Here is a 72,089-nt window from a genome sequence, read left to right on the forward strand (position 1 = left end):
GTTTGATGATTTATTGTCATGATTGGATTCTTGGATTGCATGTGATTACAACTTGGTGATGGATTTCATATTGATAGATTGAGATGATAATTTTTGATATACCTAGTGAGGATATTTTTGAGCCTATTATTTCTATTGATGTATGATGCACTTGTGGTTAATGCTACTCTAGAACTTGCTTAATTCTTTCAAGACCACATTATCATAGGTTTACATGATTTTTATGAAGACTATCTCACTTACTTTTATCCATTCCTTTTGTTATCACATGTTTCTTGAATAAATTCATATCATTTATCATATCATTCTTTTCTCTCTTCCATTTATTTCCATTTATTTTACTATCTTATTCTCATGGATGTGGACATCTTGGATGCACATGATGAGTATTTTGCCTGAGATGGACAAAAGTTTAAGTGTGGGGGAGAGAAATAGTTTAGTGTAATTTAGGAGAAGCATAAGTGAACCATGCTTGATTACCATAGGTGAACCATGTTTTTTATCATTTTAGTTGAGCTATTAAGGGTGATTTTTGAGTTGTTGCATAACATATTGGAAAAAAATGAGAAAAAAAATCATAAAATCAAAACAGTACAGAAAATAAAAAAACAGTAAAGAAAAAAAAAACAAAAAAAAGAAAAAAATAGAAAAAGTTTTAACATGTTGTGCTATTTTATATTCATTTGTGATAGAATTTTTGTGAGTGACAATTTTTACTTTAGCGATATTGAGGTATTATCGTATATCATGTGTAAATTTTTAGTGTGAAATGCTAAAGTAGGAGTTGTTCACATTTTTATTGTATTTGGGAAAGGTGATAGAACTTTGTGTTAGTAATAATTTTTATTGTAGCGACATTGAGATATTATTGTAGATCATAAGTGGATGTTTATTGTAAAAGTTATAATAGAGATTGCTCACATTTTTATTGAGTTGTGGAGAGCTAGCTTAGAAGTTTGGATAGAATATCTTTTGGGGGCATTGTTTTCTTTGACTCATTTATGTAGCATTTCATTATATCCATGTCTTCCACCATTACCTTATTTTACCTTCCTTATTTCTTCTCTTATACTATCATTTGCTTGATTCATGTTTCTCTTAAATTTCAAATAATGCCTTCATTATTTTATTGTGCACTCTTATGTTTATAGTGGTGGAGATTAGAAGAAAACCAAGCACATGGTAGTGCATTAATCATGAGTAGCTTGAGTGAGCTCCATTATTGTATATATATGAGAGAAGAGTCACAATCACTTACCTTGTGAGGTTATTTTGTTATCATTCTCATTTTATCCATTATGGATTGAAGTTATCATGCTTGTTAATTAGTGTATGAATTAAATCCATGAATGCTTTGGTCATTTGAATTGAACAATCATAGGTAACTCTCTTTTTATTATTTTCTATGTATGATTGAGAATTGCTAGGGGAATTCATCGTAGTTATTTTCTTGTTTTATTTACATGCTCGAGACGAGCAAGAATAAGTGTCGGGAGTTGATAACATGTATTTTTGTGCATTATTTTGGTTCTTATTACTTAGCATTTTTATCTTGTCACATGCTAATTTTGTGTTTATATTACATTTTGTGAGTTAAATATATTTTGGACTTAATTGTAAATTTTCTACAAATTATGAATTTAATTTCATATTTTTATGTATTTTGTAGTAAATTCAAAGAGTTCATGGATTAGGGTCAAGCAGGATCAAATTTGACTTGATTTGGAGATCAAATGGGATAAATTAAGCAGAATCAATGTGGACCGTTGATCAAGATCCAGTGAGATCCTGCCCTTTCAGTCAGATCAAGTGATCCCGCCGTTCATCCTATTTTAAGCGATCTAGACCGTTGATTTAGAACTCAAGTCATCCAAGGTTTATTTAGAGCTCCAATTCAAATTTGATCCAAAAGTCCACTTTTAAACCCCAAATCTTAAGCTCATTCCTAAAGCCCACACTTCTAAGTCCAATTCCAAAAACCCAATTTCAATCTCTTATTGCACCCGGATTTTTCCTTAACCCAAAACCTAACTCCTCAAACCCGAAACCCATTAAGAAAACCTTACCTCCTCTTCCACTCACGCGACGGCACAGTAGCAACCCTCCTCTCGCGCAATTTCCTCCCGCGGCGGCTAGGGCACAACACCGGCGTCCTTCTTTGTTTCTTCCTTTTCTCTCCGGCCGGCGACCCTACTTCTTCCCTTACCTTTACTGCCGCCGGCCGGCCAACCACAGTCCACTCTTCTTCTCGATTCTAATCGGCGACGGCAGCAGCATAGTGGCGGGATCAGCAGGTTTCGGCAGCGATTTCCGACCAACTCCACCTCACCGGAGGGGTTCTCCGATGAGACCTCCACACTCCGGCAGCCTTCTGACAGATTACCATCTGGGGTTCAGGCAGTAGAGCAAGGGAGCAGCAGCCGGCTGTGTTTCCATCTCCATTTCCAATCAGCTTCCAGCAGAGGGGTTCTCGCTGGAGGATTCGTTCATCGTCCCCATTGTCGTCGAAGCGTGCAGCAACCGTCAGAGTGCTACTGTCCACCGATTTTGGGGTTCCGGAGTCGGGTCTTCATGTGACAACGAGGGTAGTCATTGCAGCAAAAGGCGAAACCCTCGCCCCCAGGGCCTCCACCGACCGGACACACGGTCATTGTGAGGGAGGTAAATCATAGCACCCGAGCTAACATGGGACGGACCGGGTGGGATACAGGGATAGGGGATTTATTCCCCCGTTGCCACTGAGTTTCGACCCGGCGGCCTCATTGCAACAACTCCCACCCCATGCCATCTCGGATGACCCACGGGGTCGACAACGAGGGTAGTCATTGGTATCGGAAGCGGATGAGTGAATTGTGGTTGGATTAACTTAGTTTAATTCTGTTAATTTTTCCAATTTGTTTGTGTTGATGTTTTTGATTGAATGCTTGTATCAAACTTGATTTCCCATGTTTAAATTGCATGTATTATGCTTAATTAGTTTCATGCATACAACGTGTTCGATCAAATGCTTCAACCAATAGATAGGTTTATTTTGATGCATTTTAGTTCAGTTAATTCTTGCTTTATCTTGTTCTTTCAATTCCGTTAAGTTCTAGTTTCGATTGAATGCAATTAGGACAGATTAGCTTAGGTTTTTTTAATGCTCTAGGTTTCGTTCTATGCTTAATTTCGTAGATGCTTTACTTCATGTTGCCTTTCATTTCCTGCGATTGTAATTTAGGTTTGGTTAGCTTTCCTTTACTTCCATTGTCTTTCATTTATTAGATTAAGTTTCATTTGATGCTTTGCTATTTCATTCCCTAGTTTAAATGTGTTGATGGTTAAACCATAACATAGTGTAACAATGCGTTGTGGATTAATTATTGACACCTATTTAGATTTCATTACAATATTAGATTAGTTTCTTACTTGCTTTGCTTTTAATTTGTTAGGTTTAAAATCAAAAACCCAAACCCCCATTTCATATTAAAAACTCCAAAAATAGAAATAACATACAATCCTAGATTACGATCTTATCGTTGCTTTTGTTGGCGGGCGACCCGAGTCATTTCTATGCTACATTAACGTAGGAGGGGTTTGGTACTTTATTGTTTGATGCCCAATTCACGACAAAATTGGGTCATAATCATGACCCAGGGATATTGCACTAGCAATCTTTTCTTGTAAGTATAAATTGTTAGTATTAACCCTAAGAGTCAATTATGAGATGATTAAGCTTATTGAATTAATGGATATAGATTTATTGGGTTAATGATTAATCCAATAAGCTAAAATCTAATCCATTAAAGATAATTAATGGAGATTAATTATGCATTGAAAAAGAAGACAAAAGTTTTTGTATTCCTTGGCTGAGTATAAAAAGCTTTTAGAATTCATTTTCATTGAGATGATTTTGACTCTTCTTCCTCTTGGCTGAAACTTCCTTGAGTGGTTGCTAGCACAACAAAAGTTATTTCTTCTCCAAGTTGTGAGTTTGTGAGACGGACAAAGAATGTGTTCGTGTGGATACTGTAGATGTGTGAACACCTGATCGTGCTGAGATCTGTATCCAAAGACAAGTTACTGTCGGGATTGCTTTGGACACTCAACAAAGGTAACGATTTTATGTGATAGAATATGAAAATGTAGTATGCGGTATTTGTAAGGATCTCTAGAGGGATCCTTTTCCGCTACGCATGTGATTGTTTTTCACATAAGATCCCAACATAAATTGTATGTATCAAATGAATCCAATTCAAATCATTCCATAATTCCACACTTGTAATTGAAACATGTGTTTTCTACTTAGATGGGCAAGGCAACAATGCCACGTGTAGGAGGTTAACTGATCATCTCTTCGAACGTGTTTGTTGGTCATTTTAATATTGAATATGCCATTGGATATATCTAGCCTTTAGATATCATTGCATAATGTTCCAGTCGCATAAAAAATACCATTTAAAGTTATATAATAATAATTATTACTAAAAGTTAAACGAAAATCCTTTCTATTTAAGCAACAAATAAAAATAATGTTCTTTATCAAAGAAAGAATAAAATAACAATTATTTAATTCCAAAACTTGTTTACTAGGTAGTTTTAACAAATAAGTTACGATGGCTATAGCTACAACCTTTACTCTATTGCCAATTCACAAATTTGTTTCTCCATTGACCAATCTTTTACTATTCCTTAGCCCTTGTATATCATTACATATATGTGAGCCCACCCAGTATCCAATATTAAAGTGTATAAGAAAATAACATAACAATCAATAATGAAGATATCTAAAGCAGATAAGGCATCAGATGTTATCTCTTCTTCAGAAACTCAAGATAAATTTTGTAGTTTCTTCTCTAGTGTCCTCTCTTGCCACAATATTGACATCGACCCTTCGGTGCCGGTTCTCCTTCCTTAGCCTTTTCTTTTCCTTTAGCTTGAGTTTTTGAATTCCTATTAAAACCTTTCTTTGAGGAATCAAACAACATCACAACTTTCAGTTCTTTCTTAACCAATGGCTCACTGTCTTAAGCATGTTCATCAACTCAGGAATTATAGATTTAAGTTGGTTCATTTGATAGTTCATCACAAACTGTGAATTACTATTAGACAAACTATCTATAATCAAGTCAATACTACTCATGATCTATCACAGATCCTAGCAATCCTAACCACTCAATGTAATCATTCATCTTTAATACAAACTACAGTACAGATGAACCCTCCTACATCTTTGAGCCATAGAGGAGCTTGGAGACTTTGAATCGTTCAGATCTCACTTGCTGATCAAACAACTCATGAAGATGATAAATAATCATATAAGCATCCATCTGCTCATGTTATTTTTGTAGTTTAGTAGACATTAAGGCCAACATGATACAACTCACAAGTTCAGAATCAGTTATATGCTTCTGATGGGCCAACATTTGGTTAGAGATTGCATCATCCACTAGACTCATAGGTAGAGACTCTTCAAGAACATAAGCAATACTCTCAACTTGAGAACAATTCTCAGGTTTTGAAGTTAGTCCAAGAAATTTGGCCCAATCAATTTATTCATATCCAAAATCGAGCACAAATTAATAGAAGACATTCTTATTCTATTAACTTAGAAATACAAAATTGAGCATATAAGAGAGATGAATTAATTATATAATGCAAATCATTCGCATACATTATAGAAATCTCACTTTCTTATCAAATTCAAAAGTTCTTATTTTGAATTCGGGAGATGATAGGTTTTCTCCAAGTGAGTTTATATCCACTATAAATAAGAACAATCTTAGAGTGAGTCCAATAAGTCATTCTTAACTCTAGTGGTAGGTATTAATTATACAAATTATATATCATGTATATATAACTATTAAATTATGCTATCAACTTTTGATATTTGCATAAATGTTAGATTGTTAACTCATTAACATATGTACATCATATGCATATCACCCAACTTCACCTCTTTCCCCATTAATCTTGGAGTAAGTCGAACAAATTATTGCTTCAAGTTAAAGCAATCCATTAATCATAAGATCATATCTGGATGGTTCGGACATGTTTAATTTCAAGTTAGGTTTAGAGTGAGTCCAATAACCCAAATATGAAATTAAACTCTAGTTCTTACCATATTAATAGAAGGTGTAAAATTTAATATTTTATAGGGGTTTTAATTAATCTAGGTCTCATCAATCACATGTAAACCAGGTATACAAAAATCTATAAACAATTTACATAGTATAAATATGGCATATCTAATAGCATAAATCATGGCATATCTAATATAGCATAGATTATGACATAAGTCATATCATCGTTGCCATTAATTTAGGAAATAAATATATTAAAGAATTTGATTTCAAAAATCATAATTCCTTGATTAGATAAGGAAATAATTTTCAAATCTAATTCCATATCTTATTAGGAAATAATTCTAAATTAGGAAATTTCTAATTAAATTAGGAAATAATTTTGTAGATTTGGATTTTTCTAACAAATTAGGAAATAGTTTCTAAATTAAAAAAGTCCTAATTAAATTAGGAAATAATTTCTAAAATTGACTTTTCCTAATCATATTAGAAAATAATTTTCAAAATTAGATTTCCTAATAAATTAGAAAATATTTTCAAAATTACATTTCTTAACAAATTAGGAAACATATCCAAAATTGAAAAGTTTTTATATCAGATTAGGAAGCAATTTCTTTATCCAAAATTTTCTAAAATTTAAAAAAAATAACTTTAGACAACCTACACTAAACACAGTTCTACAATCTATGTTAAAACATATGATGACTCTGATACCACTGTTGGGTGTCTCTATGTGCGTTTTTAAAAAATTTATTTCATAAACAAGCAGTGGAAACATAATAATTTTTTAATTAATTACAACACATGCATCACACATATATAGGATACACACATGAGCAAATATAGCCATAAAACAAAATATCAAAAATAAAATTGTACTTGTTGGATGACGTTAAGATGGGAATGACATCAACGAGTAAACTTGACAAAGTTTACCTCTATCGATATCCACGTCGAGATATCTTCAAGGTGGCTTTGCTAGGCTACAAGTTTTCATCTCTGATTTGGTACTAGCCCAAGGAAGAGATGAAGCGATTTGAGAGAAATCTCTATGACCCAATTTATGCTCGATAACTAAAGCAACCTGACGACACAAAAGGGGAAAGAAAGGACAACAACAAATTGTTGCTGTCCACTAGCACAACCACTATCTGGTTGTTGTTCGGCGGCTTGGAGTGACCGACAATGGGCTGAAAGTAGCAACACAGCCAGTGGCAGGCTAGAGGCAGTAGCACAGCCGGTAGCAGGTTGGGCAACGATGCAAGGAATACCTTCTTCCTTGCAACTGCTATTCGGCAGTAAAGTCACTGCTAGTTGGCTAGCTGGAAGGGCTGGAGTCGCCAACAACAGAGTTGACTGGCAGCAAGGGATGGCCAGTAGCTATGCTAGACAACGGTGGAAGGAGGACCTTCTTCCTTGTGCTTGGAGGTAGTGACAAAGAGAGAAGGAGAGGGAGAGAAGAGAGGAGAGAAAGCCCTAATCCCTATTAGGTTTTTCTCTAATGAACAATTAATTTATTTCTTCTCCTCATGGAGGAATATATATATACCTCTTCACAATGAATTAGGGAGCAAGTTATCTCCCAAACCTAATACTAATAGCAACCCTATCTGCTATCATTAAGATTGGTTCAAAACTAAACCAACTTGGTCCAAAACTAAAACTCTCTTCGTTCTTTATTAAACTAAACCAATTTTTGTTCATAACTAAACCAAAAGGGATCCAACCTTACCTACAAGAGTCGTATCCCACCATCACTTTTATTCCAACAAATATCTTTCATATTTGCGCCTCGTCTGGTCCTACCAAGCTTAGTCTCTCTTAATTTGAGAATCCAATTCTTAAACTTGTTTTAAGTTTTTCGGATATACTCGTAGTATGTATGCCCCAATATATTTCTAGTTTATATTGGTCGTTCACAATTAATCTAATTATAAATCAATCATGAGTGACACCTAATTGTATATCATGATCCCCAATTAACTAAAAAATCATAGTTGATTCTAGAACTAAATTTGAACCCTTTCGGTAGTCATGGTTATCAGTGCATCGATTTTTTTCACTCATCTTATACTCGCTTGGTTCAAGATATAATCTATGTATCTATCCTCACTAGGCTGATTATATCACACCTGGTCTAAGTAGTAGTTCTTTGTCCTATAAATTTAAATTACTCAAATAGGTGTACAAGAAGACTATCCTTTTGATGTGTAATACTTTCGCCAAAGACTTACGAGTAATAATCCTAGTAAGAGACTATAGGGTATACGCCTCTTTATAAAAAGAAGTGGTGAATCCTATATGAGCTATTCAAATACCTTCGAGCATATTGACTTATACCCAATCATTCCGGACTTGCATCTCATTGGAGATGATTGCCAAGATGTCAATGTATAAGCCTCTATGACTAAGATAACTTGAATACCTTGAGTCTAAGGAAACTTGCACTCGAGCTACAATGAGATCTTCATTGACATGTATAGAACCACATGAAGTCTCATAGCAGGTCATATCTATTGAACTAGTTACCCTTAACTAACATCTATATGTTAACTCTCAATATTCCAATATTTTCAGCTAGTGAGGACCGACTGCTTAGTTAAACCAAGGAGCATAACATATGTTAGTCTTACAAAATTGATAATATCCAATCTCATCCATTGATCGACTAAGGAATATTTCAATACATATATAATTACACATGGAGAGATATCTATTAATTATGATCCAATCATAATTTATTTCTCATGCTATGTATTGTATTGTATTGTGAACTTCATTAATTGAGTTTAAGATCAATATCATATACATATAAAATGCACACTCAAATAAGAAATTTTATTTATATAATAAATATTACAATATCTAAAATGATTACCTTAAGATACCTCTCAAATATAATAAATTCAATGTTGTAGGAAAGTCTTAGTGGATTGGATCGATTGGACACTAAGCGGACAGATGAAGTCCAAACAGGTCTGGAGGATCATATATTTAATGGGTAAGTTAAGGTAAACTCCTAGAGTAGAGTGGTTTTTCTGAAAGAAGAACAGTGAGATCATGTCCAATCAGGACAAACCTTTGACATTGATTTAATTCAAGAAACTAACAGAAGTGTTTAAGTCGAGATCAAGACAGTCCTATCTATCTATCTATCTATCTATCTATCTATCTATCTATCTATCTTATTTGTGCATTTCTATATATGTTTCTAACTCTATTTTACGGGATTGTTATTTTTTTTTTTTATTTCTATGCTAACTTTATTTTACATAAAAGCAAAGTTTTCGTCAACCAAGGGGTTCAATCAATTGAACAATGAGGTTCAGTTGACTAATCTAGTTGGATAAGCACAAAGAGATTCAAATCACTACAAAGAAGGAAAACAGATTAGTCGACTAATCAAGGGGATCAGTCGACCAAATCCAATTTTGAAAAGAGATTATGGATATAATCAGATCATCGTAGGGAAGAAAACCCCTAGAGACTAGTCGACTGAATGGGGTTTAGTCAACCAAAAACCTGAATTTTATAGGATCCATCATATTGGATCCGAGCAAGCAAGGAAAGAAGTGGTGATCAGTCGCTTGATAGAGGTTTAGTCGATTGATAATGTTCAGCCGACTGAACAATTTTCAATCGACTGGAAGAGATCTATAAAAGGAGACGCAAGGTCAAAGGATCATCATTGATTCACACATCATTCCTTCATGCCTATGTTGCTTTTGTTTGTGCAAAATTTGCTACTACTATATCGAGAGGCTCTCTGACAACCAATGCTTCATCTTATACTTTGTGTTGTCGGTATATTTTACTTTTACTTGCATTCATTTAAAGTGATAGTAGTTTGTTACTATCCACCTCCATTGTTGTATGAATTTGTTTCTTCTTTGAAAGTTTTTAGAGAGTAGAGTATTAGTGGATTGCACATTATAAAGCAATCAAATATCACAGACCTTGGAGTAGTAGTCGTTGAACTACAAATCAAATAAAAAAAGAGCGTGTGTTTTTCGCATTTGTATTTATTTATTTATTCCACTGTTACTTTGTTTCACGAAAAGTAAAGAAGAGTTTTAAATGAATGAGATTCACCTTCCCCTCTCTTATTTACTTCAATCCAGCAATACACATACCAAATATTAATTAATGTTTTACATGGGAGAACTAGTGAGATTTACATGTAAAAAAACAAACATATCCAAAAATTTAATCATTATTACAAGTTGAATCATTAACATTAATCGTTTTTAATCTTCATTGCTAGACTCTATTAGTACATCAAGTTCCTCACTACTAGACATTTCTCCATCATCCATTTCCTTATGAGTGACATTTATATTTATTTCCTTATATATATATATATATATATATATATATATATATATATATATATATATATATATAAGCTAATCGAGTATTCGAGTCGAATATTTGATATTAGTAGTCCATCCATACCCTCCTCCATTCAAGTCGGATATCGGGTCATTCATCAGGAGGAAATTGTCATACCTATTTTACAGGCTTTCACCTAAAAAATCAGTTATGATATAAATTATCAATTATATATTACATTTGAAGAAAATAAATTAGTCTCTAACTTACATAGATTTCAAATCTGAATGCAAACTCTGCCTTACCTCACTTACACTTATTGATAGATTTGTAGTTATAGCTGTTGTTCATACAACCTGTCAATTTTAAAACATATGGTTTAACAATCAAATATAAGGGGATAAATGTTTAAATATATAAGTTAACTCACTCTATGTAGGGTTTATCCTCATCACAATTCGGGAGTATGTATGTTTTTATTGCATGGTATTTATTTGGATTAACCATCTACAAATAGATGCATCAATTGGCTTACCAGGAAACTTAAAAATAGAAAGTATCTCTAGGTCTATCGGTTGAGTATCATCAAAATTTGGAGGGTGCTTGCGATGTCTAGTTTTCACATTATCAGCAAAATAATATAAGAAGAAATATGATACTTTTCAATTAGATAAGTATTACATATTGACCCCTCAACTCTTATTTTGTTACGAACATTATTTTTTAATTTACTCAAAAATCATTCAAATAGATACATCTATCTGTACAGCACAAGACTAGCTAGTGGTGCCTCATAAGGTAAATGAATTGGTAGATGTTTCATTAAATCAAAAAAGTTAGGTGGGAATATACACTCAAGTTTACATAGTATAAAAGGAATATTTATTTCTAGTTGAAGAATATCAGTCATCATAATAGCCTTTGATGTCAAATCTCTAAAAAATAGACTCAATTTTGTAAGTGCTTACCAAACATTATTAGGAAGTAGGTCATGGAAAACTATTAGAATAAATCTTTGCATGAATATATGACAATCATGACTCTAAATTCCAAACATTTTTAATTTGTTCATATCTACACATCGCGCCATATTCAAGGCATACCATTAGGGAATTGATTTCTTTTAGCAAACTATGTAAAATTTGTTTACTTTCTTTATCCAATGTATAACAAACCTTTGAAAATTTATTGGTTATTTCATTATGATGTAACTCAGGTCTGCTAACTAATTCTTTCAATTCCTCATGTCTTTTTGCCGTGTCTTTAGTTTTTCCATGAACATATTTATTTGAATCATTAAAACCTATCTAAGTCATAGTACAAATCCATAGTTGTCTATTTCCTCAAGTATTTCTTCTCCTGACTTGATTACAGGTGGAAGTTTTCTAACCATTTCATTGTTTATGAACTCTTTCTTATTTCACTTGAATTGGTGCTCTTTAGGTAAAAATTTACAATGATTATCAAACCAAAATATCTTCCCACTGTAAGGTAATAAAAATGCATTAGACTTTGTCATGCAATATGGATGTTGGGTTTTTCGGACCGCGAAAATCGCTTTTTCGTGTCGCGGAAACCCTGAAACTCCCTAGCCAACGGATCCGTGCGAAGAGTATAGAACAAAATTTTACATGTACGAGTTTACTAACTAGATCTACTCTTAGATCTATATGTTTAGAAAATTACCCTTGATGCGTGCTCTTTTCGAATCCTTCTCGTCCAAGGAAGTGTCGGATCTCAAGATTGTCAACGTAGACAATCCTCTAGAAGTATCCACATGAACAAGATGTGTTCTCTAACACACAAGGATGGAGAAGAGAACACCACAAGTGTGCTAGCACTTCTTGATGCTCTCGGATGGGATTGGAAGAAGAAGAAAGGAAAAGAAGAGAACACACTCCTCTAAAAAATCTCTATGTGACTTTCACTAACCTTTTTTCTTGGATTAGACTCACTCTCCTTTCTTCTCCCTTGCTTGAAACCCACGACCAAGAGAAGAGAAGGAGCAAAAAGAGAGCTTGAGGAAGAAGATGATGTGAATGTGAGTAAATGAAAAATTCATTCTCATTCAAAACCAAAAAGGTAACCCCCATTCTCATTAAATGTGGTCATTAAAGAGAATAGATTTGTAACCCCCATGAGGTGGCACACTTTGATGATGTGGCACATCATCATTAGTCCTCCTAATGCCAAATCACTAATGATGTGTTAAATAGTCAAGTCAAACTTGACTCTTCCTCTTTCTCTTCCTCTCAAGTCAAGTCAAACTTGACTTAATCTCTCTCATGGTTGATCTAATCCAACCATTTAATTCAAGCCAATTTAATATAATGAATCTAATTCATTTAATTAAATTGATTCAATGAGTTATAATCTAAATTAGACTCATTGAACACATGAATCAACTTGAGTCCAACTCAATTAGCCCAATTAGGATTACTCTTAATCTAATTTGATTCATCACATGAATCTAATCCTCTTGGTTCATCATATGAACCTTATCTCCATCCACTTGTTCTTTGTGTGTGACCTAATAGGTTTTTGTAACGTTGGCAATGCCCCTAAACCCATTTAGGACCATAAGTAATGAGCGGTATCTAGCAATACATCATTACTACCCAAGTTACAAGAATGTTGAGATCTAACATCACCTTGTGACTACTAATTGTGACTCCTCACAATATATGACAAGTGTCCTTCTATCCTAGACATCTAGATTGATTAATGTGAGGAATAGACCGTGTCATCCTCTGATCAATCTAAATCTTGAACTCCAAGTAGACCCACTAAAACAAATGAGCTCAATATCTCATATTGACTTATTTGGGCATGGCCATGCACTTCGTGGTCTCACTCTATCAAGAATAGCGATGTCGCTCCCGTCATATGGGAGGGATAGATCCCATCTACATCACTCACATCCCTCCGCATAATTTGTTACATACCCAGTAATCGCCTTTATAGTCCACCCAGTTACGGGTGACGTTTGACGAAACCAAAGTACATAACTCCTTATGTAGGGAACCATGGTGACTTCAGGTCTAAGGACTAGTAGTCATACTAATAGCCACATGAGAAAGTATATGACAATCATATAACGATCCATGATACTTTCTCATGGCGGATCATTCAGTATACATTCTCCAATGCATACCCATGTGTCAACTTGATATCTCCATATCCATGACTTGTGAGATCAAGTCATCAAGTTGACCTACATGCTAGTCTTATCGCATTAACATTGTCCCTGAATGTTAATACTCGACTAGGAATGATTAAGAGTAGTGTTCCTTATATCATCTCACTATCGATTCAACCAATCGATTGATATAAGTAAGAACCATCTACTCAAGGACGTTTTATACTTAGTTTATTGGCACCAATACAAGTAAGTATAATAACCAAAAACCAAATGTCTTTATTTATATAGAATATGATACAACAAGTCCAAAATACAATCATCAAATGATTGGCTCTAGGACTCTAGCTAACAATGGACATGCTAATTTACCAACTGTGCTCCATCTTGACAACATTGAGTATGCTGAAAAATTACTAATCGTCCATTATAAAGTAGCATACAAGGTAAAATTAGTTTTACTTGTAATATCACAAGTCTCTGACTATACGTTCTATAATTTATTTAGCCCAGCAATTAGAGGTTGTACAAAAACATTTACTCTCTTTCAGATTCTTTGACCCTAGAATAAACATAGTAAGGAATATGCACATCCATAGCGGCAAGTTATATGGTGCTAATATAACTGACCAAGATGAATATTGCTATCCAGATTAATCAAATTGTTGAAATCCATCTATTGAAAGTTCCAATCTTATATTATATAGTTCCATTGTAAAGGAAGAAAACATTGTATTAAGATGTTTCCATGTAGGGGAGTCAGAATGATGACACATTATATCTCCTTCTTGTATATACTTATGATGCCACCTCATGTGGCTTGTTGTTACGGTAGATGTATACAAACGTTAAAGTCCGGCAATTAACGAATACACAACTTTCCATTGTAAATTCTTCTTCTTCTTTCCAGATATACCACTATGCTTCCTATAATAAGGGTGATTACACACTTTACATTCAATAAGTTCATTGTCTTCATTTCAAAAGATCATACAGTTATTTATATAGCAATTAATTTTTTCCATAGGCAAACCTAGTCCCCTAACCAATTTCTTTGTACTGTAGAAGCTATTAGTCATTATGTTATTAGCAGAGAGCAACTCTGATATCAATTAACAAATGTCATCATAATATCTTTCTGACAAATAATATTTTACCTTGATGTTAAATAGTCTCATAGCAGTTAATAGTTGAGAATGACCAGAAGGAATATTTTTTCACATTTCTTTTTCACTAGCCTTTAACATGTCATATAATTTTTGAACTTCAGGTGTTGGTATTCATCTATATTCGAATGATCAATCACATTCATCGCGTTGTAAATCATTTATTGCATTACATTATCATTAGATGATATTCCTCTCGAGTAATAGGGTTAGATGACAAAGTAACATAATATCTAATTGGCTCAAGCAAATAAGATTTTCCATGACAGTACCAGTTCTAGTAATTTAGAACAAAATCTTTTTTAACTAGATATACTTTCACGGTATCCTCATCATGGAAAGTTGCATTTATACATTTGCAATGATTAAACAGATAACATAACTGGTCACTACTCATATAGTTTAGATGGTGCTTAGAGAATTCCATAAACTCTTCAACTTCATCAAAGTATTCTTTAGTCATGATTTCATTTCCTAACCTATTATACATCCAAGTTTTATTCATATACATTGTAATATAATGAGAAATAAATTTACAACATTATTATGTTGTAAAACTAAGCATGCATATAATTAAACTTATCTTAAATAAATCATTAAAACCTAATACTATCAATAACACTTAAACTTAAACTAAACATTAAGTTTGGATCTCAAAAGAAGCATAATAGCACTGAAAGAGAAAGATCAAAAATGATGTCGCCTTCACCACTAAAAGAGGTAAGATCAGAAAATATAGTATATGTGAACATAACAAAAAATAATTAAAAATAGTTAAAATCAATCACATTATATAATACCTTAAATACATTAAGAGATACAACAATGTGAGTTCACGATTGGCCAAGCTCACGGCTAGGATTAGTTGAGGTCATGATTGAGCTCGCAGTCAGGGCTAGCTGAGGCTATGGCTACAACCTACCAAGCTCGTGGCCAGGGTTAAGGCAAGCATTAAAGTCTTGCGGTTGTCCAAGCTCATGGTGAGCTTGTGGCTGGCCAAGCTCATAGTTGCGAGCTTGCGACTGACCAAGCTCGCGGCCGATCAAGCTCGCGACTGCCAAGTTCACGACAAACCCCGGCCTTGCGACTGACAAGAAGGGAAGAGGAGAGGGAAGGGGAGAAGAGCGTACCGACGAAGAGAAGAGGAAGTTACGTGCTAGAAATCCGAGAGGAGAGGAGTGGAGTGGCCGGGAATCAATTGAAGAGCAAGATTGGATTAATCGGAGAGGAAGAGTGGTCAAGAATCAAAATTAGGAACTAAACCTTAATTTTGATCCCAAAATAGCAACGGAATTAAATTTTGTTGTAAAATTAGCGACAACAACCTAATTTTGTCACTACTTTAGTAATGAAAACTATATTTTGTTGTTAAAATAGCAATAAATTTAATATTATGTCGTTAATTGAATAGGTTAAATTTTTAATATTAATGGAATTAGCCGCTTAATTTATATTCCGTCACGAATTAGTAACTAAATTTAAATTCAATTATTATTTAATGATAAATTTAATATCTATCATGGAATATAAATTTCCTCACTAACTTTGTCGCTAATTTCAATTATTCTCACTACAATAAAATTAGCCTATTGTGACAGTATCTTAACGACATTTATTTATTAGTATCGTAATAAATACCTTATAGTGACATTTATAAAAAAACCAAAAAAAAAAAATTTAATAACGAATTAGACCCTTTCTTATGACATTTTAAATAAGTGTCATTATTAATATACAAATAATTAGTTTATTTTATAAGTATATGTTATGTTAACGTGTATTAATTAAAATCCTGTGCCGAATTTTCTTATAAACCTTCTCCATCGTTTTCCTAGCTCCTGCGCCGAACTTTTCTCTCACGCCGCTAGGTTTTCGCACAGATCGCCTCTTTACGCGCACACGACCAGATCAAGTCGATTGAGCTCTCCTTCGATCGATCTCCTCTCCCTACGCCGCACGTCGCAAATCGCCAATCGCACAATCCTCTTTATCCTGCGTTGGACTTCTTCCTCACACCGCACACGACCTAGTTTTGCTTTTCGCACACCACCTCATTGTCCTTAGATTTCCTCTTTTCCCTACGCCACACCTCTCGGTCACGACGCACAATATTTTTAGTTTTTGCAGGCAGCCGGATTTCTTTCTCACGCCGCAAGCTACCGCAAGCCGCCGCAATCACAATCTGCTGCATTTTCCAAGAACACGTCGAATCCAGCCTTCATCTTCTTAGGTTTGTTTATATGTGCTAATCCTCTTTTGTTTCTAGGTTTTGCAGATTTTTTTTGGTTTTATTTTGCTTAATGTTACTTTTATGGCTAAGTAGAGTAAAGATCTGAATCTTTCAGTTCTCACTTTTGATCAAGCAATAAAGAAAGACTAATTCGTTTTTAATGGATGATTTGCACGATGGTCAATAATTCTTATATGATTATGGTCTTCAACCACCACTTGCATAGTTAATACTTATTTTTTAGTCAAAGGATGCAAGAATGAACTGCATACCATTAAACAATTGACATAGAAAGAACAAAGTGAAAGACCAACCTGTTCGTCCCTCGGTGGCAGATGAAGTGCATTACTTTAGGATGGATTATGTTTATTACTACTTCCTTTGTGCATTCTGCTGTTCTGGTAAACATGTTCAATGACTTGGCCTCCTATTTTTCATTTGTTTTAGGAGAATTCTAAATCCACATAATGTTATTATCTTTTGAATTTGGTTCTAACTAACCTGCATTCGTGCATATAAACATCTTGATTTAATTGTATTTTGTTTTTCTCTAATGCATTGATTTGTGTTGATTTTGACCTTTTGCCTACTATCTCTATGAATGGTATCTTCCTGTGTCTATGATAATAATTTCTTTTGTTGTATTTCGGATATCTTTGTTACCCAATCGGAAGTCAAATTTATGTTTTTTTTTTTGAATCTGTTTGCTATATTTAGATCATTATTCTGTTCTCTTGTTCTTGGCTATTGAGCATTATGGATATCAAGGACAAATTATATGGATCCTTTGATGAAATCATTAATTGATTTATTACTAATCCTTTCTTGTTTCTCCCTCTCTTTCTAACAATTAGGATAGGAATTCTTTGATAGAGTTTTAGATTTTCTATATATTTTTTTTGTTTTATTGTGCTTATACCATTAAATAGCAAAATATCACTTTATTAATAATGTGCTTGAGTAATATCAGTGATCAAGTTGGCTTAATATGTTTTAATTTTGATTCATTTGGTTGTGTTAATTATATTAGGAAATGTATTATATTTTTTAAAATTTATGGTTCTTCAATTTTACTTCATCTTGAATTCTTCCTATTGAGCATCACAAGATATACTATTCCCTAACAATATACCTTGCTTTATAAAATATTTCTAGAGCACATTTTGAAATAAAGATTATACTATCTAGATATGCATTTCACTTGCATTACCTCTATCATGATAAAATTATTTCAATTTATATATAATGTTAAACTGATTTGAATATTTTTTCTTTTTAGAATTGTTATGGATAAGAGTTGGATGGTTTTACCGAGACAAACTGAGGAGTATAGAAATGGAGTTGAGTGTTTCTTACAATTTACATTTTCTAATGCTAACATAAATGGAATGATTTTATGCCCTTGTGTGCGGTGTAAGATTAGTATATTTGTTTCAAGAGAGGTTGCTTATGATCATTTGACAGTTGATGGATTTATCAAAGGATATACTCACTGGGTAGCTCATGGAGAAATAGCATATAGTGCATCTACAAACTCTGATTTTGTCCAATCTCGAAAGGATGTAGATGATATGCAAGGATTAGTTTACGAGGCATTTGGGATTCCAGAGCATAATGATAGTATTATCAGCACATCAGCATTTGAATATGATAAGGAGATTCCAACTAGAGAAGCAGAGAAATTCTATAAATTAATTGATGATTCACAAAAAGAATTATATCCAGGTTGTAAGAAATTCTCAAAACTTGCATTTATTATTCGTTTGCTTCACTTGAAGTGCCTAGGGAAAATGACCAACAAGATTTTTGATATGCTTTTAAATTTATTGAGAGAAGCATTTCCAAATGCAATGGATGATTTGCATAAGTCGTACTATGAAGCAGAAAAATTGATGAAGCAATTAGGACTTGGTTACGAAAAGTTTGATGCTTGTCCTAATGATTGCACTTTGTTTTGGAGGTTGGATAAAGATAGAATTCAATGCAAAATATGTAGTGAGCTTAGATGGGAAACATCTGAAAATGATCCTACTGGTGAGAAGAGAAAAATCGCACGTAAGGTTTTATGGTATTTTCCAATAAAGCCTAGATTACAACGTTTGTTCATGTCATCCAAAACAGCATCCCATATGAGATGACATTCTGAATCTCGTACAAAGGATGGTTACATGCGGCATCCGGCAGACTCTCCATCTTGGCAAACATTTGACCATAAGCACCCAGAATTTGCAAAGGATCCTAGGAACATAAGGCTTGGTTTAGCATCAGATGGATTTAATCCATTCAAAAATATGAGTGTGACACATAGTACGTGGCCAGTTATTTTAATGCCATATAATCTTCCACCATGGATGTGTATGAAGCAACCATATTTTATGTTGTCACTATTGATACCTGGTCCATCTGCTCCAGGGAATAACATCGACATCTACTTGCAACCTCTTATTGCAGATTTGAAGGATTTATGGGAGATAGGAGTTCAAACATATGATGCATCAACTAAACAGAATTTTCAATTGCATGCTGCATTACTATGGACAATAAGTGATTTCCCTGGATATGCAAACTTATCCGGATGGAGTACTAAAGGAAAACTTGCATGCCCAGTGTGTCATCAATTTACACATTCACAGTGGTTAAAACATGGTGGAAAATTTTGTTATATGGGTCATCGGAGGTTTTTAAATAGTGATCATGTATTTCGAAAAAATGCTCAATTTTTTGATGGCACAGAAGAGCATGGAAGACCACCGCCTATACTATCAGGAGACATGGTGATAAATGAGTTGAAATATTTGAAATTTACTTTTGGAAAAACAGTTAATGATAATTCAGCTCTACCATTCAATTGGAAAAAATTGAGTATATTTTTTGATTTACCATATTGGAAAGATAACATAATACGTCACAATCTTGACCTTATGCATATTGAAAAGAATGTATGTGAATCTATTTGTGGGACATTGCTGAATATAGAAGGAAAATCGAAAGATAATCTCAAATCACGACTTGATTTGCAAGAAATGGGGATAAGATCATCACTTCATCCTATTGAGAAAGGATCAAATAAAGTGTATTTACCTCCCGCATCTTTTTCAATGGGGAAAAAAGAGAAGGATATATTTTGCAAGGTCTTAAAAAAAATCAAAGTTCCAGATGGCTATGCATCCAATATATCACGATGTGTTCAAATGAAACCGGCAAAATTAAGTGGTCTAAAAAGTCATGACAATCACATCTTGATGCAGCAATTATTGCCAGTAGCACTACGCAAAACTTTATCTAGATCTGTTCGGATTCCTTTGATTAGATTAAGCAGATATTTTCAAGAGTTATGTTCTAAAGTAATTTCTCCTACAGATTTGGTTCGTTTAAAGAGAGATATTGCAGTGATCCTATGTGAATTGGAAAAGATTTTTCCTCCATCATTTTTTGACATAATGGTTCATCTAACTATTCATTTGGCAATTGAAGTACAGCTTGCTGGCCCAGTTCACTATCGTTGGATGTATCCAATTGAAAGGTATTATACAAATCTTATTGATATTTTTTTAAAAATAGTTTGTTAGATAAATAATACAAATTTTGTGTTTTGACACAAGGTACTTGGGAACATTAAAGTCTTATGTTAGAAATAGAAGTAGACCAGAAGGATCTATTGCTGAAGGGTATTTAGCTGAGGAATGTTTGACATTCTGCTCTTTATATTTAGCAGATTATGTAGAGACAAGATTTAATCAATCATCAAGAAATGATGATATAAATATTGACTCTACATTTGCATTAGATGTGTTCAACTACTCAGGTCATGCACTTGAAAAGGCCATTGCAACTAAGTTTGACATTGAGATATTAAAGAAGGCACATCAATATGTATTATTCAATTGTCATCACGTCCAATCTTTTATAGAGTATGTGTTTTTTATATATATAAATCATGTGTTTAAATATATAACTATTTTAGTCATCTTTATTTATAAATTTATTATTCCTTTTTTTAGTGAACATCGAAGAATTCTGAATCAAAGTCATTCTCATATTCCACCACACCAAATTGAGCGTTTACATAGTGAAACATTTTCCTCCTGGTTTGCCAGTCATGTAAGTTGTGTTGTAATAGTTATTAAAACTATGTGTTATAATTATTTTCAAATATGATTGATTAATTACTTGTTATATGATAGATTGAAGATACAACTCTTCCAGCAGATGATCCAGTGTCAAGTGATTTGAGATTAATTGCCAGAGGCCCGGATGCCATTGGCATACGATATGAAAAATTTATTTCAAATGGATTTAGGTTTCATACAAAGGAAGTGGAACGTAAGAGAAAGACTCAAAATTGTGGTGTAACTGTTAGGGCAACTACTTCAAGTTATTCAAGTATAAGAGATCATAATCCAGTATTAAGTGAACTTGATTACTATGGGATTTTACAAAATGTGATTGAGTTAAACTATGGAGGAGGTCGAAAAGTTGTGTTATTTGAGTGTGAGTGGGTCTCCAAAGGCAAACGACTAAAATTGGATGAGGATGGTTTTGTGTTAGCAAATTTTAAAAATGTTAGGCGTCATAACGAGCCTTATATTTTAGCATCTCAGGCTATGCAAGTATTTTATGTGGAAGATCCAATTGATTATAATTGGCATGTCATTATCACCACTGATGCACGAGCAAAGCATAAAATGCAGCCTATGGCAGATGTTGATACATATCTTCAAAGTAATATTTGTAATTATGGAGACTACAATGAACATGAAGAAGTGGTTTGGATTCGAGATGATGTTGCAGGAGTGGAAATTGATACCGATTTGTGATGAAAATTTATCTGGTTCATGCATTTATGTTTATTTAATTATCATTGTAATAACAATAAAATATGGATTTTTATATGATGATTGAATGATTATCATTAATGTGTGATTGGCATGTCATTATTTAATTATCATTGTGATTTAATTATGTTTATTAATGATAAATGTTGTTATGTACTTCTTTTTCATGTTTAACTAACTATAATCTATAATTTGTAACTAATTATTATTTGTAGTTGGAATGGCTCCTAAGCGTCGAACTAAAAAGAAATCTCGCTTCAAACTTCAAACTGAGATTGATATGCAACCATCAGCTATGTGTACAAATCACACAGATCGACATTCAATTGAACAAGGTATTATATAAAATTACGCATATAAATTTTTTATTTGCATTTTTTTACTTGAATCAATACTTTTATATATGGTGAAAATATGCAAGGTACCTTGAATAACCAAAGAGATGCAGCTTCAAATCAATTACATGTTGATGTACAAGATCATATCCCACATGTTGAAAATAATTCTTTAGTTCCAGACCAAAATGATGATATGACTGAACAATCTAATGGAGGTAACATATATGAAAATTATAATAATGTATTTTATTATTTATATGTTGTCTTAAATATCTTTTCTTATTTTGTGCACAGATAGTGATGATGTACTTCGTAATACTAATAGGAAAAAAAGAGGTTCTTCATTTATAATTGATATTAGAAGGTTTATAATGATTCTGTGTAATTTGTAACTAACTATTATTTGTAGTAGGAATGACTTCTAAGCGTCGAAGTAAAAGAAAATCTCGCTTTAAACTTCAAACTGAGATTGATATGCAGCCATCAGCTATGTGTACAAATCACACAGATCGACATTCAATTGAACAAGGTATTATCTAAAATTACGCATATAAATTTTTTATTTGCATTTTTTTACTTGAATCGATACTTTTATGTATGGTGAAAATATGCAAGGTACCTTGAATAACCATAGAGATGCAGCTTCAAATCAATTCCATGTTGATCTACAAGATCATATCCCACATGTTGAAAATAATTCTGCAGTTCCAGACCAAAATGATGATATGAACGACAAATCTAATGAAGGTAACATATATGAAAATTATAATAATGTATTTTATTATTTATATGCTGTCTTAAATATTCTTTTTAATTGTGTGCACAGATAGTGATGATGTACTTCGTAATACTAATAGGAAAAAAAGAGGTCCTACGTTCATGAAAGAAATTTGGGGTCGACCTAGCACATTACCACGCATTGAGATTACATGTGATGATATGGGACGTCCTATAGGAACAAAAAGAAATAAATTTACTGATTTCTTAGGGTCTTTGGCAAGAAATGGTAAGTATTGTCCAATTGATGTGGAAAATTGGCATAAAATGCCAACGGAAAAAAAGAAAGACATGTTAAATGTTATAAAGGTAACTAAAACACTTTTGCATTATTTTAGTATTTAAGACTTTTAATTTATGCAATGATAATTTATCTAAATATTTTTGGTAGGAAAAGTATAATCTTCCTCCGGGGACAGAAAATTGGACACTACACTCAATAGCAAAAAAATGGAGAAACTGGAAGTCAGAACTTAAAAAGTACTATAATCCTGAATTATCAATTCAAGTCCTTTTAGAACAGAGAGATGAAAGAGCTCATGCTGAACAGTATATGGGACTAATTACTTTTTGGAACAAAGAAAAATCAAAGGTAGACAATATCTTTTTATTTAGAATATAATTTGATTCTAATCGTATGTAGTTTTTTATTTTGATATATTAGGAAATGTGCGAAAAAAATAAAGCTGCCAGAAAGCACAAGATCATGCATCAACCCACTGGAAGGACATCTTTTGCTCAAGTGCAACACAAATTGGTAATTCTTCTTATTCATATTATAATCTATACGAGTTTTAGTATCCCCAAACTTAAAATGATTTAGAGAATAATTTACTATATGTGCTTTTGTCTGTATATTATGAGTGTTCAACCTTAGTAGCAAGGTAGTTTGAAGTCATAAAGTACCTACATGCACTTCAAACTTTGAAACTCATATATAATGTCTCTGAATGGTAGCAAAGCATCTGATCAGCTACGGATGTCTGCCCGTGCATTTACTGCTGCTGCTGAAACTTATATATAATTTTTGCTTTTTTTTAGCTGCTGCTTCTCCCATCTAATAAGTTTGACATGTTTGAAACTCACATTTGACTTGTAGTATGTCTGCCCATGCTCCCATCTGCCCGTGCTCCCAGCTGCCCATGCAAATTTTTTTTTGTGCATTTTTTTTTTGCTTTATTAGATTATGTTGATTAGTTAAGATAATATAATATTTCTGCATATTGATGTTCTGCATATTGATTATATAATTTTTGCTTTTTTTTAGCTGCTGCTTCTCCCATCTAATAAGTTTGACATGTTTGAAACTCACATTTGACTTGTAGTATGTCTGCCCGTGCTCCCATCTGCCCGTGCAATTTTTTTTTTGTGCATTTTTTTTTTGCTTTATTAGATTATGTTGATTAGTTAAGATAATATAATATTTCTGCATATTGATGTTCTGCATATTTCTGCATATTTGATGTTTTTTTTTGCTCCCATATTTTTGCATTTGATGTTCTTTGAAAAACATACTTTTGTTGATTAGCTTTATTATATTTTGTTGAGTAATGTTATTGAAGTAACTGAAGGTGAAAAACATGCCATTTAAATTAGGATGAACTTGAATATTTGCAGGAAAAAGAAAAGGGTCATCCTCCATCACGAGTTGAATTATTCCAGGCTTGCTTTACTCATGCTTTACTCATGCCAATGGAAGTCCTTCAAGTAATATTGTAGCAGAAAGATTGGTAAGCTATTTTATACTCTTCAACTATGTTGTAGGAAAAAATGATTTATTTTAATTATCATTATATATTTAATATGTATCAACATGTTATGTTTTGATAAAGGCCGCAATGAATGAATTAACAAATCAACTTCCTGAAGATTCTAATGATCCAGTGAATCAGAATGATATATTTGCTCAAATCATGGGACCAGATAGACCTGGTCGAGTACGTATGCTTGGTGATGGTGTTAGTCCATCTGATTTGTGGGGAGAAGTTCCTAGTCGTGGCACATGCAATCGACTAGTGATGGAACAACAGACAAAATTAGAAAAAATGGATGAGCAAATTAAAAAGCAAGGCCAACATATTGCAATGTTAGAAGCTAAAATTTCTGATCAATCAAACCAGAGTCATTTTTCAAATTGCAATAGTAATCAACACACATCACCAAATAGTAATCCACAATTGTCTGTTCCTCATCATCCATCTTTACGAGTAAGTTTTATTTAATTTCATTTTTATTATGCATTTCACACATCTTCAAACTCTTTAAAGTTTTAACTCTTTTACACTTTTATGTAGATTGGATGCTCTGTTTTGATCAAAAGTTTATTTGATTCAACGAAAATTGTGGCAAAAGGAGTGCTCCATAGCATGGATCCAAATACTATAGTAGGGGGACAAGCACTAGGACCAAATTGGTGTGAAGTAAGAATACAAGTTGTCCTGGAACCAGAAGAGAGTTTAATTAGACCTTATGATCTTTTACAAAAGTTTGAGGATGCACTTGGAGGAATGATATCTTGGCCTTATCATCTGGTATATTTTCTACTTTTCATTGAAATATTATTAAGTTTTTATATTTATCATGTAATTATAATTTTAAATAAATATGAAATGCATTTGCAGTTAACAGTAAACGAAGATTACTATTAGGTGAATATGAAATGATACTTTACATTTTCTCGTTTGGTATGATATTTAATTTTTATCATTATTTTTATTAACTTTTGTCTTCATTGTTTTATTTCACTAATACAGATTTATTCATTGTAGGTGATAGGTACTTGGATTTTTGTGAAGTTATACGACAGTTGAAGATGGTCTGCCTAGTTAGTTTTTATTTTATAAAACTCTGTTCTAAAATTTAATATTTTGAGTGCAGTGTGTTGTTAGTTTTGGATGTAAAGGATTTATCATTAGTTTGCATTTGTAACTTTGACTCAAATATTTGTTGGATGAATTTAGATTATCTATTTGCACTTTAAATAATATTTTATAATTTTTTTCTATTCTAAATGGTGGTTGGATTGTGATGATGTGCAAATATTGAATTCATGTTATATATTCTATATAAATATTAATGATCATTTTAAATATATTTATAAATTATTATTATGACATTTGCTATTGTCATAATAGATTAGTTAAGGTGACATTTAAAATGATTCTATAAATTATCTATACTGACATTTTTTATTGTCCTTATAAAAAATATAAATACCATAATAAATGAGTTTTGATGACATTTAGATTTATCATTGTTATGCTGATAACACGACATATATAAATGTCCATAAAAAAGACTTTTCTTGACATATTAAAGTGCCGTTATATCTTTAAATTAGGACATTTTTTATGTTAGCATTGATATTATATAACAACATTATAAAATGTCAGGAAATTGAGGAGGGTCTAAGACGACATCACTTTATAGGGCGTTTTTGATAGATGTCACCAAAACGTTAGTGTCACCATAAATATGGAATAAGGACATTTATGTGTGTCATGATAGACTAATTTTCTTGTAGTAGTTCATGAACCGTTTGCATTAATGCCTCATGATTTACATTGTAATTGATTGGGCATAATAAATTCTGAATAAAAAAAATATATTATCAGATGATCAAAGTTAGACTTAGAAATATTTTGTCTTATAGGCAACGGATCACATCAACTAGGTGAATTTCCCAGTTAGACTTAGAAATATTTGGTTTGAAGAGATGAAGGTGAATTTCCTCTTTTGCATGAGCCTGATCAAGAGAGAGTTAAATGTATATTATATGATTTTGTGTGATTATTGGTGGCGCAACGAGGAGAATGCTTATAATTTAATAACATTTTAAAGTTTAATCGAATAGACTAGAAATTTATTAGATCTCTAGTTGGAGCAAGGAGACAATATAAATATTATTTTAGGTTTTTGTTTTTTAAATCCATGGATCCAACTTATTTGAACCGATTAATAGTGATCAGTTTGATTCTATAAAAGTTTTGCATCTATCACTAGAGTAATTCGGAAAATATTAATAAAGGTTTATCCAAATAATCAATTCTGATGTTAAACATGATAGAGATTATCCTGAGAGCAAGATAAGAAGAAAAATTAGGAAAAAAAGTATGAAAAGAATTCCAAAAATACCAAATAGAAAATTGTCGTTTGTTAAAGAAGAAAATTTTATTAATAATTAAGGAATAATTCCTATATCTATTTATATAGACTCTAAATCTAAGCTTAGGAAAGGGAAAAAAATCCTGAAATATAACATCGACAATTACAATCTTATAAATAAGGAAAAGAAATATTTCCAGAAACAAAAATCTCTTGAGAAATTAAAATTAACATAACAAAACAGTGATATAAATAAACTAGAATCCCATAAATATCCAAAATATTAAAATTATCCTAAATATTATAAAAATAAAAATTAGTAAAAATAACAAAGATGTTTCGAAAAGAACATAAACAGTGGAATTTTAGCTCGAAATTTGAAGATTACAAGTTTTTCATAACAAATGTAAATTTTAAAATTCTGTACATGTGGCCACAAACAAAATTTATTTTGAGTTCCGAGTAAAAAAAAAAAATTATGATCCTTTAAAATGTATATTCATCCTGCATCACATTCTTAGATCCACAATATTATTAGATTTGTGCCATAATTAAAATTTGAATTTTAGATCCTTTAATTATATATTGGAGGACCTAATTATTTTACCATTATCTCGATGGCTATTGGTGAAGTTTTTACTTTTTACCACTATGCAATTATGAGCCCGGAGCATAGCTGAGTCGGTAATAACAGATTTACAAAAACTGTAATTATGTATTTTACCTTGTACCATTATTTTATCGTTTTCTTTTACTATAGAAGCCATAATTCTATTTTAGATTGTTGACTCTTCTGTTTTAACTAGTGCCGTATTTAAAATTCTACTAACTAAATATCATCATCATATCATCATCATCATATCAATACGCTAAGTTCCATTTTTATCAATGAATAAATAAGAATTTTAACAAGTGTTATAATTCCATGTAAACAGGTGTGATGAACTTTTATTGTTCCACAATTTTTCCCCGCTCTAGTTGACTAAGTCTCACGTTTCTATTTCAACAACTGTCATCCGACCACTTCAAAGTCAACGGGCGTAACGAAATCGAAATCAACTAGTTCTGGCGGTAGGCTATGTATCGGGCGAGGTGGTAGAGCGGCGCGGCGCGGGCGGCGTCGAAGACGGCGAGCTCCCCCTCCGCCTTCCTCACGAGCGACTGCGCGAACTCGCGGGCGCCGTCGAGGCCTAGCAGCTTGGGGTAGGTGGTCTTGTCGCTGGCCAGGTCCTTCCCGGCGGTCTTCCCCAGCTCCTCCGACGTCTTCGTCACGTCCAGGATGTCGTCCACCACCTGGAACAGTAACCCCACGCAGCGGGCGTAGCTCCGAATCCGCTTCACCTCCTCCTCGTCGCCGCCGCCAACTATGGCCCCGCACACGGCCGCTCCCTCCAGCAGCCTCGCCGTCTTGTGGATGTGGATGTACTCGAGCACGTCCTTGTCCACCACTTTCCCCTCGCACGAAATGTCCACAATCTGAGAGCCATGAATTGGAGTAGAGATTAATTCCATGAAAATTAAGTGCTTAGAAAAAGATTTAACTTTAGATTATTTCGATTGTGATATTTACCTGGCCGGCCACCAGGCCTTCGGATCCCACGCAGTTCCCGAGCTCAACAATGGAGCGGAGTACGCGCTCCGGCGCCACGCCGACGGTGCTCACGGCGACGTGCTCGAAGGCGAACGACAGGAGGGCGTCGCCGGCGAGGATGGCTGTGTCCTCGCCGAAGAGGACGTGGTTGGTGGGCTGGCCGCGTCGGAGGTCGTCGTTGTCCATGCAGGGGAGATCGTCGTGGATGAGCGACATGGTGTGGATCATCTCCGAGGCGCAGGCCACGGGCATCGCGGCCTTCTCGTCGCCGCCGACGAGCTCGCAGGAGGCGATCGCGAGGAGAGGGCGGACGCGCTTGCCGCCGGCCAGGAGGGAGTGGCGCATGGAGCGGTGGATCACCTCCGGGTGCCGGAGGGGGACGGCCAGGTCGAGGGCCTCGTTCACCTTGCGACCCTTCTCCGCCATGTACTCCTTGAGGTCGAATTGATCCACAACGAGGTTGCCGGTTTCCATCCTGGTCGAGACGCAGCGCACGACGGCGACCATGGGGCGGCGGCCAGCCGAACCGGCTGGGCTTCTCCTTGAAGCGGGTTTTATGGCGAGATTGGTGCCGTAGACGACGAAGGAGGCGGTGGCGTAGGCCATGGCAGAGTACGCGAACTATGAACAGAACAGAGACACCGAGAAGCTGCTGCTTCCACCGAGAAGCTGCTTGGTCTGTGCTCTGTGGCCCAATGAGAGATGAACGGGAGCATTATATAGCGGTCTAATTCAAGGCCAGTTCTCATTTTTTTCTAGTTGTACTTTTTTGACTAAGCACAATTTAGCCATTAATTACATGTTATTTTAATTTCCTCAATGAGAATATAAACACATATGCAATACATTAGTTATGACATAGTCATAATTAAATTTAGTTAAAGATTGAATGAGCGGAAAATAATGAAAGAATTCTGAGAATACAGAATACTAAACACTACTTCAAAGTAGGGTGCCGGGAAAGGAACGTTGTATTCCCGCTTTGAATCATTGATGACTAATTGGAAAAGAGATCATGAATCTCTTTGAATAATTCTGATAGTTTATACATATCAACCCATTGCCGGTCAACTCAGTTATGGAGTAGCAAATGATATTCGTGATGGCGGAACTTGACCGGCGTTTGAGGGGAAGTAGTAGATAAGACAAGCCGTCCCACTCGGTGTTATAATTATTGCGAAGTGATGCGTTGCATAGTTTGACTAGTAAGAAGTGACGATCAGTTTTTTTTTCCCCCTAAAAAGCTAGGATTAGATTTACTGTTAAGTTTGGTAATTTAGGTGATTTTGATTTTCTGTTGTCAAATGGGCATGAGTCAATCTGATCTAACAGGGTTTGAGTTATGCCAAGCAAATGGACATCATAATTTAGCTCGAGTCATATGTTGAATAATAGGTCGACTTGCAGGGACATATCCAAAAATTAAAAGTGGATTGGATTTTGAATGCGAAAAGAGTTGGTTAAGCACCAAATAAGATGAGGGAAAAAAAACACATGATCAATTTTCTTTAGTACCAAGTTATACGCTATAAAATATCTATCTAAGAATTTTTTTTAGATTAGACTAGAGCCGGGAACAATTCTATCATGGATTCTTCTTTGAGTCAACTTGGGTGATAGGGGATTGACCCATATGCTACTTCAGCCATAGCTGAGATTAGCCATGCCGCCTCAAATATGAAAAATACGATAAAGAAAAAAAATATGAAAATAAAATTTATTATTTTTTGTAAGGATGAATATGCTAAAATCAAGCTCGTGATCCAATGCCATTGTGTATTCACTTATATATTCTTAAATTATACAAGGACATAAATTATAAAATTAATTTATAATCGATTGTCAAATTAATTAAGAGGTGTGAGAAATTACTTTTTTTTCTAAATTTTTTTTTTCTAAAGGTATATGTACATCAGAAATTTATCTCTTATCTAACTCTATCTATTATAATTAAGAGGTTATTAATTGTGTGCTGAGCTCAAAGCCCTAACTATTCTGTTTTTTTTTTTAACTTGAAGAATATTTTATGCTCTATTCTTTTTTTTTTTTGTAATTACAAAATTATTTAAAATATTTTTTTTAAGTCTATGGTTTATACATACGTCAAAATAATTCATACCATGTATGAAACAAATGAATTTGATGTCATAACCGTGCACAACTTATAATGTAACATATCCTTTTTTTGTTAATAATTACATAAAATTTATGAATTCTTTAAAATAATTAACAACTCCTTAAAACTTTCTTTACAGTAATCTCATTAATAATATTTAATGAAAACATAATTTGTGATGAGTTATTTAAATCACCAACGTTTTAATAATATATACTAGTGTGATCGTGCACACGCGTTGCGTGTGTAATATAATAATATATAAATTATTTGGGTCTTTGAAAATCTGAATTATTTGAATTTTCTAGTGTCACTCTTATAAACCAAGAATTAATTATTTGGATAAGATTCGTCAAATTCATATAATAGTGACGTTAGAGAATACCAGCAACGGGCTTCCCTATGTAAAAAATTATTTTAATTTAATATTATACTTATCTTAGTAAAAAAAAACTAAGAAAAGTATATTTTTTAACATCGTTGGCCTAAAATATTTATAGAAAATTCTTTGATCCTAATGTTGTCAATTCTAAGATGTGGGACTAAAGAAAACTATATTTTTTTTACATAAAACAACCAGAGAAAATTAACGTAAATTCATAATAATACGCCGCAGCTGAGTCTCGAACTCTAGATCAATGATTGTTTTACTTGTGGAATTACTAATAAACCTTGGAATTATTTTTAAAGTGAATAGAAAAAAGGACAATAACGTAAATTCATTTTAGGCTTCACCAAAGTTAGTTAGTAAAGGGGGGAGATTTTTAATAAAATAGTAAGATATATATATATATATATATATATATATATATATATATGAACTCAGACTCATCTAGGAGGGTGGAACATATGGATACAAATGAATCGGGCCCACTTGAAAAATATTTAATTTATATTTAAATTTATTAAATTCAAGTCGAAGTCAAACATGTTCAAATTTTTTTTCGAGCCAAACTCGAGTCCAAATTATATTGTTCGATAATTCACGAGTTTTAATATTTTATTAATATAAATTAAATATATATTAAATAAATATTTTTTTTTTGAACTTTTCGAGTAACTATTTTCGAACAATAATTTAAATAGTTCATGAATATATTCGAATCTTTCGAGCCGAATTTGAACCCGAGTCTTGAAACCGAATTCGAATAAAAAATTTTAAAATTTCAAATCGAGCTTGAATTTAAATATATCTATTTCAAGTTGAATTTTAACCTTAAATTTTACTACATATTCAACGCAATTCATTTTATTTACACCCCCAGTGGCACTCTCCCTCTCAATTCCCTATCCAAGAGTGGTAGAGGTAGAGATAAGGGCAAGTATGAGAAAAATTCGGTTAAATTGAGTAAACTGTTAGAATTTAAAATTTTGTTTCTGTTTGTCTTTGTAAATTTATTTTATTTTTTAAAACTCTATTTATTCGATTGATTAAGTTCTAATTCAATTTTAAAATTTTATATTCTGTTAAATTGAATAGACGGACTAAACTAAATTTTTAGTTGAATTAAATTTTTGAACCTTATCGGAACTTAATTTTTATTAAGTCTAGACCATAATTAAAAAATTTTAGTTAATCCGGTTAAATTAATTTTCGGCTAATGAATGAATATTTTATTAGTTTGATTTATTTAAATTTTATTAAAAATTGGCTGAGTTAATTAGTTAAAAAAAATCGATTTAGTTCAGCCTTAGCAAGGTTTGATTGGATTCAATTTTTACTAAATACTCATCCTATGTAAAGGTATAAAAATAGAGGAGGAATGAAGAATGAATGTGTAATGACACAGCCGCACTTTCTCAATAGAAACACATATATTTCGCTTCTTAATTGAATCCGTGGGGCACATTTATAAGTAAATTATTACATATCAAACCCATCCTAAGTGTTAGGAGGGAGTTACAACTTTTAATATAAAAACTGCCATTAATAACATTTAATAATAAAAATTAAACATGTATAATAGATACATTATTTGAATTTATGTTGTCTCGGAGTTATTATGTCATAATAATATATTTAAGTTGTCACCTCTATATATATAAAATTTTTTCTTTCAAATAAAAATGTAATCAAAATATGTTGATTTTCTAAATTGGTTATCGCATGGTTTCCTGATTTAACTTGACGGCTAATGTAAAATTTTCATGGGACAGAGTCAATCACCTGAGATTATTATTATTATTTATTATTAGAATTTATGTTTTTATTTATTTATCTCTTTTCTTTCGACTGTTGAATTTTTAAAATTTCTTTTCGTCAAATAGATACCAAATCGGCAATATAGATAAATATAGTGAGTTTTATGTAAAGTACTGTGTTGCTATCTCGAAATTAATAACAAACAACAAATAGGAGCTAATATGAAAACAATCCTTTCGCAGTTCCCCTAATACGTAGGTAAAGTTTTAAGGGTGTTTTCGCTTCGCTTCGCGTCGCGCGGCTCGTCCTCTCCCTCCTCCCGATCTTTTTCCAGTCGGCAGCCGCAAACGCAGCAGCAGTCACATCACACAGTCTTCTTCAACTCCAGCTGTGACTTCCTTCCAGTCTGTACGTACTGTCTCGAATATCTTGTTCCTATTTGTTGTATTTGGTTCTTCATTGTTTATTTTTCTCTTTTCTCAATAAGAGTCCCTTTCAAACCAATGAGCTCCATCACTAAAAATTAATAATCTATATTTTGGGATCAACGGTTTGTTCCACAGCATATTGCTACAACTTTCCTTTGACTTCTAAAATAATGTATATGTGTGGAATATGGAAATAAGAAAAGTTTAGTTAATTTGAGATGTTAGACAAGAGCAGATCCTCTGGGCCGTAATCCCTAGTCCTCTCCCCCATTTACACATTGGATCGCAGCCATAATTTGGCCAAAATGGGTGCGATCTCTCCTGGGTTCACCTTCTCACTTAGGTTATAGTTGGGTCGCGGTGGGTGGGCCGCCCATTTTTCAGCGTCATACAGTTCGCTCAACCAAAGACGGACTCTGGCTGCCTGGTTCGATCCAAACTATAACCTAGGTGAGAAGGTGAACCCAAGAAGATTGCAACCAATTTTGGTCGGATTCCAATTGCGATCCGATGTGCAAATTGCGGAAGGAACCATGAAGGGACCAAGGATTGCACTGCTCTAGGAGAATTGGAAGTTGATGTTGATGGACTTCATATATCCAATTTAGTTAGATTAGCATGTTGGAGATTTGAAACATTATAAAAAATCATAGCTTTAATGAAGAAACTTTAGTCCCCAGGTGTAGCACAGTTGGGGGTGCATGGTCTTATGGCCGAGAGGTCCAAGGTTTGATCCTCGGGGTATCATAGCCTAGGGTTAACGTCTCTGCCGTGCACTTTCAACTGTGTACCTGCATTTACCTCCCTCTATATCCGTGGGACCGACTCTAAGGGGGTCGTTGATGTGGCAGTTCCACATTTTTTTTTAACGAAGAAACTTTATGCTATATTTGCCCTATATATTGTCTGTTCGGATAACCTACTTCTAAAGTCAAATTGCATATCTCCTGTTTCATCCTTGTTAAATATCATGGTACTGAGATATGTCCGAATTGTCAAGTTTCTTGTTTATCATGATGTCTTTGGTAACTAGGTAAAGATTCATGTTAGATGCGGCTTTTGAACAACACTCCAAATTGAAAAAAAACAACTATACACTGATTACTTCAAAAAAAAAAGGTAATTTTTTTTTACTTATATAGTTATCTTTTTGAAATTATTTTCATTATATTTATTGGCACCTTAGGAGAAAATCTTGGTTCTGTCACTGTTCTCTCCTGCCACCAATTGTCATTGAGACTTCGAGAGTTCATTAACTTTTTCACGGACACAATTTCACTATGATTATCATTCTCACTCAGAGCTCTGATGATCAGTAAGAGCTCATGCACTGCTCCTGTGGATGCATAAGTGCAAAGGTGTGCATACTTTGTGTTGACGCAGCTCTATTCAATTTTGTCCTTGCTGTGTATACTTTTTACGGAAAACTTATGTTGCTTTTATTTTTCATGGTCTATCATGAAGGATGGAAAAAGTGTGATGTATGGAGTATAAATAAAATGAATTACGGTTGTGAATTGTGATGGTTGAGAGAGGATGGAGGTTGTGCATACTAGTAGTGTTTGTTTAAATGAGATGGGGAAATCAGAAAAAGGATGACAATAAGGAGATAATGATAGTGTTTTGGTGATGAGGGATACCCTGTTTAGGCATAAATACATTGGGTTAACAAAATAAGCTGATAAAAATTTGGAGTTCTGTTATGTCCAGAAGTTCACTAGTGCAGTGATGCTACTTACTTACATGGTGACTACAGTTATTTTTCACGTATACACTATAATTCCAGAATCAATCACCTAGAGATTATTTAATGTGCAGAAATAGATAAAAGGGTCATGTATGATACTTCATAGCATGTGTACCTTCGAATATCCTAAGTAAAATTAATTCAATATTTTTTTTTTGATTTGTTGGCTTCATTAGATTGTTGAAATTGGATGGATCCTGACACGAATGACATCATATCATTTCAAGAATTGTCTCTTGATAAAGAAAATGAGTTGGAGGAGTTAGAGGAAGAAAATGAATTAGAGGAATATGTAACAGTTGGTTTTCTTGAGAAGCCCAAGCACCCCAAGTTCCTTCTTCGCCATCGATTCCCAAGCAAAACTGGAGGTGCTCCTGTATGTGTTTTTCTTTGACAAATGACCTTCTGTAAATAATTTCGAGTACTCATCTAGTTGCATCATTATAGGCATGGTTGGATCCATTGGACTTGCCTACAGGGAAGTCTTCTATTTGTGATTTTTGCGAAGAGCCTCTTCAGTTTCTTCTTCAGGCAAATATACTTTTGTGCTGTTAGCGTATATCCTACTTAGTCATGGTGACACTATACTATCAAGGTCTCAATTTTTGCAGATTTATGCTCCAATTTCTGATAAAGAGTCTACTTTCCATCGAATGTTATATGTGTTTTTGTGCCCATCCATGATATGTCTTCTTCAAAACCAGTATGAGCAATGGAAACACAGAGAAGAAGATCCTAGACGAAGGTGCGACGGTGTTCTTTAGAAAAAAACTTACATATTACTATTCTTTCAACTGCTTTTTTTTTGTCTTGCTTCTGTCATTCATGCCACTTTTTTTTTTAATCTTCAAAGTGTGAAAGTTTTCCGGTGCCAATTACCACGATTCAATGCTTTCTACTCAAGTGAGCCACCCAGGAGGGATGGGAATGACAAGCCATTGATTGTCGGAGGTAATTACCTTTGTATGATAAAATTGTCAAAAAAATTGATGATCTTGTTTTGTCATTTGTACTCTTTATTTCTTTTAGCTAAGATGAGTCTTGCATCACACATGTTAAATTTTGGTTCATTTGTTTGTGACCGTGCCTTTCAGAGTAGGTAGATAATTTGGTCCAATGAGTATTGTGATCCTACAAAAATTTAAAAATATAACAAAACCTTAGTGGAGATGGGAAAAGTGATTAGGATTATTGTATGGGTAACAAGCTATAGCTTTCCATACTAAATTGCCGACCAATTTACTTTTAGCAGATTTCCTGAGGGGAACGTAATATGATCTTTAATTTTAGGAAATAGTTTTGGAGTTCAAACATAATCTCTCGCAATGAGTTATAATGTCACTACCTTCAAGGTTACTCAGCATATATTAAGAAAGCAATTTTAGAGTGGTCTTCACTGTGCTTTAGCCTTTTATAGAACCTAAATACAGTACTTAACGGGCCTCTTTGAATCTTATAATGCCAATAGGATCCCTATTCCTTTTAGGGAGTAGTTTGATACTATGTCCACCACGAAGGGGGTAGTGGAGTGGGAGACGTCTGAAAATTGAGGGGAATGAGAGATAAAGAAATTTCCTTATTTCATTACTAGGAAGGAAGTAAACAAAGAAGGGGGAAAACAAAAATTTATCACAGTTTGATATATGACTGGCCACTATATATTGACTGACATTAAGAAACCTTTCTGCTATTTTGCCTAAGTTTTGGTGGAAAATTTGTGAAGGAAAAAATCTTGTTATTTTCTGTCTTTCTTTTCAAGTAACAAGGGGCACTAATTGTAGGTTCCGATGAGACCGGCTAGAGGCAGGGTGAATAGCCTGCAAGTTAGAATTAAAACCAATCTTTTGCTTTCTTCTTTAGCAAAGACAACACACATTAGTTAGTCAAAAATAATAACATAAAAGAAAGTAAGAGACTCAAGGTTTACTTGGTTTGCAACCAGAAAGGTTGCTAGTCCAAGGCAATGAAAGCTCCACTCAGAGATCTCCTTTTTGATGAAGGCAGAGTAACCTCTTACCAGTGTTGAAAGCACAAAAACTAAAGAAGTTTATAATTGAAACATAGAGTGTTGTTCTAAACTTTTAGGACAGGGCTCTATTTATAGCCTACTGGTTGAATTCGTTCGTTGGTTGACGTGGTAGCTTCGGGCGCTTGGAGCATGTCTGGGTGCCCCAGTGCACCTTATCTTCTTCGCAACGGCTCTTCAACGCCTTTAAGATAAAGTTTTATCCTCGCCATGCGCCTGGATTAGCCCTAGCATCTGGAGTGTTGCTGACGTAGACCCAAATTCTATCCCTGCAACGTCTATGAAAGGGCACCTGTGCTGGCCCAAGCTGGTTCGGGCGCCCGGTTCGGGCGGCCGGTCCGGGCGCTTGGACTTGGTCCAGGCAAGTCCAGGTGCCCGGACAAGTCAACTTTGTGTTGACTTATCCGGCTGCTGCTCCAGTCGCTTGGGTGATTCTCCGGTCATCCAGAGTTGAGCTCACCCAAACTTAACTCCGGTCTTCTCCTCGAGCAGTCTTTCTCTCCTGCTTTTCGTCCCTTGGAAGCACCGCACACATCCTTCTCGTCTGTCGGTATACTCTTTTGCAACTTCTCGTCCCTTGAATGCACCGAGCACGTTGACTCGTTTCCCGTGCCATCTTTCTCGTCCGTTGTGTCTTCCGCTCGGCTTCCTGTATTCGTAAATCCCTGCACACTTAGACATAAGACATCAAATACACAGAGCCTAACTTAACCTAGTTGATCACCATCAAAACCAACTTGAGATACTTACACTAACCTTCCTATCTTCCCGAGTCCCTTCTCTTATATCTATGTGTCCTATTAAACTGACCTTATTTTTACTAATTACATAATAAGTATTCTAGAAATGTTAAATTACATAATCAGCACGAGGGAGGCAGGAACAATCTAGTTTAGAGACTAAAAGATATTATAAGTTCAAGAATCATAGATTTATATATGATCAAATGAGGTTAAACAGGCTTCAAAGAAATTGAAGTAGAAAAAAGTGTCTATCTTTATGATATTTCTTTTGAAGTTTGAAGTACGAGAGCATGATATAATTTGGTTAATTTGCAAAACAAAATTTTGATAACTAAGAAGATGCTTGAGAGATATAGGAAATTTTTTTCAATAAAATGGATAATAATTAAGTTGGGACAAATAGAACTTGACGATGTTAGATAATTAAGGTGACATACAATATCCACATCAATAGTCAGCTTTAATTACTATCTTTTTCTTTTACCTAGTGGTCGTCCTTGCGAGCGGGGTCGTTCACCTCTAGGTTAGCCCTGGATTAACATTTTCTTTAATTACTATCTTTTTTTTTACTTATTACTACATGAAGTCATCAACCTCCTCGGTGTATGTTATTTTAGATGATATTATGTTGAGCAATGAAAGTTAAGAAGATTAATATTGAAACTTGAATTTTTAGTTAAAATAATTGATAAAATAAATAAGATGGATGGATATAAAATTCACTTTAAGCAAGAATTTTTTATACAGGTTGGATATGTTATTCAATAAGGAGATACTCATGGAGATGGAGAGTAAGCAATTGAAATAGATTTTTTTTTTTTAAGTTATGTTTCGTTTTTGCTACATGGGCCATAATGTTGGGCAAATAGGAAACATGTATAAAAATAAATTTAACAGAGATGAGAATGCTGAGAGTAATATGTGAGATTATTTTTTAAAAAAAAAATCGGAGTAATATCAATATGGTCCTAAAGACAGGATGCCCTGTTATGCACTAATTCTATTTGAAGCTTGACTTTTCGTTCAGTGCAAGGTGGGTGGAAATTGCCATCTCTTAGAAGTGCTAAACCAATAGCTATCAGAAGTAAAACTCATATCAATCATCGACCGGACTTGAAGTGTAACCACTTTCTAAGATTTCATCTGAGACATATGTCGTGGTGCAAGCACACTAATTATGCTTGCATCGTGGTGCAAGCACACTGCCAATTAATGAACAGAAATGATTAAAACATGTTGAACAGGGTATGCAGATCTATAAGTAATCTGCAATTATTAAATCATAGTATATCTCATCCCAACTTATTCTGGCCAATCCACTTCACATTCTAGAACCTAACCATCTTACTCTAAACTAACTGGCATTGCTTCCCTTATTTTTAGTTTATCTCGGCTGTTAGATCAATTTAGATATTTTTTTTCTTGATTGAATTGTTTTGTTGATTGCTTGATACAATGGGTTAAAGTTAAAAATAAGGTATACGAGCCTAGAACATCATGATGACGCCTTTATTAATTTTTGTTTTCTGCTTTATGTGGTTTCAACTAGTTTGTATTGCTTTTAGAAAAGGTTTAATCATTTGAAATTAAACATTCACCACGGGTCTATGTTGAGAAGTTCTCCAATTTTTCTTTTATGTTGGTTTTTTAGCTGCACTTTGCTCTTGGTGTGGCACATGGAAAGGGGAGAAAGTTTGTAGTAGTTGTAAGCGGGCACGTTATTGCTCCAAGAAACATCAGGTACCTTCACAAAGATGTGCTGATTAAGTGACTTTTCTCAACTATAAATTGTTTTCTTCTTGACTACCAGGCTAGGCATTGGAAATCAGGTCATAAAATCCAGTGCCATCAGATTATAGGTAACTTGGAAACTAATAGTTCCAGTGTCCTTAGAGAAAAACCTCCTGATAAAGGTAGGACACATAGTTTACCGACATACAATATAGGGCACGAATTTTAACTGACATATTTGGTAATTTAGTTGCATGTAGATTATGGCCTGAATATGAAATGGTCATAGAGGATGAATGCGCTTTTGATTTGGAAGGTTCTGAAGATATTAGTTGTGAAACATCATCATTGGTGCCTAAACACGTAACAGATGACACATATCAGTTTTTGTTGGACAAATTTGAGGTATGCCCTAACTTCCATTTCAATATTGCCTTCTCTATTTGAATAATTTGTTTAACTTTCATGTAATATTTTATCAAGGCTGATGATAACAAAAAGAGTTGGGCCTCATTTCAAGAAAGAATTTCCAAATGTCCTAGCCAAGTTTTGAGGTGAGGGTTAAATTTGTTCTTCAATAATTTCCAGATCTTTTTTTTGTCAGCTGATAAGCATGCCTATGTCATACTAGTCGTATCTTATTTGTCAATCAGGTAAGAGTTGACTGATGCTTAAGTCTGAGGATGGAGTTTAGATTTTCTCATTTCACTACTATGAATAATCACATCATGATAACATACTTCCGACGTAATTTTGTATCAATTGTTCAGTTTTGTTAGTAAAGGGCTCATGTTGATTTTGGACCGATGTAATTTTCAATAGATATTCTCGAGATTTGATGGTAAATCCACTATGGCCTTTATCAATTGGGCGCCCCTCATTGGTGAATATACCCAAGTGCAAGTACTGCAATGGCTCCCTATGCTACGAATTCCAGGTTTGGTGCAAAAATAAATTTTCTTATCACAACTTATCAATTATTTCAGATACTGTCCAAACGTTAAATACTTGATTGCTATGGAAGTAGGAACAGAAAGCAAAATGGAAGTAATTGTTATGTAGAATTAGCCTGTTCTGACAGAGAAATCACCATTGGGGTAGCAATAAAGAGGATTGAAATAAATAGTATGATCCTCATCAGCTCAGCTCAGATCAGCTTGTTTACCTTTTTTTTTTATAACAAAAATTAGAGAATGCTAGTAGTTTTATCACGTAACACCTATTTATAATGGTTCTTCTTATATAATTTCTGTCTTCTTTTTTCAGATCATGCCTCAGCTGCTTTATTACCTTGGTGTGAAAAATGATTCCGATTCGCTTGATTGGGGGACCATTGTCATATATACATGTCTAGCTTCCTGTGAATCAAATGTAAGATACAAAGAGGAATTCACCTGGGTTCAGCTATATCCTACAGCACCAGTGACTTGAAGATGTATGCAATGGTTGTTACTTATATCCTGGTAGATTATTACACTTGAGATATATTTTGTACTATAAGATAATAGAGGATGGTAATATAGTTGAGCTACAATGGACATGATGTAAACTAAAAATGATTCAATAGAATGAATGTGCTATAGAGCTGAAATTTGATTTTATTAGGAGTTGGAAATAACATTTTATTTCCATTTTATTTGTACTAATAATCCCCGCTTCTCAAGACACCAAATAGGAGAATCCTTGTCCCTTCGGATGGGTCTAATGGTTAGCACATGAGGTGTTGTCACCAATGAGGTCTAGGGTTCTAATCTTGATAAAGTCGAGGTAAATGTCTCTCTTATGTGCTAGTCACTATTTCAAAGGCTAGTAGCCGTTCATGATTTACCTCCTTCGTGTTGGTCCTGGGACGGATTGACGGGGACATTGGGGACGAGCGTATTCACATTTTGCCATCAAATAAGAGAATCCTTTATACCTCTAAAACTTCTTATGCCATCCCAGTTTGTATTTGATGCCGAACCATCTGAATATCATTTTGGTGACAATCTCTTCATGTCTTCTTCACTGCCTTCTGGTTTGCTGATTATGAATGGGCATAATTCTGTTTTATCATCCTTCAGTTGAGTAGGATTGTTCAACGTCACCTCACTACGAGTGAACTTGAGGGAATGATTACTTGTGGATTATTTTAATCCTGTTTGACTGTTTTGTCTGATAGTGAACTACATCAACGATACTACTTAGATTCTCTTTTATATATCTTCTAGGTCAAAATGGCATCAATCCTTATCACATAGATAATGAATGTTTGGTAATTGCAGAATCCTTCAAATCTTGGTCACAGAATTTGTGGCTGGTCAATGGAATTTCATCATTAGCACATTAAAGTGAAAGGTAGCTTTTTTTCTGCTACAAATGTTTCTTGTTCATTCATATGCTGACTGATGTGTGAGATCCCTTGTCGCGCACTTACCCTTTTCACCATCTTCATGGGTCGATATTAGATGTGCATATTCATTAATGGGAAGCTGCAACTTGAAGATTTTATTGACCGAGAGCATGTGACGTGCTCAATAAGTTCTTTAACACAAGTTGGAGAGAGCACATATTCAACACTCACATTGCAAAATATTACTAGGATAATATTAGTTTAGTGTTGTACCCTTGTTTATGGGGGAGGAAAGAAAAAATCGACAGATTAAACTAGTTGAAATTTTGGAATAACTAAATCAGGTATTTAAGCTTTAAAATTATTAAATCACATATTCAATTTCCATTTTACCTCTCTTATTAGCAGATTTAGTAGCAATCGATTGAGAAATTTGCCAATCGATTGGGAATAATTCCGTGATCAAGTAATATTTCATCAAATTTAACTCGATCTAAAATGAGTTGAAAAAATTATTGTTCTCAATATAATATGTCGAATTGATGTTTGAAGGCATGCATAAATCAATAAAACTAGACGCTGATTCCTTGTCATTCCAAGTTTTCTAGGTTTGTCAGTGAGTTTTAACACGATTTTAGTTAAAATTGACTGATAGATCTAGAGAGACTTGAATGATATAGAACTATGCTCTATGTGTTCGTCTAATTTTTCTAATTATATTCATACTCTTAATATAAATTTGACATAATATATTGAGAATGATGATTTTTTAATATGAATTGCCCTATTCATATTTTAAAAATTGCTACTCTCAATATGATGTACCTTAATAATGTTTAAGTACATGAATATAATCAGGAGAACTAGACGAACACATTTGACTTAATTCCATATCATTTCGAACTCTTTAAGGCTATCAGTTGATTTTAGTTAAAATTGGCTGATGAACTAAAAGAGTTCGGAATAATATGAAAATAGATTATATATGTTCATCTAGTTCTCCTGATTATATTTATGCTTACAAACATCATTTTCATATGTGATATTGAAAGCATCAATTTTTTTTAATACGAATTAGATTTTTTAATCCATTGTTATACTCAATATAGTAACTAATTCAATTGTAAAAATGAAATTGAGTATATAATTTGGTAATTTAAAATTTGAATACGCAATTTAAATATTCCAATTACGTGGTATATATATATATACAGGAAGCTTCTCCTGCGGTGCGTTTTGTGCGGTTCTGTGCGGCACAAAGCATCGGCGTCATCCAAGCTGGCAAAACGTCCCATTCGACTTACACATCAGCATTTCTCCGCTCCAAAAACCCTAACGCAAGCAGCGCCGACTCCTCTCCTCTCCTCATCGCGTCCCTCTCCGAAGCCGAGCCCCCTCACAGCGAGACCCCTAGCTTCCTCTCCTCGTCGCGAAGCAGAGCCGCCTCCCTCTCGCCCACTTTCTCTCGCAGCGAGACCCCTAGCTTCCTCTCCTCGTCGCGAAGCAGAGCCGCCTCCCTCTCGCCCACTTTCTCTCGCAGCGAGACCCCTAGCTTCCTCTCCTCGTCGCGAAGCAGAGCCGCCTCCCTCTCGCCCTCTCTCGCCGAAACTCGGAACGCGATCCTCTCTGCAAAACCCTAGACGAAGCTCGGAACGAGATCCTCTCGCAGCGACACCCCTCTCTCGCCGAACCAACTGTTCGAGGGATTCTTTCACAGCTAATCTCCCTCGACATTAGGGCATTTCTCTCCGCCGAAGCTCGTGTTGCCTCTTGTAAAATCCTTCGGCGGCGTTCCAGGTGATTGATCGATTTTTGCTCGACTACCGTCCTTGATTTGTTCCTATGTTCCATCCGTGTTTCCTTGATTTGAGGTGGTTTCTGATTTAGGCATGTTTCAATGTCTTTTATGTGTAATTATTTGCTCATTCTGATTGAGGGTGTGGTGTGATTTACAGCCGTTTGATCAACTGTAACCACACAAGTTTTGAATTTGAAATAAGATATGTGTTTGTCTTGAATCATTGATACACATTAACAAATGAATGGGGACATACATTGTTGGGAAAGTGAATGATTTTATTTTATTTTATTTTTTTTGAGAAAAATGGTCCCATGGATATGATGCCAGATTCATGGCCGTGCACCAAGTTCTTCCGATATCCATCATTTGATTGTAGAAAGGGGGAAGAAAAGATGAATCCTCTAGTGCTAGTCTGAGATTTTAATTTTTTTGACAAAGTTACCACCTTGCTAGCTATAAAGTTAATATATTGTTGAAATACTGTGGAGATTTTCTCAAAGTAATATTAAGTAATATTTAGAGATTGAGCTGCTATAATTATAGTAGTGTCAATTAGTTAGTGTCAATTATAGTTGTGTACCAAGATAGTGGAGCAAATTTACTGATAATCATTTGAGTTTGCAGTGATAGCCCAACAAATTTACAGTTTTGTACCATGATAATCTAGATTGAGCTAAGGGATTCACCCTTGCTATTGAGATATAATAGATCTTCATGAAACTTAGCTTCTTCTGATCAACTAGTTGTTTGATGAATATTACTTATGCTCTCTTGCAAATTTAATGAACGTGTCGTCATTTGTATAGCAACCTAGATCATTGAATTTGAATGGTTGTAATATATGATTTCAAAGTTTTGTGCCTTCTTTGCTCCTCTTTCATTTCAAAATGTTAGCTATTGAGATATTATCTAATTAATGAAAATTTGATTATTAGGTTGTTATTTCATGGCATCATCAAGTTATAGCAGCATCGACAATACTAGATTTCAACCTGTAACATGTAGGGATTGCGGACAAAGAACATTTGTATGTATTTCTAGATCAACCAAGAATCCTGGAAGACAGTATTATAGATGCGAGCAACACGGATGGCAAAAGTGGGTCACTACTTATACTGGTTCATCATTCACAATTGAAAGTGAACACAATGCTTCTCATGGACATAATTCAGGAGTAATCAAAGTACCAAAATTTATTTGGATATTAGTGATGGTGAACTTGATTCTCTTAGCGATAATCCTGATTTGGTTGTTAGTTCATTTGGTCAGTTAGTGTTAAGTAATGTTGGTGTTGTAATGTAACGGGCTAAATGTTTGTAATTCTCAATGCAAACTTGATTTGTTAGTTTATATTGTTAAACATTGTTGAATTTCAATTTGAATCACATGATGCAGTACAATGATAGTTGTATTTCAGGATAAGAATTGAAATCCTCATGAATAAATTCTTTTCTAACAATGATGCAGTACAATGTTTGTGTTTTGCATGCTTTGTAAGACACTGATGTTATCATTTAGTTTATCAGATAACGATTAATAAACTTGTTTTTAGAAGGTGTTAAAAAAAATCAAATTTTTTTATTGAATTTCAATTTGAATCACATGATGCAGTACAATGATAGTTGTATTTCAGTATAAGAATTGAAATCCTCATGAATAAATTCTTTTCTAACAATGATACAGTACAATGTTTGTGTTTTGGATGCTTTGTAAGACACTGATGTTATCATTTAGTTTATTAGATAACGATTAATAAAGATAACGATTAATAAACTTGTTTTCAGAAGGTGTTAAAAAAAAATCAAATTTTTTAGACACATAAAAATCAAATTGTTTATCAGATAACGATAAAAAACGAGTGATTAGACAACAAGAGGACAGACAAGGCTGGTGGAAGAATCATCATCTTCTTTCAAGCTCAAGAAGATACAAAACTTCTTCTAGAAAGTTTCATATCGCACATTTTGCAAGAATTGAGCAAGCTAAGCTTACATATCCAGTTGATACAAAACTAAAGATATTGAGCAAGCTTACATATCCAGTTTATACAGAATTTTGTAGCAAATGAGGGAAATTAAAAATGGAAGAGCTAACAGGAATGTAATGTGATAAAGCTGATTCTTGGAGGAATGAACTCCTAGATTAAAGAGACCATCAGATCGATTTCTTTTGACCAAATAATAGATTCCAACTATAAGCACTTTTCTTGTTTGCAGCAGCGTCCAGTCGCTTTGCACCAACCTACAAACACATTGATTCAGGCAAAATTCAAAACTCAAATCCACAGTGACAACCATATGAAAAATAAGAACATAACTAATTTCGTTAATTGCTATATTTATACCTGCAGCGAAATTTAATTCTAATCATATCGTTATTCGTTGATATGCAAATTGGATCTCAAACTGGCACGATGTCTCTAGCTACACTGGAAAGTGAAAAAATAAACAACATTGTTTCCTACTGCAAAAATAATGCAGGAGGTTTGAAGACTAGATCAGGAAACATGGTCATATGCTGGGACAACCAAGAAAAACCATGAGCTTAGCTTAATATTATGCAACAAATATGAAGAAAAATTTACTACCAAACAATCTGTTGAATAAGAAAACTTTCTGTTGAATAAGAAATCAAATTATCAAATTATTCTAGATTTTTCTTTTCCTGAAATTTTGACTGTGAAGAACAACTAATTTCTGTAGCCTATCAAGAAAATGAATTCAACCTCAACAACAAGGATTTGATTGCACAAAGACGCTTGAAATGTGAAGAACAACTAATTTCTATAGGGATATTCCTATTATCATGAGAAAACCACGCCACCAAACAATCTGCAACGAATCAATCATTGTTTAAGGACTAAACTACAGGTGCCAGTGGATGCTTTAGGCTATCAGTTGATAATGAAAATCAAATGTTGCATGTTGCATCAAATGTTCGAATGAAGTTCATGAAGGTAGAAGAAAAAGAAGAGTAAACAGTACACGAGCAGAAATTGGTAGCAATTGCAGTTTCCTATTGGGCCCCTCTTGTTGGCACAATAGTTCCAACAAATATGTACATCAAGAAACAAGACTAGAAATTCAGTGAACAAAACTATTTATTAGAAAGGAAATAGATGAATACCAACCATAGATAATTCAGTGAACATCCTATCTCATATTGTTTGAACCTGCAAAATAAAGACAATTTATTAATTTCATTTTCGTAATAAAAAATAAACAACTATAATTTAACAAAATAAAAATTTGATCATACCCGCTATAGATCCCAAGTCAGGTTCATATGTATCATCAAGACTGATATAATTATTATCTTCAATTGATCTGATAATTAACACGTTGTCATATATATAATATAATAAAATTAATTTGTGTTTGCAAGAAAAAATATAATAAAAATGCAAAAATAGAATTGATATATACCCTTGTTGCAAATTGGGACAGTTACGTTTGTCATGTGACACTCCTCGATGTCCGCATCCACGACATAGCCTGGAATTTGAGGTTGATTTTTCCTTTGATGATTTCAATCTCTTTCCACATCCCTTAGTTCTTACTACAGAAGGATCAATAATACCAAGGCCCTCATCAATGGATTTCTTTTTTTTACTTCTATCATTGCATGTTGTACTGATGGACATTTCTTTCATTTTGTTGTAGATACAATCAAATTGTTCATCCAAGAAGGTTGTCTTCTCATTACTCACAGATGCATCATCAACTAATACTGATGCTTTATATGATAGCCTTGAGTGCCTCGATATCAAATATTTTTCTGAATCTGGATCATCAATTACATTTTGCTCCCCTAAAGCATATATTGCTCCAACTTTTGCATCTCGTGTCCATCGTTTTAGTATATACGTATCAGGCAAATGAAACACTTGGTTGATACGAAAAAAAGCTAACATATGTCTGCATGGAATGCCCTCAAACTCAAATTTCATGCAGCTACACGATATGTAATCCCTTTGTTTGTCATGTGTGAGCACTCTTAATTTTGAGGAAGAAGAACTCTGAAATTTCATCACGTGGTAAACCGTTGAGACATCTCCTGTAAATGTCTGTTGCACATAATAACTATGACTCTCAGTCATTTCACTTTGAAACTCCAGCCATTTCTTTTTTGTATACAGCTTAACCATTTGAGTTTCCATTGGCCATGTTGTATTAACCTTGGGATGTTCATTCATATCAATATGGTCCGCAACTAACTCATTGTGTCTTTGATGTCTCAGTGCTCTATTAAAACGTGTGATAAAATCCATTAATGAGTTCTTATTTGAGATATATTTCTTGAAAAATGCATGAGAACCTTCAGATCTTTGGCTACTTGACATTCCTGCAGAAAATACATGACTAAAATATGCTGGGACCCATCTGTGTCGTAATTCATACATCAAGGACAACCAATCATTTTTCTCTAATTTAGCATCCTTGATAGTCTCTTCCCATGTCTTCTCAAAATCATCAGGTGTTGTAGAATTTACAATGGCATCCTTTATACTGTGATAATGGTTTCGAAAAGTCAAAGGGTCTAATTTATCTGGAAATTTGTTCAATATGTGCCACAAACAATATCGATGCACTGTTTGAGGGAAAACCTGTGCAATAGCTTTTGTCATAGCAGGATCCTGATCAGTGATGATAATGTTTGGTGCACCTTTAGGCATGGCTTCTAAGAACTTTATAAGCAACCAAACAAAAGACTCAGTTTTCTCATCACTAAGAAATCCGCAACCAAAAAGAATTGTTTGATGATGATGATTAACTCCAACAAATGGTGCCAAAATTAAACCATATTTATTGGTGTTATATGTCGTATCAAATACAAGTGCATCACCAAATACACTGTATGCCCTTCTTGACACATGATCAGCCCAAAAACACCTACTAAATCTGTTATCTGAATCAGTCTCGTAGTCAAAGAAAAAAGCTGAATTCTTCTCTTGCTCAGATGTAAAAAACTCAATCAGTGTTTCAGCATCAATACCCTTTTGCTCATTCCTTAGATTTCTCTCAAAGTTTCTAATATCATATTCTGTGCAACCTACTTGTTCTGGGCCTCCATACTCTATCTCTAATAAACGCATTTGTTGACAAGTTGGTACATTGGCCTCTGAAAATTGTTTTGTCAATGCTTTTTTGGCTGCAGAAATACTACGATGTGAGCGTAGCAAATGCACCTTTGATGGAGTCGAAAGTGGATGATTATGGGCTTCTATAAAGTTACAGACAACCCAATCCGGTCCAATTTGTTTCTTGACAAATGCAATGTTTGACTTACAACCTGTTCTAACTGTGCCACGTGTTCTTTCCCTTGCTAGTTGATCATGATTTGGATTTTTATTGTTCCTCATTCGATCTGTATGTCCTTCTTTAAAACATACAATTTGTTTCCACGTCACTTCATTTGTCATCTTATTTTTTCTGCTCGTGCTATTCCTTGAGCTAAATCCAGCTTCTCGTGCATATTGGTTATAGAACGAATATGCATCCTCTAGAGAAGAGAATTCCATTCCAATTTTTGGCTTTTGATCATCTGCGACTTGGGGAATGAATTCTTGATCATCAACTCTATTTTCTTCCATTTCTGACTGCCCTTGTATTATATTTGACAAAAGATAAATAGATAAATAAATAAAAACTATAACTTATTTCAAAGTAAACAACTGTTCTAATTAACTAGACATGTAATTTCTAAACTCTAAATTTGATTGAACAAATCATGCAATTTCTAAGGTAAACAACTACTCCACTATCACAACATAAATTTGCACCCATCCCCAAAACCTAAGTGTAAGTCTGTAAACTTCTTATTAATGAATTTAAAGTTGCTATTTTACCATCTGAAAGCATCAGACCAGAGAATTGAGATACAATATATGAAACATTATTAGGCAGGATATTAAAATGCAAATCACAACAAAAAATAAGGTCATGAGAGATCTATCTAAAAATGGTCACAAGCAGTTGTCAATGAACAATAACTGGAACTCGAATGTCATTATAGATGTGCCATTCTTCATAAATTTGCATGTCTACTATATTTGACTCCACTTTCACAACATAAATTTGCACCCATCCCCAAAGATAATACGATATTCCAAATTTGACAATTGCTTTATAACAGGCAGAAACATAAACAAGATTTTACAACGAAAAACCTAGTGTTGAGAATCAAACAACACTAGGCAGAAACATAAACAGGATTTGTAAAAACAGGATTTTACAGGGGAACACAGATTTTACCCTGATTCGGCGGAGAGAAATGCCCTAGTGTCGAGGGAGATCAGCTGCGAGAGAATCAAACAGCACCCGAGCTTCGGCGAGAGAGGGGCCTCGCTGCGAGAGAAATGTGCGTCTGAGGCTCTGCTTCGTCTAGGGTTTTGCGGAGAGGATCGCGTTCCTTCACAGGAGGAGAGGAACGCGACGAGGAGAGGAGGGCTGCGAGAGATCTTTGGCGTCCGAGCTTCGGCGAGAGAGGGTGTTGCGAGAGAAAGTGGGCGAGAGGGAGGCGGCTCTGCTTCGCGACGAGGAGAGGAAGCTAGGGGTCTCGCTGCGAGAGAAAGTGGGCGAGAGGGAGGCGGCTCTGCTTCGCGACGAGGAGAGGAAGCTAGGGGTCTCGCTGCGAGAGAAAGTGGGCGAGAGGGAGGCGGCTCTGCTTCGCGACGAGGAGAGGAAGCTAGGGGTCTCGCTGTGAGGGGGCTCGGCTTCGGAGAGGGACGCGATGAGGAGAGGAGAGGAGTCGGCGCTGCTTGCGTTAGGGTTTTTGGAGCGGAGAAATGCTGATGTGTAAGTCGAATGGGATGTTTTGCCAGCTTGGATGACGCCGAAGCTTTGTGCCGCACAGAACCGCACAAAACGCACCGCAGGAGAAGCTTCCTGTATATATATATATATATATATATATATATATATATATATATATATATATATATATATATATATATATATACCTCTTAATTTCTCTGAGCGGTAATGAGAGGCACTTAAATTAATCTCATGGTTGCGAGAGGAAGCTCATGGTTGAGAGAGAGAGAGAGCTCGTGACCATGAGCTTGACTAGTGTGGCTGCAGTCGGCGGTTCCGCATGAGGTTGCCTCGCATAGCTGTGGATGGCCTCCCCGCATCAAGTGGACGCAGTTGGCCACCCCGCATGACCTCGCGTAGTCGTGGGCGATATCCCATTGTGACCTTGCATGATCGTGGGCGGCGGCCCCGTGCAACCTTGCATAGCCACAGGCAGTGACTCTATGTGAGGTCGTCTCGTGCAGCCGCGCGGTCACGATTGTATTTCATTTCTTTCCTTTCTTTCCCATTTTTTTTTTTCATATTTCTCTTTCTTTTCGTTTTCTTTTCGGCAATTTACCAAAAGACGCACATGAAAATCTAAATTTACCAAAAAGCATACACTACTTTGGTATTTACCAAAGAGCATACTTTTTTAAATGCATTTTCTATTTTATCCTCCTGATAATTTGACTTTTTCTACTGTTTTTCTTTTCTTCACTATATTTCTCTCTCTTCTCTCTCTTCTCTGTCGGCAGAAGATAGGAATAATATTAGTCAATTTTTAATCACATTTTAATACATTTGAAAAAGCCAAAATAAATAATGGACACCATATTTGGACTCCTTGCAATTTTAGAAATCTACAGGAACTGAAATGGGTGCAATCAGAGCTTTCTAAGTCGATCAGTGAGTTTCGGTCAAAACCCACTGATGAACCTAGAGAGCTCCGATTACACTCATTTCAGTTTCTATGGATTTCTAAAATTACAAGGAGTTCAAATATGGTGTACATTATTTATTTTTGCTTTTTATAGATGTTAACAAGTAAAATTAAAGAATCGGCATAAAAGCCCACGTTGGGCCTGATATGGAATCATATCAGGCCCAACGTGGGCCTGATATAATTCCATATCAGGCCCACGTTGGGCCTAATTTGTGTCCATATCAGGCCCAATGTGGGTTTTTTTGCCGATTCTTTAATTTTACTTGTTAACATCTATAAAAAGTCAAAATAAATAATGGACATCATATTTGAACTCCTTGCAATTTTAGAAATCCATAGAAACTGAAATGGGTGCAATCGGAGCTTTCTAGGTCGATCAGTGGATTTCGGTCAAAACTCACTGATAGAACTAGAGAGTTCCAATTGCACCCATTTAAGTTTCTATGAATTTCTAAAATTGCAAGGAGTTAAAATATGATGTCCATTATTATTTTTGGCACTTCTAGTAGTGGACCAGAGGTTTTGAAAACCCTAAATCTCTCTTTATTTATTTTTTGTTGTTACTAGGCCTGATATGAGATATCAGGCCCAACGTGGGCATGATATCTCTTCATATTAGGCCTAAACAAAAAAAGAGGAAAAAAAAGAAAGAGAGATTTAGGATTTTTCAAAACCTCTGGTCCACCACTAGGAATGCCAAAAATAATAATGGACACCATATTTGGACTCCTTGCAATTTTAGAAATCCACAAGAACTGAAATGAGTGCAATCAGAGCTTTCTAGGTCGATCAGTGAGTTTCAGTCAAAATCCATTAATGAACTAGAAAGCAGAAAGCTCCGATTGCACTCATTTCAGTTTATATGGATTTCTAAAATTGTAAGGAGTTCAAATATGGTGTACATTATTTATTTTGACTTTTTATAGATGTTAACAAGTAAAATCAAAGAATCGGCATAAAAGCTCACGTTGGGCCTGATATGGAATGATATCAGGCCCAAGTTGGGCCTGATTTGAGTCCATATCAGGTCTAATGTGGGCTTTTTTGCCGATTTTTTAATTTTGCTTGTTAACATCTATAAAAAGTCAAAATAAATAATGGATACCATATTTGAACTCCTTACAATTTTAGAAATCCATAGAAACTGAAATGGGTCCATCAGTGGGTTTTGACCGAAACCCACTGATCGATCTAGAAAGCTCCGATTGCACCCATTTAAGTTTCTATGAATTTCTAAAATTGCAAGGAGTTAAAATATGGTGCCCATTATTATTTTTGGCACTCCTAGTGGTGGACCAGAGGTTTTGAAAACCCTAAATCTCTCTTTATTTTTATTTTTTTTTATTTTTTGTTATTACTAGGCCTGATATCTCCTATATCAAGCCCACATTGGGCCTGATATGGGGAGATATCAGGCCCACATTGGGCCTGATATAAAGAGATATGAGGCCCAACGTGAGCATGATATCTCTTCATATCAGGCCTAAACAAAAAAAAAGGAAAAAAAAAGAAAGAGTGATTTAAGGTTTTTCAAAACCTCTGGTCCACCACTAGGAATGCCAAAAATAATAATGGACACCATATTTGGACTTCTTGCAATTTTAGAAATCCACAGGAACTGAAATGGGTGCAATCGGAGCTTTCTAGGTCGATCAGTGGATTTCGGTCAAAATCCACTGATGGACCTAGAGAGCTCCGATTACACCCATTTCAATTTCTATAGATTTCTAAAATTACAAGGAGTTCAAATATGGTGTACATTATTTATTTTGGCTTTTTATAGATGTTAACAAGTAAAATTAAAGAATCGGTAAAAAAGCTCACATTAGGTCTGATATGAACTCAAATCAGGCCCAACGTGGGCCTGATATAGAATGATATCAGGCCCACATTGGGCCTGATAATGTACACCATATTTGAACTCCTTGCAATTTTAGAAATTCATAGAAACTGAAATGAGTGCAATCGGAGCTCTCTAGGTCCATCAGTGGGTTTTGACCGAAACCCACTGATCGACCTAGAAAGCTCCGATTGCACCCATTTCAGTTCCTGTGGATTTCTAAAATTGCAAGGAGTCCAAATATGATGTTCATTATTTATTTTGGCTTCTTCAAATGTATTAAAATGTGATTAAAAATTGACTAATATTATTCCTATCTTCTGCCGACAGAGAAGAGAGAGAAATATTGTGAAGAAAAAAAAAACAGTAGAAAAAGTCAAATTATCAGGAGGGTAAAATAGGAAATGCATTTAAAAAAGTACGCTCTTTGGTAAATACCAAAATAGTGTACGTTTTTTTGATAAATTTAAATTTTCATGTGCGTCCTTTGGTAAATTACCGTTTTCTTTTCTTTTTGTTTTCTCAAAAAAAAAAAAAAATCCTACTTTTCCCTAAGAATTGGTTTTCAATTTTGAATTCCTTTCCTTCCACAATTCTTCCGAGCAATGCCCCTTTTTCCCATCATTTTTATGTCCAAATTGTTGCATAGATAATTTGGATTCAGTTAGTGGTGAGTCATCCACCCTCTTGTAAAATTGTATATTTGGTTTGTTAATGAAAAGCTAGATTTTTGGAGAAAGCAAAACAACAGAGAGACTCTTTTATTGATAGGTTTTGCCTTGAGGATAAGGGTGTTAAAGATAAACTGGACTTGCCAATCCTATTCGAATCTATTCGAAAAATATCGACTTTAGATTGGGAGTTTTTACATTTGAATTTGGGTTGGAGATATTTTATATTGAAGATTTTTAAATCGGATTGACTTAGGTTGATCTGGAGTTTAGTGGAGTTTTTGAGATTAAATTAAATTTAATTTTGAAAATTAAGATGTTTTAATATATATCAATATTAACATTAGTATGATAATAATTGAATATTGAGATAAAAATAAAAAATAATTAAAAAATCATTTTTAATTAAGTTATTTGGATTGGACAAATTGATCATATTCAGATTTAAGAGTTTCGACTTCGAATTCGAGTTGAGATTTTTTTTTTTTCAATACGATCCGAACTCACTCGAATTAACCCCATACGTGAGGATGCAGCGACAATGACCTCGTGTGCATGGAAGCCTAACCACTTAGATGATGCCGAGCCACTTCAAGCGTGTGAGATGCAAGATGGACCACTTGGACGGTGATTTTTGCCCAGGTTATGTGCGATTTATTTAAAGTATTGGAGTAAAAATGATATTATTTATCTCATACGAAGGAATATCATCTATCCTAGGATAAAATATAAATAGATAAATTATAAGAGATATTTTATTTTAGCATAATGTTCTTTGGATTGAGAGGTCAGACATCCAACGAAACATTTTACATTCGTTGAAAATTGATTCCAAAATTTATTTGAGTACGTAAATATTAGATATCAATTGTGCCAACTCATGAGGGTAAAATTTATCAAAATAAATTAGAACAAAAGATGATAATGCTCATCTCAAACGGTCCAATATTGTCGGCCCCAACTAAACAAGGGTATAACCAAGATTCAAATTTACCTAGGCTTGACTGTCGACTATAATTGATATAATAAATTAATTAATTTAAAAATATAAACAAATAAAAATAAAAATATTAATTTTCTAAAACTATAGAGCAAAGTATCTAATATCTAATACATTCACATCCACATAGCAAAAAATATTATTAAAGTTATCTTGAATTCTTCTTAATCAAACTCATTAATTATTATATTATTATCAAATTTTTTACTTTCACTACAGGATAATTAAAATCTTGAAAGAAGCTATTGATGATCGGCTAAAAACTGGTTGTTGTTGTGGTTGAAAGAGATATCAAGGTGTTGCTTAGTGGGAGAGAGCAACAACTGCTGCTATTGGAGAGCAAGAAAGAGAGAGCAGCTAGGGGTGTTGTTGTATTTTTGGTTGACGACATCAGGTGGTGGGATTTGCTCGTGTGGGGGAGAGAAAAAAAAAAAGAAAGAAAGAGAGGAAAAGAATTTTTTTTTTTAAAAAATAGTCTAAATCATTGTAAATGTAACTCATTAAATTTGGTTTAATTTTAATTTAGTTATGTTAAATTAAAATAATTTCAATTTGAACCAATGAATAAGGCCCCTTATCCTTGGCCCCCTAATTTTTTTGGATATTTTTTATCTAATGAATTCATTCGAAAAAAATTACCATCAAAATTATCTCAATTCCGTGCACATATATATAAAACTAACGTTATCAATGTATTAAATTGTTTTTTTTTTCAGGAATCACAGTTGGAAAAAATCTAATTAAATACATTTATTAGGTAAACAAATATAAAAAAATTTATAATTTATGGACTTAATTGAGGTAATTTTTTTCGAATGAATTTATTAGATTAAAGACATCTGAAAAAAAAAATTAGGGGACCAGAAGGGACTAAGGATAAGGGATCAGCGGATCTGAACCGGGAAAAAATAGGCCATTTGTAGGTGAGGCCATTTGTAGGTGAGGCTGGAGCTCAGCCTAGTCCCCGGGTGTCTCCATCCAGTTAGATATAGATAAGTAAATTTATAGAAGTAGATTGTGGTTCTGAAGATTTACCGAAGTTGATAAGAGTCGGCAAAAGATGACTGTGTTCCCCCAGTGCCCCTGCTAACTCGTCCCATAATACGGAGGAGCAATGACGTAACTAGGTTGAACAACTGCCCTGGGCTAAAAATGCTGAGCCCAGTAAAGCCCAGCCCAACATAGCAAGGTTAACACTTAAAATTATTGGGCTGCTTGTTGGGTGAGGCTTAAAATTTACTGGGCATTGCTAGGCTGCACTGGGCTAGAGCCCAGCAAAGCCCAGCCTTGGCTACGCCCTTGCGGAGGAGATAAATCACGGATGACTACTAATCCTTGGAATAATAACTAACGTATGAGGGAGGTATTTATCTCGATTTCGTCGAGATTTGAACCTAGATCTCAAGTCGGCAATACTACATGCACTAACTACTAGATCATCTAGAGAGGACTACCGAAGTTGATAAGAGTTGGCAAAAGATACTACGCTTACCTCTAGCGCTCCAGTCAATCCGACTCAAGGCCAACACAGAAAAAAAAGTAAATCTACTCGTCTTTGTAATACTGACACATTGCCGAGATTCAAAGGTGATAAGAACTTATAGAGATGGAGATTTTACCATGGATTATTATAGATCTTCTGGGAGATTTCCAATTTACATATCCATATCTACATGTGCGTTTAGGCAGAAGAAACATTCTGGCTTCTGTCGTTTCATTCCCTCCTTTATAGCATTTAGGAGTACAGATTGATGGACAAGGCGTCGGCGAAGCTGGCAATGAGATCCTCGTCGAAGAAGCTATTGGCTTCGTCCTCTGTCGCCAGCTCTGCTTGCAAATGGCTCCTCCAATCGGCGTCGACGTCCACGTCCACGTTGTTTCTCGTTCTCTCTTTCTCCTCGCGGTTATCATGGCTATATAACTTCACGATGTTCGGCGTCTCCGCTACCGCCGCCTCCGTCTCGGTTTCAATCTCCAAGCCTTCGTTCCTCATGAACCGACCCCTCACTCGCGGCCGGCTGTCGGCCAGTGTCTTCCTACATGTATACTTAGAAGGACAAAGATCTGATCAAGTTATGATAACTTTAAAATCGAAACGGTATTGAATCGACGCGCATACAGTGATCTTCTTGTGGAAGTTCCTCTGGTTGCGCTTGTTTCGGTACCTCTGGACCCTTTCCTTCCTCTCCTCGGCGCTGTATCGTCCCACTCGATGACTCGCGTTCGGACAGTTCATTCCCTATCACAATTATCCATCGAACAACATCAAAGATTCGAACGGGATTCAAAATTGAATTTTTAGAACAAAATCGTGGGCGACTCGGGAGACCTGGAGGTTCCCGGCGCTGAGGACGCGCCTCACCGGCCCAGCTTTAAAGTCGACGTAGTCGCAGGAGGACGAGGACGACGATGATGACGAATAGGGTGGGTGGGTGGGCTCGGAGCCGTGGCAGTGGAGGGGGTGCGATTGACCGCTGCTGCTCCTGTGGAGATAAGACAGAGGGAGCTGAAAGGAGGGGTTATCGCCGTTGGGAAGAAGGTCGTGAGGCAGAGCCGCCGCCTCCTCCTCGTAGAACAAAACCGGATGGTAAGAGGAGAAACCGAACATGGCTAGCTTTGGCTAGAGAAGCAGAGGAGCCATGGCGCTGCCTTCGTATTAATGGAGGTGTCACTGCGTTGACCATGGCGGTTCCCGGTCATGGTTAGATTTGGTCCGTGTCGGGCTACGACTGTAGCCTGTTTTTCAGCTTTAGCAATCAAATTAGGACATCATGTAAGATTTTTTTTAAAATTATTATAAAATAAAAAGTTTTAGGTGTAAGGTTGGAAGTTTATATGCTTTCAAGAATAATAGTAAAATTTGAAAGCTACTTTTTTTTTTTTTAAATTTGACCACGTAAACATTATTTAGAGCTCTAATTGGTAAAAAAAAATTTCAATAGATTTTTAAAATATTATATGGCATGATGCCACATATTGGGATTAAAAGTTCTTTTTTATTATCCTAATATGTCATATTAATATTCTAAAAATTTATTAAAACATTAGAACACTAAATGATTTTTATATGGTCCAATTCATAATATGTAATTATATTATATTAATTTTAAGATAAAAATTTTTATTACTATTTTTGAAATATTAACTCCAAACCTTATGCCCATAATAATTACAGCTCTTTTATTCAACTTTTCCATTTCATAAATCTCTTTAAAAAAAAAATTTACATTGAAAATGCCCTTAGTTCTGTAGCCACAAATGTTCCTCAATATAAATATCTCTGGTCTTAACCATGGCACAACCATCCCACCGAGCCAAAGTGCCGTGATCAATTAGCACCACCACTAAAAGGAGTCTTCAAACGGGGCTTAGCGTGCAGGTCCCCTGTACACCGTCCTTCCATGAAAGGGGTTGTGCTATCCACTGTATGATCAGGACAGACAGGATCATGCTCGGTCGACCACATTAATTTACTCGTTGGTTGCCACTTGTATTCCAAACAGCTAGGTACCCAAACGAGGGATTTATTCCCCATTGAGATTAAAAAAGTCTACTCCCTAATTCAGTTTTTTTTTCCTTAAAAAAAAGTGAAAATAGGGAAGTATCCTACTGTCATCGTTTAGATCGTGCAGAAGATTTACCTAGATTGAGTTACTAAAGGAGATTCCTGCGAAGCAAAGTGCCAAGAAAAACAACAATACACTGGTGTTTACCACGACAATGTTTGTCATAACAGAGTTGGAAATATAATTCCAGTGGCACTGAAAGCTTGTTTGGAGCCAATTGTAAGGATTGTCAAAAGCTCATTGCCTCTACGTTTGCTGTTTCCATCTTCAGATTTGTTGGATAATTAATTTGTCGAAGATTTTAGAAAATTAATCAAATTTAAATCATCAAATTAAATTCAATTTATCTATTGAGATAACCTGAATAGATAATCTCAGATTTCTGATAGAGATTGATTTCTGCTAAGTGCTGACTGTAGAGTGGCTGAGCGAGCAGAGTAGCCGAATGGTAGGTCGACCGAGCAGAAAAATCGTCCGAGCTAGCAGAGCGGTAGATTAGGCCGAGCAAATGAGTACTCGACCGAGCAGAGTAGAGTAGATAGGAGTAGTATGGTCGAGCAACAAATCAGTCCGAGTGACCGATTGGGCAAAGTAGCTGACCGGTATAGCGATCAAGCAGGGAAAGGTAGGGTAGCCCGAGCAACAGAGTAGTTGATCAGGACGAGCGACCAACCGGATAGTGCGGTTGAACAGCAAATCAATTGAGTGGCAGATCGGCCGAGTCATAGAAGGGGCTAACTGACCGAGGTCTGTGATGATCGCAGTTTCCTTGAAACAGATTTGTCCCACCTTTGGGTGTTTTGTCTTACTTAAGACCATGGTTTCCTTTTATAAGAAGCACCATCCCTTACTTGCGTTGAATGTCGAGTAATAGTCATTTAATACCCAAGGATTAATGATAGCCGACGATCATCAATGACCCACTTGGACGAATTTTGCCCCGACCGAGCAGAGTAGCCGAATGGTAGGTCGACCGAGCAGAAAAATCGTCCTAGCTAGCAGAGCGGTAGATTAGGCCGAGCAGATGAGTACTCGACCGAGCAAGCAACAGAGTAGTTGATCAGGACGAGCGACCAACCGGATAGTGCGGTCGAACAGTAGATCAACTGAGTGGCAGATCGGCCGAGTCATAGAAGGGGCTAACTGACCGAGGTCTGCGATGATCGCAGTTTCCTTGAAACAGATTTGTCCCACCTTTGGGTGTTGTGTCTTACTTAAGACCATGATTTCCTTTTATATAGAAGCACCATCCCTTACCTACGTTGAATGCCGAGTAATAGTCATTTAATACCCAGGGATTAATGATAGCTGACGATCATCAATTACCCACTTGGACGAATTTTGTCCCGATCGGTTCGACATTCGGCGCACGTAAATTGTGCTCACACACAAGTCAACATGGTCCAGTACAATTCGAGCCCTAAATTTGTACCCTCATGTGTACCCACGCGTGAGAGAAAGCCTCTCTCCATGCATTTATTCATATTATCAATGCATGTGAATCAATATAAATCAATTAATATGTCTTGAAATTTCTAATGTGGGACTAAAGTCTCATTCACAATAGAACTTCTTTTCTGTTCCACCTCTTCTATATTCACATATATCCAACAAGATTCACGTTTTGTAAGCTTCTTTTTGTGAATTAGGCGATTTGTTGCTCTTTTCTTGCAACACAAATTCAGCCTTCTTCCAATACTTTAGGGATTAGCAAGGTTCAACTCTAAAGATGAGTTATTTCTTAGTTTTTGCAATAGACGCGTAATTTTGCAGATGCCAGTGGAGTTCCTCTGAATTACTGCCCGTTCGCCAAGAAATAGTAAGTCGATCCAATTAAAATGCATCTCTTTGCATTCCAGCTTGATACCATTTTATCTGGAAGACCATTGATACTATGAGTAAGGTGAAACCACCGAAGTTAGATTCAACATCAGGAAAGTCAGCCAGTGGCGAATCCAGGAGTTCAAATATGAAGGGGCGATCATGAAAAACAAGGGACGGTATCCTCCATCTCCACCGGTAGAACCCCATAATACTAGGGGTTCCATTGCCGGCAAGGGGGGGCGACCGCCGATGCCGCCCCCCCCCCTGGATCCTCCCCTGAAGTCAGCTGATGTGATAGTCAAAGTCATGATGAGGTCAACTGTCGGGTCGTATCGATATCATGTCGAAATAAGTCCAGTGTTACCGCCGAGTGCTCTGGCTGATCGGACATGCTAGGACATCGCTCGACTAGATCAAATTCTATGTTTAAATATAGCGTTCGAGTGCAAAATGAATTCCCAACATAAAGTCCGAACAGACATATTGTCCAAGCGGATTCCGAAGCCCCAACATAAATCCCGATCGATCTAAAGCTTGATTGGACCTTAGGGGCTCAGCTCTCCACTTTTCCAAATGCAAGACTCTCAATTTACATCCGTCCGACCCCAGTGCCAGTAGGACATACGGGGCTCAGCTCCCCACTCATGGGTATGACTCTCAACTTACATCCGTCTGGCCCCAACACCGATCGGATAGTCGGGGCCCAATTCCTCACATGGGCATGACTCCTATTTTACAGTCGGTCGAACTCTCTTTAAGAGACAATATTATTAGGGAATCATAATAATTTGTCAGAGAATATGTCATTACTCTGACATATGTATGCAATGGAGCATTTCTCAGCCTATAGGAAAGATGTCGTATATACTCCACTACCAATATACTTTGACATCAAACATTCTCTGCCGCCTCATTAATGCAGAGGTTATGAAAGTCGGTATAAAAAGGGATCCTTTTCGTTAGCAAGGGAGGCTCAAGTACACACATGAAGGCATACACATCCGCACACTGCGCATTTACATTATTGTTCATCTTCCTCTCCACTTTCGTTCAGCTACTATTCTGACTTGAGCGTTTGAGGGTCTGCGGCAGGGACTCCTTCTTTGGTTCTTGCTCTAACATTTCCATCGGCTCTGTCTGTGGTGTGTGTAGGTCCACAACTCTTAGTTCCACGATTACTTAGCGCCATCTTCTTCCAGCTCGGAGTCTTCTCCTAATCAACATACAAGCCACTTTGACGCCACCCCTAGCCAGTGCGCCATCTCTCCCACTTTCAGACAAGATGAAATTTGGCGTTATCTATGAGAACTTCGCCTGAATATGAAATACGGAGATGGAAGAGGCTGAACGACTCACCATCGCCACCTTATCACGAGAAGACTTAGAACTGCTGATAACAACCCGAGTGCAAAAGTTACTACAGCAACAACAACAAGCAGCATCCAAGGGTCCTTTACCAAATGACCTAGCTGCATTGATGACGAGCCCTCATATCGAACGAGGGACCTGAGTGAAAGGTTGAATTGGGTTCCGGTCGATTCCTCCTCCACCAATGACTAACTTCAGGTGAGCACCTGCACAGTCGATCAATCTTCTGCACATGCCCTTATCTCCGATAGCATACCACCGGGTCATGTTTCATATGCCTTTTGAGGGTGTGGGTTAAGAGGAGAGGCTCCAAGGATCATCTTTTGAAAACACACCCACTCGGGACACCTGAAAGGGGAAAGCTCCAATGGCTAGTAGCTCCCCTGAGCGGATAAGTATGTCATTCTTACAAGAAATTTTGGAAGATAGGCTATCGAGTCATTTCCGACCATTAGCAATCGAAGAGTATAGAGGAGCGATCGACCCAAATGACCATCTACTCAAATTCAAGAATGCAACCATCCTCGATCAATACATAGATGGAGTTAAGTGCCAAGTGTTCCTTAGCACCCTTTCCGGCTCGGCATAAAGATAGTTCAGTCGACTCCTAGCTGAGTCTATTTGCCGCTTCAAAGATTTTTGTAAAGCCTTCCTACACTACTTTTCCAATGGCAAGAGATATCAAAAGACCAACCTAAATTTGTTCACGCTCAAACAAAGGGCTAAAGAATCCTTGTGAGCATACATCAGGCGATTCAACCAAGTAGCGCTAGATGTTTCGTCCACCACTCCCGAGATATTAATAAGCGTTTTCCCCCAAGGCCTTTTAGAAGGAGAATTTTTTCTAAGGCCTCATCAGAAAGCCCCCAAAGGACTTTAATGACCTCTTGAAGAATGTGGTAAAATACATTAATGTAGAGGAAGCTCAGGCCGCTCGGAAGGTGGTGACTGTTTCTGCTCCGATCGGTCAAGCCAGTCAGAAACTACTACCACCTCCAGAACACCCCAGAAACTCTCACCCAAATCTTTCGCTAGTCCGGGAATAAATGACCATGCGAGAAGTGGATCAGTCACTGCCTGAAAATCACAGACATTTTTGTGACTACCATCAATCTTCTCATTATGCTACCAGTAAATGTCATCAGTATCCCAAGATTCTCTATCGAATGATCAAGTCAGGAGAAGCAAATAAAGGATCATCCTCACTCTCTTTCCAAAAGCTCTGTCACACCCCGGGAGAGTCCCTATGAGAGGAAATTTCGGCAGTATCTCCCTTGTACGGGTGACAATCTGAATCTTACCTACAAAGCCCTCAGGGCCCCTCAATCCACGGCCAACACGGTCGGAACATATACAATAAAATATGATAAGCATTCCACGCAGTTTATATAATCCAACCTTCGGCTGACACAACCACGTAGTTATAATGGTAAAAACCTACTCTACTACAACAAGGAAAAACATAACACAATGGAAAACCCTCGCAGTGGAAAACACGGGCATCATACCCAAAGCATGACATAGAATCCATAAGTATAAGAACTACACATCATAAGTATGTAGACATAACAAAACAAGGAAACAACGAAAGTCTGAAAACAGAAAGCCATCTCGACACCTAGTGGGGGACTAGCGACTGGAACCTCCTAACAGCTTCAACCTGAAATATAAAATATATCAACGGTGTGAGTCCAATACTCAACGGGTATCAAGCTGACATGCATAGTATAATATATCCAATAATAATAATTATGACGTACAGTCTTCTGGACAATAGCTGGAAATGCAAAACTGAAAAGACAAGAGAAAACTGTATCCACCTGGGCCTCCTATCCTGACATAAAAGTCGTCAGACCCAACTCATCATGTCTCCTGTATGCATATCAATCATATTCAACCACAGAAATGCATCATACAATATGCAACAATCACAAGCAATACATGTAATCCATGCATATGATGCAAAATGTCCTGGTCACCCTCGACGCATGTCAGCAATCTCACATGTGATAGTGAGACCGAGTGGGTAGGGCAATGATAACTATGCACTCTGCCATCACTACTCCTGATTGACCGAGTGGATAGGATGTTGTCGGAGTACACTTATCCTCCTACCCCAAATCATAAGTGGGGGAGCTGAATGCCCTCATCTCCTTAAGACAATCTAGAGGAGGGATCCCTATCCTACTATCACGACGCGTCACCACTACCCATGAGCGGGCCAGTAGAGCCTTTGACAGAGCAACCTGCTGCAACACACCCTGCCTGATATACCACTAACCCATGAGTGGTTATGTGTACAGATTCATGTAACTGAAGTGATGTGCTCAACAATAATGGAGTCGACAATCGCTCAGCATGCAATCATGCAAAATGATGCATGTCACTAAGCATGCAAATCCTGACACCTCCATAATATATACCAAAAGGTAAAGAAATCCAACAAGGATCTAAGTATCATGAAACTAGGTACACATGTCAGATATGTCTAATAACTAGTCTTGTACATAGTAAGGCAATGTATGTCACTATTTATATACTCATAAGTACACATGGCAAGAACAAAAGAATATAAGTCTAAATGCATACAGATAATAACAAACAAATGCATGCTATAGGTATCAAGTAGCGACATAATAAAACAAAGATAAATATATTTATTACTAGTGGCTATGACCTACTACACATATCGAAATGACATTATCAAAAGAGATAAGTCAAGGTACCCACCTCAAAAGAAGATCGTGACCATAAATCCTACATCGAGACACCTGCCTCGAATTGACGTCCTGCATATAGTATGCACAATATAACTAAAATTTATCATAACCCAAATAACTAAACATAATCCTAATCCGACTAGAAAATCAACTCATAAATGAATCTCTAATCTATAGCCAAACAAAGTAAGTAATCTCAACCATTTCATACTAACTTCAATGCATTTACTACTAACTTCAATGCATTTACCTCCAATCTGTGCCAACAGATTTAACTCCGACGAAGACTGTCTTCTGGCAGCCAGGCGACCAACCATGGTAGATCCAAATCTGAAGACTTAACCAGTGATCTATAGCCGGAGACAAAGTAGAAGGTGGCTGAAAGAACGACAGCAGATCTGCGTCGACGAATGAAAAGAATTGAGATCCAATGGAAAAGGAGAAGGCAGTGGACATATTGCTAGGGTTTTGCTGCTAATGAGCCTTTAAGCACTACTCTGATTTAATCCTCAAGCGAACAATTGTAGCAACACTAGGAAAAATCGTGAGAGAGAAGAGTGACCGGAACAGTAATGTCAGCGTGAGAGGAAGGGCACGAGCGAAGGTGATAAGAAGAGAGGCGTCGACTGTAGGGGCGTCGGCACTGCTCCGTGCGATGGTGAGGTGATGCGACGGGAGAGGGCGACACCTAGGGCACTCTCGCTCGGGCTGTGGCTGTCGGTGGCGAAGGATCGGGAGGAGAAGATGAGGAAGAGGGAGGAGTCGGCAGAGGTGGAAGGGATTCGGTTAGGGCAGAGAGAAAGAAGGGGAAAACGACCGGCGATTTTGTACGCATGGGAAAGAAGAAGCGTCGTGGCGACGCCGTCGGTTTGGGGAAGACAAAGGGCTCGGCACTGCGCAGAGGAGAGGAGGAGACGACGTCGATGTCGGGGAGAAGAGTCGGGCGCAGGTGAGGTTAGGGCATGGGAGAAAAAAGGAAAAAAAAAAGAAAAGAAATAATGAAATTAAACATTTCTTCGTTCAAACAAGGTTTCTTAAACAGGCTTTCCCCTGACCCAATAATTTATCCCTTTAACATATGTCGTACGAGCTCCGATTAAATCTCAGAATTTTTTTAAAAATTTCGTTAAGGTTATTCCTCAAATAATCTTATTATTTTATTATTATTTGAGTGTCGTATTTTATAAGCTCCTTCAAGAACATAGTAGGAAGGGCCTATTAGAGCCACGGATCAGACATCTAATTGGCATTTGCACAAAAAATATGATCGATATCCTCAAGTAGGAGCTGATTGACAATTAAAAGCTAAGTGGTAAATTCAATCGGTAACTCAACCATATCGAGCGGCTCATCCATCCATACGCAGTAGCTTGAGATTATCTGCTCGGGCCAACTTGATAGATAAGTCTAAAATTTAGATTTTATATTTTAAATTTTAAAATATATCCCTCTTTTTAGCAATGTAGAAACTCTAGTTCTCCAAGACATTCAGATCTTATATCGTGCCTCCAGACTCTCGTGCCAATAGATCGAGTTATAAGCGAGTTTGCTCTCGCACCTGTCCCAGACTCTCGTGCTGCTCGACCGAGTTAAAAAATGAGTTTGCTCTCATGCTCGTCCTAGACTCTCATGTCGACCGGCCGAGTTATAAGCAAGCATGCCCTTATGCCCATGTTCTAAGGCATTCAGGACATACATTGTGCCTCCATTCTCCAAGGCATTCGGGTCAAACACCGTGCCTCCAGACTCTCATGCCAACCAACCGAGTTATAAGAAAGCTTGCTCTCACACCTATCTAAGACTCTCGTACAGCTCGGCCAAGTTATAAACAATCATGTCCTTACTCCCATGTTCCAAGGTATTCAGGTCATACGCTGTGCCTCCACTCTCCAACTCCAGACTTTTGTGCCAACCGGTCAAGTTATAAATGAGCATGTTCTCATACCTGTCCTAGACTCTTGTGCCACTCAGCCAAATTATAAGTGAGTATGCTCTTGCGCTCCTCTCAGATTCTTGTGTCGATCGACCGAGTTATAAGCAAGCATGTTCTCGCACCCATGTTCCAAGGAATTTAGGTCATACATTGTGCCTCCACTCTCCAAGGTATTCAGGTCATATACCGTGCCTATAGACTCTCGTGCCAACCAGCCAAGTTATATGTGAGCCTGCTCTTGCGCCTGCCCCAGACTCTTGTGTTGTCTGGTCAAGCTATATGCAAGCCTGCTCTCATACCTGTCCCAGACTCTTATACCGTCTGACCGAGTTATAAGCGAGCATGCCCTCACACCTATGTTCCAAGGCATTCATGTCACACACTGTGGCTCTACTCTCTAAAGCATTCGGGTTATACACGGTGCCTCCAAATTCTCTTGCCAACTAGCTGAGTTATAAGTGAGCCTGTTCGAGTGCTTGTCCCAGACTTGTGCCACTCGACCAAGTTATAAGCGAGCCTATTCTTATGTCCGTCCTAGACTCTCGTGCCTACCGGCTGAGTTATAAACGAGCATGCCCTTATGCCCATGATCCAAGGTATTCAGGTTAGACACTGTGCCTTCACTCTCTAAGGCATTTGGGTCATACATCGTGCCTCCAGACTCTCTTCCCAATCAGACGAGTTATAAATGAGCTTGCTCTCATACCTATCCCAGACTCTTGTGTCGCTTGGCCAAGTTATAAGCGAGTCTGATCTTGCACATGTCCTAGACTCTCAAGTCAATTGATCGACTTATAAACGAGTATACCCTCATGTCTATGTTCCAAGATATTTAGGTCTTACAATGTGCCTCCACTCTCCAAGGCATTCGGGTCATACATCGTGCCTCCAAACTCTCGTTTCAACCAACCAAGTTATAAGCGAGCCTACTATCACGCTTGTCCCAGACACTTGTGTCGACTGACAGTGTTATAAGCGATCATACCCTTACGCCCAAGTTCCAAGGAATTCAGGTCATACTGTGCCTCCACTCTCAAAGGCATTCGGGTCATACACCATGCCACCAGACTCTTGTGCCAACTAGTCGAGTTATAAGTGAACCTACTTTCACACCTATTCCAAACACTCCTAACACTCGCCCAATTATAAGCGAGAATGCTCTCATGCCCATCCTAGACTCTCATGTTGATTGACCGAGTTATAAGCGAACATGTCTTCGCACCCATGTTCTAAGGCATTTAGGTTATACACTACGCCTCTACACTCCAAGGTATTCTGGTCATACACCGTGCCTCTAGACACTCATGCCAACCATCCGAGTTCTAAGCGAGTCAGACGGTGGGCGCATGACATCTTTGGCGTAATGACTAGGGGTCGATTCTCAGGAACTGATGATCTGGGGGTTACCCCACCATGCGCCTAACGCCTGTGTATTTGTATGTACCTCCCTCTATATCCTTGGGATCGACACTAAGGGAGCTGTTAATGTAGCGGATCTACTTTTTTTTATAAGCAATTCTGCTTTCGCACCTATCCTAGACTCTCATGTCGCTTGACTGAGTTATAAGTGAGTTTGCTCTCGTGCATGTCCCAGACTCTCATGCTGACCGATTGAGTTATAAGCAAACATGCTCTCGCGTCCATGTTCCAAGGAATTTAAGTCATACACTATGCCTCCACTCTCCAAGGCATTTAGGTCATATACCGTCCCTCTAAAGTCTTGTGTGAACTAGCCAAGTTATAAGCAAGTCTGCTCTTCTGCTTGTCCCAGACTCTCGTGCCACTCAGCCGAGTTATAAGTGAGTCTGCTCTTACGTCCATCCCAGACTCTCGTGCTGACCGGGCGAGTTATAAGTGAGCATGCCCTCACGCCTATGTTCTAAGGCATTCAGTTCATACACTGTGCCTCCACTCTATAAGGCATTAGAGTTATACACCGTGTCTCTAGACTCTCATGCTAAAGTGTCGAGTTATAAGCGAGTCTACTCTTATGCTTGTCCCAGACCCTCATGCCGCTCGATCAAGTTATAAGCAAGCCTCCTCTTATACCTGTCCCAGACCCTCATGCCGACCGACCATGTTATAAGCGAGCATGCCCTCATGCTCATGCTTCAAGACATTCAGGTTATATACCATGCCTCCACTCTACAAGGCATTCGGGTTATACATCGTGCCTCAAGACTCTCATGCCAACGGGTCGAGTTATAAGTGATTATGCTCTCCCAAACGCTTGTGCCGCTTAATCAAGTTATACGCGAGCCTGCTCTCGCGCCCATCCCAGACTCTCATGTTTATCGACGGAGTTATAAGCGAGCATGCTCTTGTGCCCATGTTCCAAGACATTCAGGTCATACACTTTACCTCTACTCTCCAAGATATTCAGGTCATACATTGTGCCTCCAGACTCTTGTGCCAACCGATCGAAATATAAGCGAGTCTACTCTCATGCCGCTCAGCCAAGTTATAAGCAAGCATGCTCTCGCGCCTGTCCCAGACTCGTGCCGATCGACCAAGGAATAAGCGAGCATGCCTTCGTGCCCATGTTCCAAGGCATTTAGGTTATACATTGTGTCTCCACTCTCCAAGGCATTCGGGGTCATACACCCTACCTCTAGACTCTTGTGCCAACTGGTCGAGTTATAAATAAGCATGCTCTCTCGCTTGTCCCACACTTTCATGCTGTCACGCCCCAGAGGAGTCCCCGTCCGAAGAAATTTCGACAACATCTCCCCTGTACGGCGGACAATCTGAAACTTTCTACATATCTCCATACCTCAGCCACATGCGGCTGGAATAATAACAATAAATATAACACAACCACACAAACATTCACGCAGTTATATATAATCAAACAAAGCAGTAATACTCTGACTCAAAAACCACCCTACTCAAATCCGACGAAACTCACCTCTTATGCCGACCCGGCAGGCATGTAGTAGAATAAGACCAAATAAAATCCATCGACATCACAATAATAAATACAACGTCCAAGTATCAAACAAATCAAGTCTAAACATAAACAAACGAGAAGAAAACTCAAAAATCAATCAATCCTCGAGGTCTGCAGGGGATCTAGCACTACGTGTAGTGGGGACTAGCAACTGGAACTCCCTCCCGACAAAGATCAACGAAAATAACAACAATGAGGCGGGTGAGTCCAACACTCGGCAGGTACAATTGATATGCAAAGTAAAGAAATAACACCTAGCACTAATCATGCTCCCGATAAAGATAAAGGTAAATGAAAACGAAGAAGACAGGAGAGAATCTGTACTAACCGGACCCGGTATAAGGACAAACAACCGAAGGTATAGAAGACACATGTACGCCAAACATAGGTATCGAACAATATCGCGTATAAATGCAACAATCACAATCACAACAATAAATCGTGCGTATGATGCGATGTCATGGTCAGCGGTCGACGACTCACAACAAAAGTGGGACCGAGTGGGTAGGGTGACGGACTCTGCATCACTACCCCACGATGGTGACCGAGGTGGACGGGATCGTCAATACACGTACTCTACCTCAAATCATAAATGGGGGCGTGATGCTCTCATCTCGACACTATGGACGGGAGGAATCTCTAACGTGCTACATTGCGTCACACTACCATGAGCGGATCGGCAACCTTTGGAAGAGTCAACCGACGTCTATCACCGTGTCACGCTACCCATGAGCGTCACAACGGAGCACCGAACAGTGATGAAACTGGCAATGTACTCAACAATAATGGAGCAATCTATCGCACAGCATGCGATCATGCAAATGGTGCATGTCACTAAGCATGGTAATATGCTAAATCAATCTCTGGACATATGATAATGTGCACCGAAGTAAATAAATCATATCAAGGTATACTGATCACATAAGGTATCAAATCTAGGTCCTGACATGGTGAAACATGGTTATATCACTACCCATGAGCATGTGAAATCAGATAGGTATCAATACGAGATGCGAGCAAACAATCAATCAAGCAGGCAACATGTATCGGGCAGTGATTAACCGAACAAATGAGAAAACACAATTAATGCAAATTGTTAATTCCATTACTAAGCATATCAAAGACAATAAGTCAAAAGTACCCGCCTCCGATAAAAGAAAAGTCCAATTCCGACTCAGAGATACTCGTCTCGCGTCAAAGTCCTGTATCAATACGACATACAGGTTTAGCTAATTATATACAAATTAATTAGCTAAATCGAATCCCTGAAATCTAACTTAAATACAAACCCAATTTATAAACCTCAATTGGATCATCAATTAACTTATCCAAATGGAATACAACAAATACATTTATCAATCTAATATCAACTAATCAACTGGTACTATCCATTACTATTAATGAAATTCAATGTAGAATGGAATCACCTCTAAACTCACCTAAATCTGGATGTATCACTTTTAAATCCAAGGTCGAAGAATTTCCAATTGATACAACTGAAAACCTTGCTGCCAAAAACCAAAAACAATTAGCACATGATCCAACTACAAGAAATGGTTGCTACTGGAATTAGAACAAGTGACCTCACTACTAGGGCACGAGTTAGAGGCTTCAGCATTAGGGAACTAGGGCCCAGGTGAGCAAGCAACGATCTAGGGTTCGGCTGGCCGACAATAGGGCGAACGACGGCAGCACTGTGCAGAGGAGCAGCGGCGGCAGTACACCCAACTAGGGCACGAAAGTGGTCTGTGAGAGTCGGCTCGGCAGCACAGAGGGAAGGAGGATGTCGCTAGAGAAATGTGAAGGCTTTGCTCAGTTGTGCTTGCACTTCACCGGCGCTTGGACAGGAAGAAGAGGAAAGGCGGCGTCACTACTCCCTGTGGCGGTTGCGGCAGAAGGAAGGCTAGGGCACTGTGGTCGGCTGCCGGCGCTAGGGCATAGCAAGGACAACAACAAAATGGCCGTTGGTGAGAGATGGAACCGTGGCCGTCGGCTTCCGGCTAGGGTACAGCGGCGGCGGGTAGAGGAGAGGTCGGCAGTGAATCAAGGCTAGAGCACAGAGGAGAGACCGGCGTCGCGGGCAGAAGGTCGGCGCTAGGGCTCCTATGGCCGGCGGTATCTCGGGAAGAAGAAGAAGTGGAAGGGGAGGAAGAAAAATCGCCGTGGTCGGCGGTTAGGGTTCGGGTGAGTAGGCGCGGGCGAAGAGAAGGAAATGGCGAGGAAGAGAGAAAATAAAGGAAAAGAAATAAGAAAAAGGAATTTATAAAATAAACAATTCCTCACTTAAATGGGTAGCCTAAACAGGCTTTTCCGGGTCCCGTTCTTGTCCCCGTTAACTCGTCCATACGAGCTCCGAAAAATTCCCGAAAAATTTCCAAAAATTACGAAAAACTCCCTTATTAATATTCACCTATTTTCCAGTATTTTACACATGCTAACCGACCAAATTATAAGCGAGTATGCCCTCATGCCCGTGTTCTAAGGTATTCAGGTCATACATTATGCCTCCACTTTCCAAGGTATATAGGTCATGCACTGTACCTCAAGACTCTCATGTCAATCAGCCAAGTTATATATGAACCTGCTTTCCCTCCTGTCCCATATTCTCATGTCGATTGGCCGAATTATAAGTGAGCCTACTCTCGTGCTAACCGACTGAATTATAAGCGAGTCTACTCTCTTGCCCGTCTCAAACTCTCGTGTCGTCCAATCGAATTATAAGCAAGCTTGTCCTCACGTCTATTTTCAGATTCTCATGCCAACCAACCAAATTATAAGCGAGCATGTTCTCGTGTCTGTCCCAGACTCTCATGCCATCGGCAGAGTTATAAGCGAG

At 36.5% G+C, this 72,089-nt stretch overlaps 5 protein-coding genes and 1 long non-coding RNA gene across 8 annotated transcripts; 4 read left to right on the forward strand and 2 right to left on the reverse strand.

The window, feature by feature from the left end:
- Positions 1 to 7,320: 7,320 nt before the first annotated feature.
- LOC122029005 lies at positions 7,321 to 21,746 on the forward strand. The gene is made up of 6 exons (XM_042587969.1): positions 7,321 to 7,490; positions 18,209 to 18,989; positions 19,089 to 20,452; positions 20,532 to 20,840; positions 20,931 to 21,030; positions 21,114 to 21,746. The coding sequence occupies exons 1-6, from the start codon at positions 7,321 to 7,323 to the stop codon at positions 21,744 to 21,746; spliced, it is 3,357 nt and encodes a 1,118-aa protein (XP_042443903.1).
- A 318-nt stretch (positions 21,747 to 22,064) lies between these two features.
- On the forward strand, positions 22,065 to 22,299 carry LOC122029500. The gene is made up of 2 exons (XR_006125084.1): positions 22,065 to 22,099; positions 22,186 to 22,299. It is a non-coding gene; the product is annotated as an uncharacterized LOC122029500 (long non-coding RNA).
- A 217-nt stretch (positions 22,300 to 22,516) lies between these two features.
- Positions 22,517 to 25,192, forward strand: LOC122029006. The gene is made up of 8 exons (XM_042587970.1): positions 22,517 to 22,631; positions 22,718 to 22,849; positions 22,929 to 23,188; positions 23,271 to 23,471; positions 23,544 to 23,636; positions 24,497 to 24,586; positions 24,712 to 25,058; positions 25,174 to 25,192. Exons 1-8 carry the CDS (start codon positions 22,517 to 22,519, stop codon positions 25,190 to 25,192), a joined length of 1,257 nt encoding a protein of 418 aa, XP_042443904.1.
- A 2,647-nt stretch (positions 25,193 to 27,839) lies between these two features.
- LOC122029775 (geranylgeranyl pyrophosphate synthase, chloroplastic-like) lies at positions 27,840 to 29,272 on the reverse strand. Its single transcript, XM_042588903.1, has 2 exons — positions 28,554 to 29,272; positions 27,840 to 28,459 (listed from the first exon to the last, which is right to left on the reverse strand). The coding sequence occupies exons 1-2, from the start codon at positions 29,178 to 29,180 to the stop codon at positions 28,043 to 28,045; spliced, it is 1,044 nt and encodes a 347-aa protein (XP_042444837.1). The 5' UTR covers positions 29,181 to 29,272; the 3' UTR covers positions 27,840 to 28,042.
- A 3,804-nt stretch (positions 29,273 to 33,076) lies between these two features.
- Positions 33,077 to 41,109, forward strand: LOC122029774 (programmed cell death protein 2-like). Of its 3 annotated transcripts, XM_042588902.1 has the most exons (13): positions 33,077 to 33,241; positions 34,295 to 34,380; positions 34,448 to 34,619; positions 35,185 to 35,384; positions 35,456 to 35,539; positions 35,620 to 35,753; positions 35,862 to 35,959; positions 39,429 to 39,517; positions 39,588 to 39,690; positions 39,759 to 39,913; positions 39,992 to 40,062; positions 40,331 to 40,445; positions 40,775 to 41,109. In XM_042588902.1, exons 4-13 carry the CDS (start codon positions 35,199 to 35,201, stop codon positions 40,937 to 40,939), a joined length of 1,200 nt encoding a protein of 399 aa, XP_042444836.1. In that variant the 5' UTR covers positions 33,077 to 33,241; positions 34,295 to 34,380; positions 34,448 to 34,619; positions 35,185 to 35,198; the 3' UTR covers positions 40,940 to 41,109. The 3 variants fall into 3 exon arrangements, 2 of the variants coding, with proteins under 2 accessions (XP_042444836.1, XP_042444835.1); XR_006125180.1 differs by lacking the exons at positions 34,295 to 34,380; positions 34,448 to 34,619 and adding an exon at positions 40,536 to 40,633 and having other exon boundaries at positions 40,775 to 40,913; XM_042588901.1 differs by lacking the exons at positions 34,295 to 34,380; positions 34,448 to 34,619.
- A 15,414-nt stretch (positions 41,110 to 56,523) lies between these two features.
- LOC122029007 (two-component response regulator-like APRR1) lies at positions 56,524 to 57,500 on the reverse strand. The gene is made up of 3 exons (XM_042587971.1): positions 57,222 to 57,500; positions 57,012 to 57,131; positions 56,524 to 56,939 (listed from the first exon to the last, which is right to left on the reverse strand). The coding sequence occupies exons 1-3, from the start codon at positions 57,498 to 57,500 to the stop codon at positions 56,628 to 56,630; spliced, it is 711 nt and encodes a 236-aa protein (XP_042443905.1). The 3' UTR covers positions 56,524 to 56,627.
- Between the last annotated feature and the right edge of the window lie 14,589 nt (positions 57,501 to 72,089).

The sequence above is a fragment of the Zingiber officinale genome, chromosome 10B (assembly GCF_018446385.1).
Source record: "Zingiber officinale cultivar Zhangliang chromosome 10B, Zo_v1.1, whole genome shotgun sequence".
Classification (NCBI taxonomy): Eukaryota; Viridiplantae; Streptophyta; class Magnoliopsida; order Zingiberales; family Zingiberaceae; genus Zingiber; species Zingiber officinale.

Bases quoted from the DNA above. Each gene is read 5' to 3' on its own strand.
- LOC122029005 (XM_042587969.1), top strand. From the start codon at position 7,321: ATGCAAGGAATACCTTCTTCCTTGCAACTGCTATTCGGCAGTAAAGTC. The intron at 7,491-18,208 runs GTAGTGACAAAG...TTTTCTTTTTAG, and splicing joins CTTCTTCCTTGTGCTTGGAG to AATTGTTATGGATAAGAGTT. The intron at 20,841-20,930 runs GTATGTGTTTTT...TCCTTTTTTTAG, and splicing joins CACGTCCAATCTTTTATAGA to TGAACATCGAAGAATTCTGA.
- LOC122029006 (XM_042587970.1), top strand. From the start codon at position 22,517: ATGACTTCTAAGCGTCGAAGTAAAAGAAAATCTCGCTTTAAACTTCAA. The intron at 22,632-22,717 runs GTATTATCTAAA...AAAATATGCAAG, and splicing joins TCGACATTCAATTGAACAAG to GTACCTTGAATAACCATAGA. The intron at 22,850-22,928 runs GTAACATATATG...TTGTGTGCACAG, and splicing joins GAACGACAAATCTAATGAAG to ATAGTGATGATGTACTTCGT.
- LOC122029775 (XM_042588903.1), bottom strand. From the start codon at position 29,180: ATGGCCTACGCCACCGCCTCCTTCGTCGTCTACGGCACCAATCTCGCC. The intron at 28,460-28,553 runs GTAAATATCACA...CATGGCTCTCAG, and splicing joins AAGGCCTGGTGGCCGGCCAG to ATTGTGGACATTTCGTGCGA.
- LOC122029774 (XM_042588902.1), top strand. From the start codon at position 35,199: ATGGATCCTGACACGAATGACATCATATCATTTCAAGAATTGTCTCTT. The intron at 35,540-35,619 runs GCAAATATACTT...CAATTTTTGCAG, and splicing joins CTCTTCAGTTTCTTCTTCAG to ATTTATGCTCCAATTTCTGA. The intron at 39,914-39,991 runs GTATGCCCTAAC...TATTTTATCAAG, and splicing joins TTTTGTTGGACAAATTTGAG to GCTGATGATAACAAAAAGAG.
- LOC122029007 (XM_042587971.1), bottom strand. From the start codon at position 57,500: ATGTTCGGTTTCTCCTCTTACCATCCGGTTTTGTTCTACGAGGAGGAG. The intron at 57,132-57,221 runs GTCTCCCGAGTC...TAATTGTGATAG, and splicing joins TCAGCGCCGGGAACCTCCAG to GGAATGAACTGTCCGAACGC. The intron at 56,940-57,011 runs GTATGCGCGTCG...TGTCCTTCTAAG, and splicing joins ACTTCCACAAGAAGATCACT to TATACATGTAGGAAGACACT.